Source organism: Pseudophryne corroboree, chromosome 12 (genome assembly GCF_028390025.1).
Source record: "Pseudophryne corroboree isolate aPseCor3 chromosome 12, aPseCor3.hap2, whole genome shotgun sequence".
Lineage (NCBI taxonomy): Eukaryota > Metazoa > Chordata > Amphibia > Anura > Myobatrachidae > Pseudophryne > Pseudophryne corroboree.
In genome coordinates this window covers 27,083,078-27,138,862 of record NC_086455.1, presented here as the reverse complement: position 1 = coordinate 27,138,862, position 55,785 = coordinate 27,083,078, and the positions used below count along the sequence as shown (strand labels likewise).

The following is a 55,785-nucleotide window of genomic DNA, read 5'->3' as shown; positions in this document are numbered from 1 at the left end:
CCAAATCTCCATCAATGGAACCCTCTTGCATCCAGTCCTCAGTTTGAAAGGCACTCATTAGGGTGTCATTGTTCTCCTGAAATCTTTGTGCTGTGCTTGAAGGTCCTGCAAGGCCATTTGGAAGATCCTGATATAGTGGGTTTGATATTGGGGACACCGATACCAACACCAACTACAAACGGTCTCACTTTGGCAATAGTGTCCAAACCAGTCATGTCTAAGACTATACCCAATCTCATCTCTGAATTTGGAGAGCTCTCTAATTTCAAAATGAACTATTCCAAATTGGTGGCCCTTAGTTTTACCATGGATCGTGAGACATGAGCCTCTGTCACTCCTCCCTGCTTATGTGGTATGCCACATAGGGTCCTGTTGCATAGCAACCTCCCCAAGGGATTCCATTTCAATTTCCCTCCTCTGCTCCAAAAACTGCTGGCAGAACTTTAGGACTGGAACGCTTAGATGGTGTGCTCAAGATGAATGTCCTCCCAGGGACAATGCTTCTCATTTAGATTCCTCTTGCCTGCTGAGAGGCGTAAGCACTTAGTAGGCCTGCAACTTACAACGTTTTTGCATGTATTATCATGCAGTCGTGTTCATGACAATCCTGGAGTGGACCAGGGCTGGGAATCACAAGCAAAGGATGCACACTGAAGCAGCTTCACTGCCATCCATGATGCCAGGGTTGCCCTGGCTCAGTCTGGTGCCCTCTGTTTATCTGCTGCTAGCTCCTACTTTGTTGTGCTGGTGTAAACAGACAGATCAGCCACTTATCATTCAGAATACACACTCTGACCCCTTTATTTGGGAACCCAACCTTCCCTCCAGATTTGACTATGTATTTGACTTGTGACCTCAGAATCAGAATACAAATGCCATCCAGCTGACAGATTCCTCAGGGCTTCTGGGTTATGTGATTAACTGTTTTTATACATTTAAAAAAAAAATACAGATCCAAAACATGTGAGGGTGGTTTTGGCAAAACACGGGGGTCGGCGCACATCTCTAATCTGTACCTTACCTTTATTTCTAGTCATCTGTTTGCTGACACATGACACACAATCTCTCCCTTCACAACAAACTCTGTACTGATGCTAATGCTCTTCACCATCTCTTGGCTCTTTCATACAGTTACACATGCCTACAAATAACTGGAAACCACCTTACATGTGATTGTTATTAATAACTAGGCGCTCTTCACACCGTCGAAAGGGGCTACGCCCCATTAACTCCTGCACGCCTTGCTGGGGTTCAATATATGTATTACATGGAGTATTACCTGCATTCCTAGGTTTGTTAGTGGTTAAATATTGCAAGACGAAAGTGCTTCCGATGGTGAAGGGGGCATAGCCCCTTGCGACGGCGTGAACAGTGCCTGCAGGGCACAATGTACAGAATGTAGCGGGTGCGGGGGGGGCAGGGAGTATGTAGATGCTGCGGGTGGAGGAGGGGGTGGATGTAGGTGGGGGGGGGGGGGGGAGAGGTGCGGGACCTATAACTATGTGATGTTATGTGTAACAATTTATAGGACACGGATAAGGATGTATGCGATATAGACATACCAGCATGAAGAGGTATATGGTGTCATTAGACACAGAGGGGAGTGCTGGTACAATGCGGAACAGGGGCAGCTGTGTCCTCTCTACACCGTACCATCCTTCAGGTCTAGCAACGCGGACATGTTGCGCACGCAATGTCTCCACGCGGCCGCAGGTGCACCAGTCCCATCTGCATGCACTATGTGCACGCCCCCCTCAGGTGCTGTGTGAGGGATAGGGAGGAGGCGGCACAGCAAAGCATCACCGATATACCGGTAGCTACGGGGGCACCGCAGGGGGTTACGGCTCCTGTCCTCCTGGTGAGGGTTTGTCAGGGAGTTATCCAGGAGCCGGTGGTATGGACCCTGTATGGGACACAGGGGGGTAGGGAGGGGCTAGAGAGAGGCGGGGCGGTAGGGAGGGGATGCAGAGACGCGGGGCGGTAGGGAAGGGATAGAGAGACGCGGGTCGGTAGGGAGGGGATACAGAGAGGCAGGGCGGTTGGGAGGGGATACAGAGAGGCAGGGCGGTTGGGAGGGGATACAGAGAGGCAGGGCGGTTGGGAGGGGATACAGAGGCGTAGGGAGGAGGGGATACAGAGACGTGGGGCGGTAGGAAGGGGACACAGATGCGGGGCGGTAGGGAGGGGAGAGAGAGACGCGGGGCGGTAGGGAGGGGATAGAGAGACGCGGGGCGGTAGGGAGGGGATAGAGAGACGCAGGGCGGTAGGGAGGGTAAACAGCGGCACAGGGCGGTAGGGAGGGGATACAGAGAGGCAGGGCGGTAGGGAGGGGATAGAGAGACGTGGGGCGGTAGGGTGGGGATACAGAGACGTGGGGCGGTAGGGAGGGGATACAGAGAGGCAGGGCGGTAGGGAGGGGATACAGAGACGTGGGGCGGTAGGGTGGGGATACAGAGAAGCGAGGCGGTAGGGTGGGGATACAGAGGCGTAGGGAGGAGGGGATACAGAGACGTGGGGCGGTAGGGAGGGGACACAGAGACGCGGGGCGGTACGGAGGGGATAGAGAGACGTGGGCGGTAGGGAGGGGACACAGAGACGCAGGGCGGTACGGAGGGGATATAGAGACGTGGGCGGTAGGGAGGGGATACAGAGACGTGGTGCGGTAGGGAGGGGATAGAGAGGGGCGGTAGGGTGGGGATACAGAGGCGTAGGGAGGAGGGGATACAGAGACATGGGGCGGTACGGAGGGGACGCAGAGACGCAGGGCGGTAGGGAGGGGATAGAGAGACGCGGGGCGGTAGGGAGGAGATAGAGAGACGCGGGGCGGTAGGGAGGGGATAGAGAGATGTGGGGCGGTAGGGAGGGTCCAGAGAGATGCGGGGCGGTAGGGAGGGTCCCCAGTGAAGAAGCTGATGAAGAGAGGGGGGGGGGGGGGGGGAGTGGTGGAGAGGGGGACACCATTAGCGGAGACATTTGCAAAGTGGTGACCAGACATAGATACAGTGGGTAGGAAGGCCGGAGATACTCACCGTTGGGGCTGTGGGCGGCTGCTGCAGGCTGGTAAACAGTACAGTGTTCAGAGGCAGTCTGTGCTACTATTACACACATTCCCCCCTGCTCGTGCTGCACGGTGGATGAAAAGGGGCATGGCCTAATGCAAAAGGGGCGTGGCCTCACGGGTCTTTTCTCTCTCGCTGCGGGGGTGTTTCCAGCTTGCCTGTAGATGCTGGCAGCCCCCGGAGACTGGAGTGTGTGTGCCGGCTCTTCTCTGTGACAGGAGGCGAGTGCTGCAGGAGATGACGTCACTGCAGCACTCGCCTCCTGTCACAGCAGGAGAGCGGACAGCTGGATGTGCGTGGAGGAGGTGGCAGGTCTGTGTACGCGGGGCAGGGAGGGCTTCTCCTGCGCCACCCGTCCCTCCTAATGTCTATGCCTGTGGCAGCAGCAGCAGTTGTTGTTGTTCGCTCTGCACCGCGGCCGGGGAGTCGGAGTGGCTGATGGCGGGGGGGGGGGGGGGGGAGGAGGAGCAGAGACTTGCTACACATGTGGTGGGTGGGCTCTGTGACTCCGCCCACTGCTGTGACTCCACCCAGCGTTAGAAATGCAGGCACAGAGTCACAGGACTAATATATAGGAGATGGTTGCAATGGGGAAATAGAAGTGATTGCATGGTAATACTCCTGCCACCAGTTGAGATTAAGTCACTTAATAATAATAATAATAGATATTTTTCTTATTAATTATTTTTGAGGTGCTTAAATTGAAAATGGAAATAATTAGACTGTTACATGCTTCTCTGGTCTGATAAGACCGCAATACAGTCTAATCCCTCCTCACAAATGTCATAACCATTATATAAAAATTATATAAAACTGAAAATCTGTCATTCTGTCCTTCTGTCTGTTTTTCTATACAAATCCAAAGTTTACAAGCGAAGAACGTGAAATTTCACATACAAAACGTACTAAAACATGGCGGACGCAACTAAAATAATTTGAAATCCCTAGCACCCCTAGGGTGGCAGACAGCAGCACAGAGTATATCAGGAGACCGCATAGGTATGAATAAGGAATATATTATAGTAATTAGTTTTATATGTTGCCATTTATTACCTTCAAAACAGATATCAGAATATTTCTACAAGCTCTAATGAGAACTTTTCTCAATAGAAACTTCTGCTTACAATCTATATCTGTTTTCAATGTATTCTTGGACATTGTTATCAGTGTTTGAATATTTAATAACATACTGTATGTGTTTGTTTTCCTTTTACGGTAAATAACAGGGGTGGCCAAATTCCATCCTCAAGGACCCCCAACAGATCATGTGGATCTTTTAAAATGTGTCAGGTAGTAATGAATGCACCTATGCACCAGTGAGATTTACTGTGTAAAACATGAAATGATAGGTTTCATTGAGGACTGAGTTTGGCCACCCTTTCTGGACAATGGCACTTTACATAGTGCAACCTACAGTATAACTGATATATTAACACAGAGGCATAGAATTGCCCAAAAAACGGGTAAACTTTTATTTCAACTGACACGAGGGGCAAAGTAATCATACTACCCATTCAAAACAGAATGAGAGATCATAATTATTAGAGAGGAAATGGTCTCTCAGATGGTACTCTCAGAAGATGCAGAGGGCACTGACCTCTCAGATGGTGTTTGGTGGTGTTGGCCTCTGATTTGTTGCTGGCTGGCCTGTCACATGGTGCTGGGGGCCCAATAGCCTGTCAGTAAGTTCTGGAGCCCAGCTGAAAGGAAAAAATAAGCGCTTAATATATATAGCTAGCTGTGGCACCTGTAAGAAAAATAGATTATGACATTATGATTAAAATGTTAGCACTCTTTTTTGAAAGAGTAGTAGGAAATTAAGATTGGATCCATTGCTCTGGTAAGAAAACGTATGCTCTGGTTGCACCCCCTGTACCTAGGCTGACCCTACCTCTATCTTACCGCAGTCCAGGTTGGGAAAGATGGTATGTGCCTCCCGCTTACACGGGTCTCCCGTTTGCCTCACGCTGCTGGTATCGCTGATAGCGACGGGCACCCAGAAATGACGTCCCGCTGTAGTTGATGTTCAGGGCGGCCGAGTGTGCAGATTTTGAGCTCCGTTTTTCGGTCCTCTCCGTTTTCCTTATGCCTCCAACGTGTTTCATGCGCTGTAGCGCACTTTCTCAGGGATGGCTGTGCTGGAGACATGCTATTTATAATAAATAAACTTTATTGATAAAAACGGAAGTAGTCACCGGAAGTCTTTAAAAGGGTGGGAATCGCATGTTCCATGCTTTCCTTTTCTATATTTAACACTATCTTGGAGGAAGGTTTGGACTTGGGAATTATGGACACAAAAAAAAGAATACAATTTAATTATGGAAGAACATCTCCAAATCTCCACGTTTTATAGCCTACCAAAGATTCACAAAGATCTTCAGAACCCTTCTGGACGTCCAATCGTTTCTGGCATCAACTCAATCTCATCAAATTTGTCGAAATTCATAGACACTTTTCTGCAACCATTAGTTACAAAACAAAAAAGTCACTTAAAAGACACTATGCACATTCTTCAGATACTGGATACCTTCACATGGAATGAAAACGATATACTTGGAACAAGTGATGTTTCCTCTCAATATACATGTATCCTGCTCAATACAGGATGTGAACATACTCAACATTATCTCACAACTGGAACTGATATGCATAATAGACAGATCAACTTAATTATGGACAATATTGATTTTATATTGAGACAACTATTTCTGGGACGACAATAAATTTTACTTACAAACCTGTAGCACTGCGATGGGTACATCTCTCCCTCCGTCCTACACCAACTTGTTCGCCGCAAAATGGGAGGATGACCTTATTTGGTCAAACAATAAATATCTGGTCAATTTGAAGATGTGGCACAGATATATAGATGAGGTCATCTTTATTTGAGACGGATCAGAAGCCGACCTTCAAGATTTCACCAGATATATAAATACCAACACCAAATTAAGATTTTATACTGTAACAAGCAGAAAAGCAGTCACATTTTTGGATCTACTAATCTTTATAAAAGAAAGCAACATTCATACTAAAACTCATGTGAAGGAAGTGAATGGAAATAATATACTACCAATTTCTAGCAATCACCATCGGAATTGGGTAAAAAACATTCCCCCTGGACAATTTAGGAGACAAACGAAATTGTACCGAAAACGAGATGTTTGAAGAACAAAGCTCAGCCTTGATATAGAATTTTGTGAAAAAGGGTTATAGTGAACAGGTATTGACGGCAACATCAGTGAATAGCTTGGAGAAAGGAAATTATTAATTCTAAGAAAAAAGAACCTACAGCAGACGACAAGGTATCATACATACACAGTTCAATAGCAATTTTCATTTTGGCACATCTTAAAATTAGACGAAGAATTGAAAGTACACCTTACAGACAAACCAAAAATATTTACAGGTGAGCCAAAAATATTAAACACTAGTATCAAGTTTCTAACAACAAAAAGGGATTTTAACACTGCCTGAATTGTAACATCTGCAGAAATTGTACAGATGCGTCAACAAAACCCAAATTGAAATTCAAATCCAAACAAACGGGCAAGGAATATACTGTAAAAGAACATGTCACGTGTGAATCGGAGGGGGTTATTTACCTTTTGGAATGCCCATGTGGGATGCAGTACATCGGACAGATAAAAAGGAAACTTAAAATCAGACTAAGAGAACATGTGTATAATATAAAGAAAGGACTTACAACACAGTTTATCTAATCATTATCTATTGAAACATGACAAAAATCATTCAAGTTTACAATCTATGGCTATTCAGAAAATAGAATCAAATTAGAGAGGAGGAGATACAATAAGGGAACTAAAAAAAACTGAATCTCGATGGATCTTTGAAATACAAACATTGGAACTCAAGGGGTTAAACATGGACTTCGAATTTAATGCTTTTTTTTAGGATATCCATATTAATACATATTATCAATTAGAATATACTAACAAAATGCATAAGATAGGAAACTGTGGGGTAATCATGTAATACGAAATAGCCCATTTTAATTATCATTAATTATTGTAGTTAATGTGTATTAAGAATATAAATAAAAATTGCAGTAACATACATGCAAAACATCGAACTAAGCAAATAGCGGATAATATTAATAACAGGGAAAGAAGTTTTATTTGTATGATTAAATGTTCTTACAAAGTGGTTTTTATGGTTTTATAAATAATTGCCTGTATATTGTATTATTGTGATCAGCTGCATGTGCACTTAGAGTATAAATATCGGACCAGAGGAAGAGGACGGTACTTCTTGAAAAAGGGGAGTGGACTCCCGGAAACGCGTCGAAGCCGTCCTGTGTCTGCATACAGAAGGTCCTGGAGATCGGTGATTCAGATTCCGTGCGGTACGCTTACCTGTCTGCAGCCGGTGCGTCTCTTCACGGGGTTTTACATCAACTGCCGACACCCAGTTCCAATGCATGTATGCGGACTTACCTATTATTATTTTTTATGACTTTTTTGCATTTTAAATAAAAATCCTTTTTTGGAAAACAAGTGTGTTCTGCTGGGAATCCCTATTGGACACCAACATACAGAGAGGATAAAGATACCTTTATGGGAACGCGGGACAGAATTTTAATGTAAGTTACATACTGTCAAGCTAAATATTGAAAGAATACTGTGATACCAGTGGGTGAAATCGTTAAGCCGTTTAAAGATACCTTTATGGACACACGTGAAAGAAACCACCTGTAAGTGTTTTTCCAGAAGAGAGAATACACAGGGGATTTCTGCGTGTCAATATTAAAGATCCTTTATTTGTGTAGAGAGAGCGCTAGTTTTAAGCTATTTTTTTCTTTGTGATAATCTGTAGAATATACTAACAATTGTGGCACCTTAAAATTAATTTTAATATTGCTATATTTATTTTTTCTTTTCTAATAAAAATAGAAAAGAAAAGCACGGAACATGCGATTCCCACCCTTTTAAAGACTTTGGTGACTACTTCCGTTTTTATCAAGAAAGTATTTTTTACTATAAATAGACAGCATGTCTCCAGCACAGCCATCCTTGAGAAAGTGTGCTATGGCGCATGAAACGCGTTGGGGGCATAAGGAAAATAGAGAGGACCGAAAAACAGATTTCAACATCGGCGCACCCAACCGCACTGAACATCAGCTACATCAGGACGTCATTTCCAGGTGCCCGCCGCTATCAGCGATACCAGCAGCGGGAGGCAAACAGGATCCCGTGTAAACGGGAGGCACATACCATCTTTACCAACCTGGACTGTGGTAAGATAGAGGTAGGGTCAGCCTAGTTATAGGGGGTGCAACCACAGCATACGATTTTTTTGTTTTTTTTTACCAGAGCAACGGATCAAATCTTCATTTCCTACTACTCTTCCAAAAAAAGAGTGTAAACATTTTAATCATAATGTCATAATCTTGCCACAACCAGCTATATATATATATATTAAAAGCACTCATTTTTTCCTTTTAGCAATTTATATTTTATTGTTGAGCTACTAAAAACAGATACAGCGCAGTGCATTATACACTAATTCTGGGGCCTAACTGGACTATCAATTGTTCCTGGGGGCCTCCTGTCAGATTATGCTGGGGCCGGGGCACAATGTCCTGTCAGGTGGTGCTGGAGCCCTCTAACCTGTCAACTAATGGTGCGGGCGCCCTGGCCAGTCATATGGAACTGCTGGGCTGTCTGATGGCGCTGGGGATGTGCTTGTGACCTGTTCGGGGTGTCCCGCTTGTGGACTGTCTGATGGCACTGGGGCCCGCTTGTGGCCTGTCTGCTGACCTGTGATTGTGGCCCACTTGTGGCATGTCTGATGGCCTGTGCCAGGTTGCCCGCTTGTGGCCTGTTTGCTGGGCTGTTCCAGGTGGCCGCTTGTGGCCTGTTTGCTGACCTGTGCCAGATGGCCCGCTTGTGGCCTGTCTGATGGTGCTGGGAATCTGTTTGTCGTGCTGTGTGGCTGGCTGATGCAGGAATGATTATACACCTTGTCTATGTTGTGTACTGTAAGTCACTTTTTCTTGTTTTGGTTCTACCAGTGGTTCCCAATTGCCGCGCTACCAGCAGTTGTCTGATGTGCTGCCAGGCTGTTGACATCAGAATCGAGTGCTCAGGCAGCACTTGCGCTCTTCTGCAGCCTGGCCTCTTACCTATGGCAATGCAGCGTGACTCACACCACACTGCCTGCCAGCACCACGCGCCAGCCAAGCAGTGCGCCTCACAGCTCCTTGCTGCTCCTCATGGCTGTATAAACTCCCAGCGGCCGCCGCTGAGCAAATCTACTGATACTGGTATTGAATTGCTGTGGGGATAGTGTGTGGAATTACTGTGGGGGGCAGTATGTGAAATTACTGTAAAGGGCAGTGTGCGAAATTACTGAGAGGGACAGTGTGTGGAATTACTGTGGGGGCCAGTGTGTGGAATTACTGTGGGGGCCAGTGTGTGGAATTACTGTGGGGGCCAGTGTCTTTGGTGTATTACTGTGGGGGGCCAATGTGTTTAAATACTGTGGGTGCAATTTGTATTACTATGGGGTCCAATGTGTTTATTACTGTGGTGGTCATTTTGTATTGCTACAGTACGGGGGCCAATGTATTTGTATTAATCTGGGGACCAATGTGTGCTTTTTTTTCCTGCGGGGGCCAGATTGTGTGTTTTTTTCCTGTGAGTGGAATGATGGTGCGCCTTGGCAATTTTAAAAGTCTTGTTTGTATGCCGCGAGTTGAAAAAGGTTGAAAATCACTGGTTTATACCGTTTCTGTTTATCTACTTTCTAAGGGGCTGTGGACCCCTTGTGGCACCATATAAATAATGGATAATAATAATAATATTAAACAGAAAATAACCACAGCAAGCACCAAACTAAAATGCCTTTAAAACATCCCTAAATTTAACACATACCTGTCTGTAAAAGCCTGTGAGTTGGAGCCTGTGGCTCTGGAACACTTACGGTGCGTTAGCTCATAGGTTTAGGATATACAGTTTTGCATATCTCTGGGCAGTTCTCCCCCGCCATGTTTGCTCACTTGCAGGAACATTACTGCCTCAAAAGAACAAAACACAAATAGAAAATTCGGCGCTCCCAGGAATACAGATTTCAATGTGACTGCTGCTCTCTCAGTTGGGATGCTGAGTCTCAATATGAAAAATACTAAATAGCAAAAAAGGAAAGCGAGCACAGATAGAAAGAAGTTTTCTATTTAGAATTGTATTATTTGTCATTATTGCACCATATAAATGTATTGCAATAAAATTTGAAGGTAATCTTTTATTACACAAACAAACGCATACTGTATGTTACTTACCGTTAAAAACGGGATGCAGTTAAAAAGCCGGCTGTCTGGATCCCGGTCGTTCAGGATACAGACAGTCGGAATCTCAACATCCCCCCGCGTTTTTTCTACTCGGTTATTGGGTCCACCAAACGAGTGGGAAAAGTACCTGTGGCGAGCTAAGCTCGCCACCGTGCCTGAAGCGCAGCGAGTGTATCAAGCCCGCGAGTGAACTCGCTTACAGGAATCCGGCAGATGGGATGCCGCTGTCGCTCTACTGACAGCCGGCATCCCGTCTGCCGGTATATCATACAGGACCATTAAAAGCATAAACAATATATATTTAGATTACACTCAAATGTATGAAAACAAAATATCCTCATATATATATATATATATATATATATATATATAAAAACGTTCAATTTCTAGTCTCAGTGACAGTGTGTAGTACTCTCCATTAGTTGGTGCAACCAGCCGTTGGTAAATCTTCTGACCAAGGCTGGCGTTACTGCGGCATGGTGGGCAAATTCTTCCATATGTGATGGGAATGTCCAGTGACGCAACGGTTTTCAGTCGACCACTGTGAATCTTATGACGCAGATTACCTGCCGCACAGTTCCTAGCAATCCACTAGTGCTTCTTCTACTTTGTGCACCTAGTCCAAGCCTGTAAACAAATTGATAATACATTTGTGTAATGCCTCAGAGCTACTGCTAGCTAAACATTGAAAGCCACCCTCAACCTCCCACACATGACGATTTTGTCAAGAGCTGTGGTATATACACACAGGGGTAGGGGTAGTGGCATACGAGTAGGAGCAGAGAAACCTACGGGTAAGGGCAGAGGCACACACGGGTGGGGGCAGAGGCATACTTTAGTTTCTAAGCAAGGAGACCTAGTGCCCTTGTCAGCCTGCAAACCTAACATATTTAGCATACAACGGGCGGAGCTTGGCCTGTCATCCCAGCATTTACAGCACTGAGCAGGGCAGCATCAGAGGTGGGATGGGGCAGAGAAGGAGGCGGATTATTCTCCTCAGCACCAGCATTTACAGCACTGAGCAGGGCAGCATCAGAGGTGGGATGGGGCAGAGAAGGAGGCGGATTATACTCCTCAGCACCAGCAGTTACAGCACTGAGCAGGGCAGCATCAGAGGCGGGACGGGGCAGAGAAGGAGGCGGATTATTCTCCTCAGCACCAGCAGTTACAGCACTGAGCAGGGCAGCATCAGAGGCGGGACGGGGCAGAGAAGGAGGCGGATTATTCTCCTCAGCACCAGCAGTTACAGCACTGAGCAGGGCAGCATCAGAGGCGGGACGGGGCAGAAAAGGAGGCGGATTATTCTCCTCAGCACCAGCATTTACAGCACTAAGCAGGGCAGCATCAGAGGCGGGACGGGGCAGAGAAGGAGGCGGATTATTCACCTCAGCACCAGCATTTACAGCACTGAGCAGGGCAGCATGAGGCGGGACGGGGCAGAGAAGGAGGCGGATTATTCTCCTCCGCACCAGCAGTTACAGCACTGAGCAGGGCAGCATCAGAGGCGGGACGGGGCAGAGAAGGAGGCGGTATATTCTCTTCAGCACCAGCATTTACAGCACTGAGCAGGGCAGCATCAGAGGCGGGATGGGGCAGAGAAGAAGGCGGATTATTCTCCACAGCACCAGCAGTTACAGCACTGAGCAGGGCAGCATCAGAGGCGGGACGGGGCAGAGAAGGAGGCGGATTATTCACCTCAGCACCAGCATTTACAGCACTGAGCAGGGCAGCATCAGAGGTGGGACGGGGCAGAGAAGAAGGCGGATTATTCTCCTCAGCACCAGCATTTACAGCACTGAGCAGGGCAGCATCAGAGGCGGGACGGAGCAGAGAAGGAGGCGGATTATTCACCTCAGCATCAGCAGTTACATCACTGAGCAGGGCAGCATCAGAGGCGGGACGAGCAGAGGAGGCGGATTATTCTCCTCAGCACCAGCAGTTACAGCACTGAGCAGGGCAGCATCAGAGGCGGGACGGGGCAGAGAAGGAGGCGGATTATTCTCCTCAGCACCAGCAGTTACAGCACTGAGCAGGGCAGCATCAGAGGTGGGACGGGGCAGAGAAGGAGGCGGATTATTCTCCTCAGCACCAGCAGTTACAGCACTGAGTAGGGCAGCATCAGAGGCAGGATGGGGCAGAGGAGGCGGATTATTCTCCTCAGCACCAGCAGTGACAGCACTGAGCAGGGCAGCATCAGAGGTGGGACGGGGCAGAGAAGGAGGCGGATTATTCTCCTCCGCACCAGCAGTTACAGCACTGAGCAGGGCAGCATCATAGGCGGTAAGGGGCAGAGAAGTAGGCGGATTATTCTCCTCCGCAGTTACAGCACTGAGCAGGGCAGCATCAGAGGCGGGACGAGGCAGAGAAGGAGGCGGATTATTCTCCTCAGCACCAGCATTTACAGCACTGAGCAGGGCAGCATCAGAGACGGGACGAGGCAGAGAAGGAGGCGGATTATTCTCCTCAGCACCAGCATTTACAGCACTGAGCAGGGCAGCATCAGAGACGGGACGAGGCAGAGAAGGAGGCGGATTATTCTCCTCAGCACCAGCATTTACAGCACTGAGCCGGGCAGCATCAGAGGCGGGACGAGGCAGAGAAGGAGGCGGATTATTCTCCTCAGCATCAGCAGTTACAGCACTGAGCAGGGCAGCATCAGAGGCGGGACGGGGCAGAGAAGGAGGCGGATTATTCTCCTCAGCACCAGCAGTTACAGCACTGAGCAGGGCAGCATCAGAGACGGGACGAGGCAGAGAAGGAGGCGGATTATTCTCCTCAGCACCAGCAGTTACAGCACTGAGCAGGGCAGCATCAAAGGCGGGACGGGACAGAGAATGAGGCGGATTATTCTCCTCAGCACCAGCATTTTGACAGCACCAATCCGGAGAAACCCAGAGGTGCGGCCTGACAAAGATTGCCATGGTTCTTTAAATTACGTAGCGAAGCACAGGTATTCAGATAGTACTGTATAAATTACAGATATTAACGCAGGATTGAGACCAGACGACAGTGGCAAAGTGAAGGGGTTAAAACAGGTAAGCAATATCTGGGAGGTATGAGGGAATAAAAAGCGCTGTGGATCGGAACAAATGAATGAGTCATTGGATACATTAGAGATTTTTTTTATTGACTTTAATTCAAGCAGTCATACAAACAAAATGCAAAAAACACAAAAAAAAAAAAAAAGTGTAAACAATGATTATTCTCGGGAGCAAGTTCATTCAAATAGTTGTATCATTGTATATTTGTATGAAGAGTTCTATGCAAGAAAACGAGCCCCGTCAGAAGTAGTAGTATTTACAATCTAAGATGTGCTAATTGTGCAAGAAATAACAAGGTTTACATACAATGTATTTTTGGTACAAGCTGGTTTACGCTCTAACGAAAATGATAAGGTTATTGTTTCCATTTCAGAAATATTAGCTCTAAAGCTTTTGCTTATAATGTTGCACAGGCAGGTTACGAGCAATAAGACATTGCTGCACGGCTCTTCCTAGGTAATTACCAAACAACAGAAAACGTTACAGATCAGATGCATAAATCATTGTATTAAAAACTAGTATTTTTTCCTTCTAAGAAACTTTAATAAGGATGCCCGGGAAGAAGGGAGCTATTACATGCTTGGATTGCTTAGAATGTAAGCTCTTCTCTTACTTAAACCATCTTCACCGGCACCAAATCCTGCGGTTTTCTGCCACCCTGATACTTATGTCAGTGTTGTCTGCTGCTGTAGCTATGTTTATTTACCCTGTACTTGTCCTATGTTGTCGTCAACTAAGTCACTATTTTCCTGTTTTGATTATTTTATGTACTCTAATTGGGCGCAGCGGAACCCTTGTGGCACCATATAAATAAAGAATAATAATCTTAATCATAGGTCAGGCTGCACAGTCATACTGTAGGTAAAATTGAAAGGTAAATACACGTACAAACCCGGATAACTGTGAGCCATAAAGTATCCCAATCTGGGGCTGGGCCATGAATGATGCCAAAACTAAAATCAATATTAAAAAGGAGGCTTGTCATACTTTAAAACAGTGCAGTACCAGCCACAGTTTTCAATACCTGGATGATAGAGATAGATAGATAGATAGATAGATAGATAGATAGATAGATAGATAGATAGATAGATAGATAGATAGATAGATAGATAGATAGATAGATAGATAGATAATCTCCTTGAAAAGTGTATATACAACAGGTACAATGAAAAGTGAATGGACAAAAAGGGCATACATTAGAGAATTCTTTATGTATGAGGTTTACTGTCATATGCAACAATTCAAGTGAAAGTCATTAACAGTGCAATTTTCAGGGAGTAGCCAAGCATTAAAAGAAATACACTGCTCACAGCTGCCTTGTTTAATGTTACATAAATAGACTTTTAAAGTCACGCTAATGTGAACTTAGTACCCCATTCTGCTATTCATTTTCACCATTTGTGCAATAAAGCTATCCGTGACCGACTGAAAGCTCAATCCCTGGTAAATATTTGACTTTGCAGAGAAAATGAAAAACACAAATCTAGTTACAGATTCTCCCACCTCACCAATGTGTCTTCTCTACAGGGTTTACTAGACTAGTAAAAACTGACTGGTCGCATCCTGTGCGACCAGGTCTGATAAGACACTCGCTGGTATGGCCGCATCTGATGGGACCATGCCATTCAAGTGGTTAAATGTTGTTGGACTTCTTAAGTGTTAAAAATATGCTATTTGTATACAAACGTCAATTAGATTGAAGGGAAACGTAAATGCTACAATCTGCAGAACATTCAGGCCAAGTGTCACATTCAGACACGACTGTGCTCTCTCATGGAAATCTTAAATATAATAGACAGTCGCTTCCCCTGTGCACATAGGTGGTCATACTGGCAACACAAGCTACATTCCTGGCGCTGACCACAAGCAACTAAATCACTGTCCCAGTGGGTCCTACATGTGATTGGGTAACTTGGACAAGACCAGACCATTTTCTGCTGGACTAAGCATTCAGGTTGCTTTCAGCATCACTTGAGCGTACACCAGTGGTTCCCAAACTTTTTTTTTTATTTAAATTGTGGCACCCTAGAGCATCAGAATTTTTTCACGGCACCCCTAGGCCAAATGTTTCTTGTTGAGAAATTTAAAAAGAAATATTAAATTAAGTAATTTGTGTTTATATGTCATCCTTAGGTTCAATTGTGTGGTGAGGGACAGGATTCACTTCTGTTTGTCCACATATGTTATGATGGAAAGCCACCAGCACTGGTTTTGCTCATTACACTGACCATAAATAATTTGAATTGGTCCTGGACCACCAACCCAGGGCACCCCTGCAAGTGTCCCGAGGCACCCCAGGGAGCCACAGCACACAGTTTTGAGAACCACTGACGTCGACTCTGGATCTTCCAAACCAGTTACCAACATGCTAATGTTTGGGTGTGTACACACGGTGAGATCCTTGCTATGCCCGATTTTCACTTGCGATTTCCCTTGAACTCCCCGGAGCCCAGCACCATGGATTTTGACTAACTTTTCTTGAGATATCGACTATGTGTGCTTACGATTTTGGCTTATGTGCGATGTCATTGACATGTGAGATGAACTAGATCAGGCATGTCCAAACTGCGGCCCTCCAGCTGTTGTGAAACTACATATCCCAGCATGCCCGGATACAGTTTTGCTGTCAGAGAATGCTAAAGCTGTGTCAGGGCATGCTGGGATGTGTAGTTTCTCAACAGCTGGAGGGCCGCAGTTTGGACATGCCTGAACTAGATCGTACACCGATCTAGCAAGGATTGACTTGCCTGCACAGTCTATCTTTTCTTGCAATGCCGACCTGGCGGGACCACGCATCGGGATCGAAAGGTGACTTTCACCTTGCGATCTGCACTAACTTTTCTTGCGATTTTGACTATATAGTCAAAATCGAAAGAAAATCTCTCACCGTGTGTACACACCCTTTGTGTAGAAATTGACGGGATTGTTATCATGCAGGATGGTCATTTAGAGACCACAAATGCTGGGCGATTGGAGTAACTGCTCGATCCTGCCGCCAATACTGCAGCACGTGATATCAGTTAAAAGTTGATGTATTACTGGATATTTTTTAGGAACTTTAGATTTTACCTTTGGGTAATTTTTCCATTATTTCCAGTATGCTCCACAGCAGAATTTCCCAATTCAAGTCCTCAGTGCATATTTAACAGATCCCCGAGTTTGTGCAATGCTGTATTAATTACTGGGTGACACTTTTTACAAGATCCACAGGTGTTGCTAATTATTTCACTTGTAAGATCTGTAAAAACACGTATTGATAGCATTCCCCGAGGTCTGGAGCTGGGAAACACTGCTTTATAGCATCAGATGAACTCTATGGAATAGAATATTCAATGCATACCCGACTTTAGAAAGGCTTCTCAACACAGAAAGAGCAAATAGATCCCATTACAGATTATGCTGCAATATTTTAACTAACTAGAAAAGCGCTGGACTGCCAACAGAGTCACTGATATTTGAAAGTAAAAAACGCACAAAATGAAACATTACAAAAGAAAATTTCCCCATAAGCAATTATGTTAAGCAACTGCAAATGATAACACATACAAATAAAAACGCCAAATAATTATGTCTTTCCTTTCACTAGTTCTGCAAAGAGAGTGGTGACCGGGCAAAGGTCAGTGACTATCTTAATGATGGCTGTGAAAGATGGCTGAAGAGCAGAATTTTATTTTTAACATTTGAATCAACATAAACCAAAGCAGTTCAAAATACGAGGGGGGGGACATAAGAACAAAATATCATTATTGTTACTTATTTTATCAGAAAAACATTATATATATTTTCAAAGTGAGGCAGTGCACCGCAGTACTTCCAGCAATGCAGCAGCAGTGACACTAGTATTCTCTGCACTGGGCTCCAGCAGCCCGGAGCCAGCTCACCCCCACCCCTCTGCTGTCCGGGTGATTGCTCCTCCCACCTGCCAGCCCTCTTCGCAGCCGTCAGTCCCCGCACATTGTGACAGTGACTGCGTATGGTGACCAGGAGACAGCCAGATCCACACCCTGGGACCCTGAAGCCATGGCCAGGATCACAGAGAACACCTACAAGGTGATGTGGGTCACAGTGTAGACATACAGCCACTTAAGTTCTATTATTATTTAGCAGTTTTCCTGCACGGCTCTGAAATTCACAACTGTGCAGACTGTTGCCAGCTCCGCTTAAGTGCATTCATCTCTGCACTGACCGTCTGCTGAGGACACAGTCAAACCAGCTTCCTTCTCATTGGTGGAGAGAAAGAGGGATGACTCAAGAGATATTCAAGCGCCAGCCTGGACCGCAGACTTGCCGCCACCGGGACCTGAGACCTTGTCCTCAATCCACTGTGTCTTGATGCATGGACGGGAGCATGGCGGAGGAAAGGCGCGAGAGAGCTTTATACACTTTAATCATACTGCTGCCCCAGCCCGCTAGTATATACATAAGTCCCTTTGTATGGGATCCATTACCAGAGATACTTGGGTCTCAGGGTTCCCCTGTAGTTTGGAGCATTACGCATTAAATGTACAGAAACACACACACTTGTAAATGATCCCCTTCTGACCATACTCCACGCCTCTAATTCACATATCAATTCTAGTAACCGCTGGAAGAAGAGTCTGGCATTCGCACCTGTGGGAAGGATAAAACCCTACACCAGCTGCCATAACTAACGATGTTCTCCTTTCTGGATAAGACATCCCACATATACAGGTTGAGTATCCCTTATCCAAAATGCTTGGGACCAGAGGTATTTTGGATATCGGATTTTTCCGTATTTTGGAATACAGGTTGAGTATCCCATATCCAAAATGCTTGGGACCAGAGGAATTTTGGATATCGGATTATTCCGTATTTTGGAATAATTGCATTCCATAATGAGATATCATGGTGATGGGACCCAAGTCTAAGCACAGAATGCATTTATGGTTCATATACACCTTATACACACAGCCTGAAGGTCATTTAATACAATCATTTTAATTATTTTGTGCATTAAACAAGGTTTGAGTACATTGAGCCATCAGAAAACAAAGGTTTCACTCTCTCAGTCTCACTCAAAAAATTCTGTATTTCGGAATATTCCGTATTTCGTAATATTTGAATATGGGATACTCAACCTGTAATTGCATACCGTAATGAGATATCATGGCGATGGGACCTAAATCTAAGCACAGAATGCATTTATGTTACATATACACCTTATACACACAGCCTGAAGGTCATTTTAGCCAATATTTTTTATAACTTTGTGCATTAAACAAAGTGTATCTACATTCACACAATTCATTTATGTTTCATATACACCTTATACACACAGCCTGAAGGTCAATTAGTACAATATTTTTAATAACTGTGTGTTAAACAAAGTTTGTGTACATTGAGCCATAAATAAACAAAAGTTTCACTATCTCACTCAAAAAGTCCGTATTTCGGAATATTACGTATTTCGGATATTTGGATATGGGATACTCAACCTGTATTATACTTTGCAAAATCGTATTTTTTTACAATATTATTTAAAATATTTTTTTTGTACCTTCAAATTAGCAATTTACAACACAGTATGATATATAGCAATTGTATTACAGAGAAATTCATCTTTTAGTAGACAAAACATTGAAGAGGTATATACATATAAGTGCTACTAGTAAAGGCAAACTGGAACGCTGACCTGCATACATTACTCCTGTATGTGCCAGCTGTGTTATCTAAGTCACATGGGTGCCAGGAATCTTGGTCGCGTAAATGAAAAATTTCTGAAAAAATTCACAGAACTAATTTCTGACTCAAGTGTTAAAATTTAAAGAGATGGCTTTCATTTGTAAAGGAGGAATGTTAGGATTTAATGGTGAGCGACCGTGCTTCTTACAAAAAGGTTGGAGTGTAGGCAAAAGCTTCCCATATAATTTTAGGGCCGTTTGAAAAGGCCTCTCAGCTCCTTGAACAGAAATATGCGGCAAGTAGGGCTTTCTGCCCTTATTGCAAGTTCCGCAAACGCAATAACCCATAGCTCCAGGCACTAATACGGGAATCTATGGGTTAACACTTGTTAGATGCGAATTTACTGCACAAGGAAAAATAAGTAACTAATTGAATAGCTCTGGGCCTAAAAGATCTGAGGCTACACACACTTTTGCTTGCGCAGCTAAATAAATCCAGCACTAAATAAAAAAATAGTTAAACATACTGTTTGGACTTCGGTCACTGTCCCAACAACTCGTTCATAGTAATTATTTAAATCTCCACTGTGTCTGGAAGAGAGATTGGGTTGAAGATTTAATGGACAACTACCAGCGTTCTATAGGTTTAACAGGTGAAATGTACAGAGAGCAGAGATTAAAGTGTGTGACAAGCAACAGTACTTGCACCATTTCTAATTGCCATGCTATCGAATTGCATTTGAGAAATAACAAAAACATTTATTTCCTCCAGTACCATTGTATCCTGAATTGCACATTACAATGTGGAGCTGTGGGGGAGCTATAACACTGGAGAAGGGGTAAGGAGGGGCTCTGGCCAAGCAGCACCCATGCACGGCTAATAACAGAATGCTGTAAATGCTGGGAGTAGCGGCAGTGATGTTCTCCCAAGTGCAGATTGTCACCGACATTGGACACCCACACTTTTAATTGGGACATTCGGATGTGGGATATAGATTAGATAAAAATGTTAATGGTGTATTAGCCCTGAAGGCCAATAAACTGCCATGAGTACAAGATCTCATGGCAGCAGAGTCTATCTGGGGTGCATTTGTGGAATCCATACAAGGGATTCAGTGCACCCATTCAGAAAGAAGTGTGTATACTACAATACATTAAAGAACAACTTGTGCCAAAACTAAAAAATGCTGTTTATGATGAATTTCAACGTGATAGCATGTATAAAAAAACTGTTCTAAGCGTTGATGCTCCATTAACCAGATCCCCCAATGGCTGCAACAGTCCCACGCTGCTCCTCTCTCTCCCATACAAACAGTCCAAGTGGTGGCAATGCCCATCCATTGGGGCCTCTGGCAGTAAACAGGGCATCCACGGCAGTAGAACTTCATTTATCATCAACGAACTCCACCCAAAACTACCGGTTTCACTTTTGGTGTAAATATTCTTCACAATGAAAAACTTTTGCAAACATGTCGCAATGCGAAACATTCATAACTTAATGAATATCTAGTCATTTGTAGCAAACATTCATATTAATTAATGCCCTGAAATGTCATTGTTTTGTATGTACACTGTATAATCTCCCATATAAAACATATTCTTGATATTTTCTGCTGAAGATCTAGCAGATCAGTGCGTGTAATATAACCGTATCGTACATACATTTTTAAACTTTAACATAAATGTTAAATTCTTAGACTGCCAAAACAATTCGATGATAACAAATACAACTTACATGTGACATTAAATAATTTAGGGAATTAGCGCGTTAACACTTTGAATTTACAAAGTTCCTATAGTAGAATAAATAGGCTCTTTTTTTGGAACGCCTCAAGAAATGCAAATATGGCAGATTGCTAGAAACTAGTGAGGTCTATAAATGCTTATTAAACATTATGAAAGGTATGCAATTGCTAACGACATACATGTGCTTAGTACATTCCCATGTAATCTTAAAAGCCCTATACACAATCATTAAAATATAACATGTATAAAAAGGGTCTAGTCAAAACTATACAGGTGCAACTCAAAGATGAGATATCTTATTAATAACTGCAGAATCACTCATGCTGTAGGATTCCGTGATGAGGCAAAACGGGTATCGCAACACACCGAGAAGATTAAATGTAAACCAAAAGTTTACCCATTGCCTAAACCACAGTGGAGGCAGGCTGTATCCTGAGAATGCAGCTATTCATACAGATCATGTGACACATACAGATCATGTGACTGCCATATTGTCATGTGTCCGTGATACTGCTAGTCTCCTGTGAATTTATCAGTCACCTTCTTAAGAATATTAAACATATAAGGGGAGGAGACAGAGCGCTATCCTGCAGTGGAGATTGGAGACCCTAGTGTTACCCAAAGCGGTATGTACTGATACACACACAAAGGGGGTGGGTCTGAGCTTATACTGAATGATGCAGGTATGCAGATAATATAGACCCGGTACAAACCTTCCCGCTGCTGCATGGTTGCAACATGTCTATACGGATTATATATGCATATCTGTTTAGTTTATTGCATGTTCCGTATTGTGCATTCATTTTACATGCATACTTTTGTACGGACGATCACGTGTGTAAACTGACCATATAGGTGGTGCAGTGCGACTCCACTGACTTTTTTTGTTGATATATCATACATTACTATTACTTCTCATTCAATTCAAGCGCAGACCGGTCCCCTTTGTGGTCTTAAAAATATTGCTGCAGCCCATTGTGTAGGCCAAGGGTGGGGAACCGGCGACCCATACAGCTGTTGCTGAACTACACATCCCAGCATGCCCTGCAACAGTTTTTAGCATGGCCAAATAGCAAAACTGTAGCAAGGCATGCTGGTATGTGTAATTAAACAACAGCTGGAGTGTCAAGGTTAGCCATCACTGGTGTAGGCTCTGGGTTCCATTATAACAGGGTCATTTAAAACAGGAGACCACTACCTTCCTTTCAATGTATTTCATGCCAACTGAGTGTAAGGATAACGTACCATTAATGTGTTGCACCCAGTGATGGCAGCTCACCTCCGGCCACACAACCGCCAATATAAAGCACTGCCTAAGGATAGCACTACCTGGACTATTATGCTTTGCAAATTGTGCTGTACAACATTTTAAATTAGCAACACAATAGTAGAATCACAAAGCTACTACATAAGCAAACGCCAACAAAGCATCTCATTACATAGTTACTGGAACATAAGGAATTCTCAACAAATAAAAAGGTAAAAATTATTAAAATACATAGTGGTCAATAACTTTCATAGGCAAAAAAAAAAAAAAAACAGAATACCTTTTAAAAATTACAATAGAAAGTAGCATGCCAAATTATTGCCGTCTCTCAAGATAGATCTGCGTAATATTTCATATATAAACAGGCATTACCGTCGCCCGGTAAAAAATATTTTTCGTGTTCAAACTATATGTTCTGGATGCTTGCCTTTAAATCACAGTATACACGGCACTTGTGATTTCAGGAAAATAAAGGCACAATTATCAAGCAGTACCTAAATATATATATTTAAAAAAAAAAAAAAAAAATGTAAGCTGGAATTAAAAAATAAATGGACCATTTTATTACTTGCTTGGCCCAAAAGAAATCTGCTTACTGAAGCACTTGATGAATGGATGGGGGGAACACAAGTCACTCTGAGCTTCCAACTCCCCACATCGAAATCTCCCAAGAAGATATTTCTATCCAGAAACACTCTAGTACCTCCATACCATTTCTGAGCAGTCCTTCTAGACCACGTGTTTACCATCAAAGGAGACCCACCCAATAAAATACGTAAGGGACGACAAACATGACCGCAAATCCAACCATGCCATAGGTAAGATACCGGTATGGTAGTTCCACCTCCATACGCTGCCTTGCCTTTCTGATATCATCGCAGGGAATGCCGAACACCTTGCAAGCCAGAGGAATAGTAATCATCTTCATGACTGCTCTGATCAGCAATAAAATGACTAGTCCAATTAAAACGCGCAGCATGGCTTTCCCAAGAAGGTGCACAGTGAAGGGAGGAATAGTGAAAGGCAGCATATCAAGTGACGGCTCCTTCAGGAGACCCAGTAAGTGACTAACATGTGACCCACAGGCAATTCCGGCTCCACTGCCGAGAATCTGAGCGGTGTCTCCGCGGGAGGTGCTCCATGTGTCAAGTGTGAAGGAGAAGATCCCCAGCGCTAGGTGCAGGCTGATAATGATAAAAGGGGCATACTTGTAAGTCAGGTTGAAATTGTCAATGACATCAAGAGCCGGATGGAAGACTATTAGAATGAGGATTGCATAGAGGACACCAACTAGAACATCCTGCAAGTAGAAAAAAAACAACACAAGTTTAATGTTGAGGAAAATAAAGTTTTCAGACTGAAACAGGTCATCGCTTCCTGCACGAGAGTCTGAATGCGTTTTAATGATCCGAAACGTATGTGAGGCATGCATGTTATAAACTAGTCACATGATCATTCCTGGGGCTTCAGGAATAATGTAACTGTACTATACTGCGCATTGCCAGGACACCTGCCTGATGGGAGGGTGGAGGGTGTCCCTTAGGAACCAGGGGCAGCCATAGATATGGAGCCGCCAAGCCTTGTACGTTTAAATATAATTAAAAACAAATTAAGCAAGCTGAGCATTAAATCATCATTGAGGCAAAGGGGTTTACAATAGAATTAACTGTTTATACAGGTTGAGTATCCCTTATCCAAAATGCTTGGGACCAGAGGAATTTTGGATATCGGATTTTTCTGTATTTTGGAATAATTGCATACCATAACGAGATATTATGGTGATGGGACCTAAATCTAAGCACAGAATGCATTTATGTTTCATATACACCTTATACACACAGCCTGAAGGTCATTTTAGCCAATATTTTTTATAACTTTGTGCATTAAACAAAGTTTGTGTACACTGAGCCATCAAAAAACAAAGGTTTCACTATCTCAGTCTCACTCAAAAAAGTCCGTATTTCGGAATATTCCATATTTCAGAATATTTGGATATGGGATACTCAACCTGTATTAATATGGATATATCTGTTACAACAATGGTTCTCAAACAGCATTTGAGAACCCACGCTTTAAAAGAATCCATTTTTGCTAACCGGATATATAAAACCGGGCTTCAAAGAAAAACAATAACATTCACAGTGCAATGCTCCTAACTGGATGTTGTTTTTAGGATTTACTTTCAATATTAAGTGTAAAGGAGCAAAGGACAAGTTACTAAATAAAATAACAGTCATTAGCAAATGTCACACACTTATAGATATAATTAGAATCATGGAATCTGGCAGGCTAATTACTTTTATTTGCAAGGCAAAATCTTTTACGGACTCCCAAGAATATTTGGCCCCTCAAAAAATCCCATGAGTCATCCTGATGCAAGGGTGGGGTGGGGTGGATCTCGCGTCAGAAAAGTTGACTAAAGTCAACAAAAGTTCTATTTCCAGCATCCAACTACAATTACTGTAATACACATAACATAATTTAGAATGATAACAGATGTGTTTTAAGTGATAAATTCACGTTGTTTGACTTACCAAAATGGAATGCATTCCCATATAAACACGACTAAGGCACACCAAGGAGCACCAACCCACAGCGAGCAACAGCCCATAAATGAATGGATACTAAAAGGGGACGAAAAAGAGAAAAGATATTTAGTGAATTCTAAAAATTGCAATACAGAATATCTGTAAAGAGAAGATGTATCCACATGATATAGAGATATATATATATATTAGACAACAAAAGAATGAAAGATCAGACTTCCTACAGTAGACTGCAGTCTTGCAAAGCCTCCTCGGAACCCTTGGTGACAGATAGCAATATCAGTATTACCTGTAACTTCCTGTGCGAATTCCAAGTTCACCACCTCTCAGTATGCAAGTATTAGAGAACACTTAATACTGACACATTCTAGATGTCCCAAAATAAATATTGATTCCTTCTGAATATCCATCATAAGATATACAGACATATCTGCACAATGTTGTAAATATTTAATAGAGAATATGCTCCTTAAACATAATCAGGAGTGACATAATTGATGTGAAAGAGTATACACAGGGGTAGGGGGCAATGTAGTGCTCATGGGGGGTCATTCCGAGTTGATCGCTCACTAGCTACTTTTAGCAGCTGTGCAAACGCATAGTCGCCGCCCAAGGGGAGTGTATTTTAGCTTTGCAAGTACAGTATACGAACGCCTGTGCAGCCGAGCACTTCAAAAATTGTTTGTGCAGTTTCTGAGTAGGTCTGCACTTACTCAGCCGCTGCGATCACTTCAGCCTGTCCAGTCCCGGAACTGACGTCAGACACGCGCCCTGCAAACGCTTGAACATGCCTGCGTTTTTCCAACCACTCCCTGAAAACGGACGGTCGACACCCATAAACGCCTTCTTCCTGTCAATCTCCTTATGATCGGCTGCGCGAATGGATTCTTCGTTAAATCCATCGCCCAGCAACGATCAGCTGTGTACCTGTACGACGCGCCTGCGCATTGCGGTGCATGCGCAGTAGTGACCTGATCGCTGCGCTGCGAGAAACGGCAGCATGCGATCAGGTCGGAATGACCGCCATGGTCCGCTAGCAAGGAGCAGTGTGGATCTGGGCTTCAATGTTAAGATGGCACTGCACCCCCAGAGCTTATATTCAACGGAGTAACTGGAGGGACAGCAGTTAAGATCAAGTATTTTCATGGTGGAGTTACCTATTGGACTCTAGGTCACAGGTGCCACAAGTACTGTACTTTAATATTCCAGCAATATATTACAGGCTAGCTTGCCAAATATTGATGGACTTTATATTTTTTCACTGAAGGGGAAATGTATCACACCTTCGAAAGAGATATAGTTGGGAAACCTTTGCACACATTGTGCAAAAGTTTCCAAACTATTACAGGAGGATAAGCGGTGTGCTTTACATGTAATCCAGTGTTCATTCTAGCACCCTGCACCTTTCAAATCCTGTGCAGTTCCTCTTTCCTGCCTGGGGTGTCGCTCTCTGCTGTGGTGCTTCTCCGCACACTCTGATCTGTTACTCAGTGCTGTGATACAGACCTGTGTGTGCTGAGAAACACATGAGCAGAGAGCGACACCCCAGGCAGGAAAGAGGAACTGCATGGATTTTGAAAGGTGCAGGGTGCTAGAATGAACACTACGTAATCCAGTTCATTCAAACAAACCTGGAGTGCACAGATCTGTTTCCAATTTAGCCACCCACATGTACAGCCGAACAGAATAGATTCAGTTGTTTGACAGGCAGTCCATCCTAACGGTTAGCATCCTGGCACTGGGAATGCTGATGGTCATTAGACTGACACCGGAATCCCGCACAGGAACACAGACATCCCAAGGCTAAGTTTTGGGTCCTCTGTTAGGGTTAGGACCCGGGGACGGGTTAGGGACTAAAGGGGGCGAGGTTTAGCTGTAGCTGCCCCCCCCCCCCAGTGTCTTATCCCTAGCCGTCACCCCCTCTGACTTAGCCTTAGCCACCACCCTAGGTGGGTTAGGATACGGAGCAGGGGAGGGGTAAAATAGTTACCCCGTCCCCTGCCAGCATTCCCAGGGTCGGGATGCCACCGTCAAGTCATGTGACCTCTGGCTTCCCGACCACCGAGATCCCATATCACACGCATCCTAACAACCAGATAATACGGAACCCATCAGCAGTGTACATATAAACACAAGATCACTGGCTGATCGCCCTTCGTACAAGTAACAAATCTGGTCCAGTGGTTCCTCAAACTTAAGTCTTCAGGACTCCAAACCATTTACCTTATTCAGGTCACCTACCAGGTGCTCTCATTTCTCATGAACACATTTCAACAAGATCCATGGATGGTGCTTACTTCGCTTGTGATTCTGTGAGGACACCTGGAAAACATGAACTGTTTGGGATCCTGAGGACAGAGGGGCAGATTTATTAAGCCTGGCGAAGTGATAAAAGTGGAAGGTGATAAAGTACCAGCCAATCAGCTCCTAACTGTCACGTCACAGGCTGGGATTGGAAAATTAGTTAGGAGTTGACTGGCTGGGGCTTTACCACTTCACCAGGCCTAATAAATCTGCCCCAGAGTTTGAGAACCTATGTCCTAATCAAACATCTCAAACTGTAGTCCTGGTACGTTCCTATTTACTATAGCCTATAAATTAGTGACCGTTTCTAATGCTTTCCATAAAGAAAGTCACAATTTAAATACAGTGGTCCATTGTTTCTAAGGCAGAGGAGAGAAAAAAATATATTTTCCAGCATATTTGTATTAAGCAACATTAGCAGTTTTGGAGATATGGAGGAACAAAAGCAGATAACGGAACAAGCAGATTAACCAAAAACTGAGGTTTCCTGTGACTCATCAGGATTAGAAGACTGAAAAGAAAAACAAGATAATGTCACAAAATCAGAACTGGGAAGTAAGGCCCCATTATGTAACCTTTACAGTAACAGCAGCAAGTTTTCCTGAAAATGTATACAAATGTACCCATTTTCACTATTTTATGCTATATGGTTAGGGACTTATTGTAAAATGTATCAAAGACCATGATTTCCAACCAGGCTGCCTTATTTACAAACCACACAAAAAAATAAAAATGATAAAATAAATAAATGCAGTTCCGCACTTTAATTTTTTTTTCCCAGTCTTTGCAATCGCTCCAGATTGCCAATTAAGGGCCTTAAAAAAGTTTTTGACATAACTACCTAAAAAGGGGAATGTGACTACATTTGCAGTTTGGCAGATACTCTAGATCAGAGGTCCTCAAACTTGGTCCTCGGGGGCCCACACAGTGCATGTTTTGCAGGTAACCCAGCAGGTGCACAGGTGTATTAATTACTCACTGACACATTTTAAAAGGTCCACAGGTGGAGCTAATTATTTCACTTGCGATTCTGTGAGGAGACCTGCAAAACATGCACTGTGTGGGCCCCCGAGGACAGAGTTTGAGGACCTCTGCTCTAGATCACTCCAATCATGAACATAGTAAAAAAAAACAAAAAACGCCCCAAACAAATAGCAAAACAAAAACACAGATTACAGCGTTCAACTTCTTACAACTAATATTTGTAGGTCATGAAAAACTGCACTGGCGCTATAGACTGGGGTATTACTACGCTAGTGGGGAATTCCATTCTGAGTGATATGCCGCATTACCATTTATTACGGTAAACAATCTTCACTCATTTTTCTGTGCACATCTATGGGGCACAAGGAAAAATCTGCAAAAATATTGGTTGCAAAATGCCCTCGCCTGACTGTTCTGGGGGCAATTTGGGGACAGAGCGAGGAATTCAATACAGTAAAAGTTTTTTGGTATTCTTTTGTTTAATCTGCAACTCAGTCTTGTTAAACTTAATACATCAAGCACATATAACCGAGTTTAATGTGCAGAGGAGTAGTTTTTCCTTGTATAGCATGCAGTGTGATATATGCTATATCGTGCATTCACTGTTGTGGTTTTAAAATTTTGGGTAATGTGAACGCCCAGTGGGCGTTGAACGACCAGTGCTGATGATGCAGGATGAACCGTTTTTTTTAAAAGCTAATCATTAGTTGGCCAAAATCTATCTGCCAATGAAGATTTAAAAATTCGGTAAATGTCAAATGAAAGGATTCTTAATCGCTTGAAAGTATGAACATTTCAAAGAACACATGGGTAGTCCAACAGGTTTCCAAAACTCAGTTCACAGTTTTCATTTATACAACAAAGTAGTGTTTGGACAAGCAAAGCTGACGAGAACAGCCTAAAAACAAACAGTTGGAATAGGCAAGCCCGGTCACATCCAGATTGCTTGTGAAAAAACTTGTGTGTAAAATTTATTACACTGAAGGGAAACTACTACAAAGTGAAAAGCGGCACAGCATTTTAGCATAGCCTTACAGCAGGGGTGGGGAACCTTTTTTCTACCGAGGGCCATTTGGATATTTATAAAATCCTTCGGGGGGCATACAAAAATTCTCAACTTAAAAAATGACCCTGCCCCCCAGTAGGTCTGCCCCATAGAGGTACTGTGTGTGCGCGCCGGAGGTGCGTGCGCCCAAAAAATGGGTGTGGCCAGTTAAAATGGGACGTGATACACATATGCCCCCAATAGTGCAGTGCCAGATCCACAATTGCCCCCACAGTGCCAGGTATACAAATGCCCCCACAGTGCCAAGTATACAAATGCCCCTCACAGTGCCAAGTATACAAATGCCCCTCACAGTGCCAGGTATACAAATGCCCCCCACAGTGCCAGGTATACAAATGCCCCCCACAGTGCCAGGTAAACAGATGTCCCCACAGTGCCAGGTAAACAGATGTCCCCACAGTGCCAGGTATACAAATGCCCCTCACAGTGCCAGGTATACAAATGCCCCTCACAGTGCCAGGTATACAAATGCCCCTCACAGTGCCAGGTATACAAATGCCCCTCACAGTGCCAGGTATACAAATGCCCCTCACAGTGCCAGGTATACAAATGCCCCTCACAGTGCCAGGTATACAAATGCCCCTCACAGTGCCAGGTATACAAATGCCCCTCACAGTGCCAGGTATACAAATGCCCCTCACAGTGCCAGGTATACAAATGCCCCTCACAGTGCCAGGTATACAGATGTACCCACAGTGCCAGGTATACAGATGCCCCCACAGTGCCAGGTATACAAATGCCCCCCCACAGTGCCAGGTATACAGATGCCCCCCACAGTGCCAGGTATACAGATGCCCCCCACAGTGCCAGGTATACAGATGCCCCCCACAGTGCCAGGTATACAAATGCCCCCACAGTGCCAGGTATACAAATGCCCCCACAGTGCCAGGTATACAAATGCCCCCACAGTGCCAGGTATACAGATGCCCCCCACAGTGCCAGGTATACAAATGCCCCCACAGTGCCCCCCCCCTCCATCCGCGCTACTTACCGCTCCTTTCGGCGGGACACGGAGGAGAGCGCGGCTATGTTGGGCGGCGGCGTGTAGGACTTGAAACCAGCCGCCGGTTCGAGAGCCAATCAGAGCTCGCGGACCGGCAGCCGCGGCTCCTGATTGGCTGCCGGTCCACGAGCTATGATTGGCTCACGAACCGGCGGCTGGTTTCAAGTTCTACACGCCGCCGCTGCGCTTTCCTCCCTGTCCTGACACTGACAGCTGAGACACGCTGCCGCCGGACTGAGCGGCGGCGTGTCTCACTGGGAGAAGCGGGTCAGCTGGAGCAAACGGCTTCGCGGGCCTTATACGGCCCGCGGCCGGAGGTTCCCCACCCCTGCGTTACAGGATTTCTTAATGTTCACTCTAGCACCCTGCACCTAAATCAGGTAAGAGGGTATATTTAAATTTTGTTGGGCAAAATGTTAGATGTGATATATCGATACAGTAGCTGTTGCGATACATCACCTCTAAAATGTTGCCCTTCAAAATTATAATATGCATTCCTCACTGATAAAGGTGCAGGGTGCTAGAGTGAACACTTCCATTTTTTATTATTTCAAGCTTTACTTGGCTTTTCATGAATTATGAACCCTAAATTAAATTAGAGAAGTAGGAAACTATTAAATTAAGTCATCCGCTACCCTCACTGAGCTGGGAAAACATTTGGTTCCTCAAATCACCCATAAGTAACACTCAAGTTTTCAAGGAAGTCGTTGTGTACATCAAGTGAAACCAACTCAAGATTTAAAATAGGAGTTGGCACATTCCAACAACATACAGGTATTTATAAACTGTACCGATAAATGTCAAGCTCCATAATAACATGCATTAATAGCTATCAAATTTACATGTACATCTTTACTGGTAGCTTACAAATGACAGCTACAAGATTTTTCATACATTACCCTCAATTGAACTCTAGAACATGTAAACGCTCCATTTCCAATTACAAGCAGCACTTCCCTAGCATGCACAAACACAAGCAATGTTTATACGTGCTACATATCACAATTGGTCTAACCTTTCAACTCTCCTTACGCGTGCACATGAGTGGTCAGAAGTGAAAAATGTAATCTAAATGGTCTTACAGATATACGATTGTCTGAGTTTAAACATTAGAACTGGCCAGCAAATTAATGCAGTTGTTAGAATTGATGTATTTGCATGAGTTTTCCGGTGGTGTCACAGCTGCACCCATGGTTCAAAAGACATACATGTGCAGTGTTCATTCTAGCACCCTGCACCTTTAAAAATCCGTGCAGCTCCTCTTTCCTGCCTGGGGTGTCGCTCTCTGCTGCGGTGCTTCTCAGCACACTCTGATCTGTTACTCAGTGCTGTGATACAGACCTGTGTGTGCTGAGAAGCACCAGAGCAGATAGCGACACCCCAGGCAGAAAAGAGGAACTGCACAGGATTTGAAAGGTGCAGGGTGCTAGAATGAACACTACATGTGTAGGTTAAATGTAACAGTATAGTGTTACTGGGCGGTAAAATCCACAATTGTATCTGGAAGGGGTTCAGTATGATTTACCAGCGGATACAATACAGACGGTCCTAATCCCGACAGCCATTGGCCTACAGTCAAAATACCGACCCGGTCAAATTAGACATTCATTGTGCAGACATGTTCAAAGTGGCGACATAGAATACCGACATTTGAAATGCCAACATGTCCAAATAACGACATGTATTTTTCTGGTTTTGGTGTCAGTCTCGACATAGGTTGAGATGGGCACCATCTAAGTGTACCGCTGCGCTTGTCATGCTGCGCTCGGCACACTACTATATTCCCCCTCCAGGCCCACTGGGATGGTAACGTATGAACAAGTCTGTTTTTGGGCAAAAATTCCTTAAAAATGCACGTCGGCATTTTGAACTTGTCGGCATAATGAATGTCAGTATTCTGACCGTGTCGGTATTTTGACTGTCAGTCAACGGCTGTCAGGATTATGACCGTCGGTACTTGGAAAGGAAATTTGCTGCATACGTGTCTATAGTACTGTAGGTGGCAAATTTCCAAAACGAAATAAGCTACATTTCCAGGAGAGAGATAAAGTGCTCGTTTTGATGCAAGAACAAACCACTTGCCATGTAGATTGGTCAAGGCCAAAGACAGACAGTGGTTCCAATAAACATGTTACCACGGAGGGAAATAGATGATGCCTACCACAGTTTACCAATAGAGTATAATGAGAGCAGCACGGTCTGAACGTCCAGCTCCAAATGTTCCTTAGTAAATGCTGTATCCCCATAACTGCTAAGAGAAAACAAGCACAAATCCACAATAGGGGCTACTGAGGCCAATGCTGCACCCCAATAGCAAACACTATACAAATGAGCCTGAGAATAATAGTTCTGCTGAACATTATGTACCGACTGCCAGCCGTGCCTCAACCATCGTACCAAACGTCTCATACACTGGAGAAGTACACGGCGAAAAAAATGAAGTAAAGTCTTACATTGGGGGCAATTAGGAAGTCCCAGAGGCCATGAGTTTAACCAGTAGTGTTAGCTCAGTTCTACACAGCAGCAGGTAATACTCTATGCCAGTGGTACCCAAACTTGGTCCTCAATGGGTACACACTAATAGATATATCTGCAGATCAATTGATCTGCAGATATATCTATGGACGGATCGGGCAGTGTGCTGTGCATACACACTGCCCGATCCATCGGGGACTGACGTCATGAACTGGGCGGGCGTGTACACACGCCCGCCCAGTTCAGCTGTCAATCACCGCCGGCTGCCGCAGCATGTGTACGGGCGGTCAGCCGACCGCTCCGTACACACACAGCGACGCGCCAATATACCGGTAGATATATTGGCCGTCGGCTGTGCTGCGCGGCCGACGCGATACGTCTGTGAACGACGGAGTTCACAGACGTATCGGCCGTACACACTGGCCGACGCTCCCGCAATATATCGGCCGTTCAAGAGAACGGCCGATATATCGACCAGTGTGTACGGGCCTTAACGGTCCAGGTTTTAAGTATATCTATGTAGACCACATACAAACTATGTATGTGCCTGGAACCTTAAGCTGGGTACACACTGGCTGTTCAATCGATCTGCAGATATATCTGCAGATGGTGGTTGTTCATACACACTGAAAGATGCACTAATATATCTGCAGATATATTTGTAATCTGCTGTGTCGCACAGCAGATGCAATATATCTGTGAAAGACGTCTTTCACAGACATATTGCTTGTACACACCTGCAGATCAGCAAAAGATATATTGGACAACCAACTGATTGGCAAATATATCTGCCAGTGTGTACCCAGCATTAGTATCGCCAGACTTCCCTGATGCTAAAAGCAAAAAAACGTTCCGCATTCATAACCTTTTTCTCTTATGCGAATGTGTCTTTATGACATAAATAATGTCTCTGCCTCTTTCCAAAGACTGGCCAACCGACAGGAAAACTTTGCTAGAACCTACCTTGATAACATTGTTATTTCCAGTTAAACCTGAACTGAACATCTGCTAGAGCTCAAACGAGCATCAGGGAAGACAGAACGTGACACTTGAAAGACCTGATGTACATGTGCTCCAATTGCAGCATAATAGCCAAAACCACCGACGACCTGGTAAAAAGACAGCTTTCGTGTATGGTCTCCTAAACCAGCGGTTCTCAACCTCGGTCCTCAAGTACCCCCAACAGTTCATGTTTTCCAGGTCTCCTCACAGGATTTCAAGTGAAATAATTTGCTCCACCTGTGGGTGTTTTATAATGCGTCAGTGAGTAATGAATACCCCTGTTCAACTGCTAGGTGACCTGGAAAACATGAACTGTTAGGGGTACTTGAGGACCACTGTCCTAAACCATTGGTTTTTTAACCGCAACCCTGACATTTTCTCAACAGGTCATGTTCTGACTATTCCTGTCTGCGGAAGCATATAGAATAATCACTGCAATACAGATTAATTCACCTGTGCATGAATAAAGACCTGTCAGGGCTACTTGAGAACTGGCGTTAAGAACCCCTGTCCTAAACAACTGTCTGTGAGAAAGCTTTACATGCCTTATAGAAAGCATTCTCCAATGCTCCTGTTCTATCTGCCCTAGACCACAATGCTAGGTGGTAAAAGTATCATCAGATGGGGCAGATGTATTAAGCCTGGAGACGGTATAAGGAAGTGATAAAGCAGTGATAAGTGCAAGGTGATAAACACACCAGCCAATCAGCTCCTAACTGCTAATTTACATATTGGAGCCGATTGGCTGGTACGTTTATCACTGCTTTATCACTTCCTTATGCCTTCTCCAGGTTAATACATCTGCCCCTCAGAGAAGGAAGCTTATAAACAGAGAGGCAGGAAAAGCCACAGTGGATAATCCATTAATGGATAACTGTGGACTGGGTACAAATAAGCAGCAGCACTAAAGGGCCCTACACACTGGCCGACATGACAGCACGATATGAACGATCTCGTTCATTAATGAACGAGATAACGTTCATATCGTGCAGTGTGGAGGCTCCAGCGATGAACGATGTGCGGCCCCGCGCTCGGTCATCGCTAGTCCCCCGTCAGCTGTACATGCAGGCCAATATGGACGATCTCGTCCATATTTGCCTGCACTTCAATGCAGCCGGGTGACGGGGGGAGTGAAGAAACTTCACACTGCCCCCCCCCCCGCGTCGCCAGTCTCCGCCGTCGGCCAGCTCTGCGGCGGATCAGCCAGTGTGTAGGGCCTATAACTCTACGTGCTTGCTTCAGTCCAGCTACCAATTACATTGCCTTTAGGTGTATGTGGCCTGGACATGTCCTCGACTCTCCCAGGAGGTCACAATTATTGTAGACCAGAGGTTCTCAAACTCGGTCCTCAGGACCCCACACAGTGCATGTTTTGCAGGTAACCCAGCAGGTGCACAGGTGTATTAATTACTCACTGACACATTTTAAAAGGTCCACAGGTGGAGCTAATTATTTCACTTGTGATTCTGTGAGGAGACCTGGAAAACATGCACTGTGTGGGCCCCAGAGGACCGAGTTTGAGAACCTCTGTTGTAGACTGTGTGGAGTCTGACATATCTTACACAGCTGCCTTGTTGGTGACAAGAGACTGCGTATGAACAATCACTGTACCAAAAGTTTTCCAATACCAATCTCCACTGGAAACCAGACTATGCTGATACTTATAGGCCCTACACACTTGGCGATATTCTGAAAGATATGAACGATCTCGTTCATAAATGAACGAGAACTCGTTCATATCTTTCAGTGTGGAGACTCCAGCGATGAACGATGCGCGTCACCGCGCTCGTTCATCGCTGGTCTCCCGTCGGCTGTGCATGCAGGCCAATATGGACGATCTCGTCCATATTTGCCTGCACTTCAATGCAGCCGGGTGACGGGGGGAGTGAAGAAACTTCACTCCCCCCGTCACTGCCCCCCCGCCGCCGGGTCGCTCGTCGGCCGTATCGGCCGTCGGGCACCTCGGCGGCACATCGCCAAGTGAGTAGGGCCCAAAAGGGTTTATTAGTACAGCAACTTTCCCTTTCACTTATGACAAAGCATGTGCAGACAGAGTATTGTTATATCAAACTATTATATTTAACAGCTTCTATTGTACTTTAACCATAAAAATAATAAACGCTTGTTTTCCCATTACACTTTAATGACTCTTCCGACAAACACATAATAAGAAGTATAGTTATAAGACGACCTTAGACGCAGGAGACAGCAACTCACAGAGAAATGAATAGCTGCAAACATTGGGGTCGATTCTATTCGGCAACTAATGAATAGCGCCGGGAATTAGCTCCCGATGCTATTCAATTCAGCAACTAGTTACGTCGGCGATGGCCCGTTCTCGCCGACAAAACAGGTTGAATTGTCGGGAGAACGGGCATTCTCCGACTTAACTCCCCGGCGCAAGGCTGATTCCCGACAGAATCAGCCTCGCGCCGGCCGCGAGGCAGCACTTTTGTCGGGTTTCTCTTCTCATCCCCCGGGGATGAGAGAAGAATTCCCGACAATTGCAGGTAATTAGTTGCTGAATTGAATAGCGTCGGGAGCTAATTCCCGGCGCTATTCATTAGTTGCCGAATAGAATCGACCCCATTGTGGGTAACACACAAGACAACAGTTTGAAACAAACTGATACACTACATTTACCAAACACCCCCCCCTAATCTATTAGCAATGATGTGTAACAGGTACAAAAATTAAAAATCACACATTCTTGCTCTAAACTGCTTAGGGGGGGTTATCCAATTAGTCCCAATCTGTTTTCAAACAATAAAAATGCCCTGATATCGCAATTAATGACTGATGATCATTATCGATGTATCCTATTAAAGGACGTTTTCATCGTCCGAAAAATGTACCCGCAATTGCGCGATAGCACATAGGATTGGGGAGAAGTCCCCGACCCCATGTGTTATCGTTGCTCCGGCAGCTCACTTATTGCCGATTATGCTTCGAGTGAAAATCTGCCATAAATGCCGGCATTGGGAGAGGAGCACGCCAAATCGGGGCTAATAGGATAGCCCCCAGCGATACAATAACCTGCAGTCATTGACAGTGGGTAATTGGATACCCCCTTAGTGGTTTATTAAACGTTTGTGATTCATCAGTCATACTGAAGATACACTATGGGGTCGATTCTATTCGGCAACTAATGAATAGCGCCGGGAATTAGCTCCCGATGCTATTCAATTCAGCAACTAGTTACGTCGGCGATGGCCCGTTCTCGCCGACAAAACAGGTTGAATTGTCGGGAGAACGGGCATTCTCCGACTTAACTCCCCGGCGCAAGGCTGATACCCGACAGAATCAGCCTCGCGCCGGCCGCGAGGCAGCACTTTTGTCGGGTTTCTCTTCTCATCCCCCGGGGATGAGAGAAGAATTCCCGACAATTGCAGGTAATTAGTTGCTGAATTGAATAGCGTCGGGAGCTAATTCCCGGCGCTATTCATTAGTTGCCGAATAGAATCGACCCCTATGTACCCTTAAGAAATAAAAAGTTTGCCTGCTTTTTAGAATGGACAAATATTTGTTGTGGAATATCTAGAAGGGTTTTCCTAAGAATAAGGATACCGAAAAGAAAGGACTGTAGAGGATGGGATCCGGTCTGAAGATCGACAGTGTCTAGGTCGACAATGTTTAGGTCGACCACTATAGGTCGACAGTCACTAGGTCGACATGGATGGAAGGTCAACAGGGTTTCTAGGTCGACATGTGCTAGGTCGACAGGTCTAAAGGTCGACATGAGTTTTTCACTTTTTTTGGGGGGGGGGGATTTTTTCATACTTAACGATCCACGTGGACTACGATTGGAACGGTAAAGTGTGCCAAGCGAAGGCACCATGCCCGAAGCATGGCGAGCGAAGCGAGCCCTGCGAGGGAACGCGGTGCACTAATTTGGGATCCCGGTCACTTTACGAAGAAAACGACACAAAAAAAAAAAATCCTCATGTCGACCTTTAGACCTGTCGACCTAGCACCTGTCGACCTAGAAACCCTGTCGACCTTCCATCCATGTCGACCTAGTGACTGTCAACCTAAACATTGTCGACCTAGACACTGTCGATAAAACGAACCACACCCGTAGAGGATATAGAACTCAGCAAAAAGCAGCCACCTGATGAAGATCTCCCATACACCACTTAAGGCTTTCAGACAGTGGACTGCCTATGGGTTATATTGAAATTTACATATGGGATCCGGACAAAATCCTGGCGGTTGGGATCCCAACAAACAAAATACCAAAGCCAGGATCCCAACACGACTCGGAATGCAGACAGCAGCATCCCAAACAGGGTCACCTGCCCGACGCCAAAATGCTGACCACCGGTATCACAAACAATCAAGTGCAGGGACTCTGGAGAGGTAAGCAGTGGGGTGGGGGGGTTAGGATTTGGTTGTGAGGGGAGGGTTAGGTTTAAGCTGCGGTCTGGGGAGGGGGGTTTAGGTTTAAGCATGGTAGCGTCTAGTTCCCCTTCCATAAATGTCAGCCGGTGACATCACAAGCCATGTGACCAGACCATGTGACGGTCCGTTTTACACGTGCACTTTAACAGGGTAGCATCTAGTTTCCCTTCGTGGAGAGGACCTTTCCCATAAGCCATGTCAGAAACTATTTGGAATAGTAACCTGTGGCGAGCGGAGCGACACACCGAGCCCGAAGCGTGGCGAGCGTCCATTGGTGCATAGACAAAAAGAAATAACCTATCTGAACAGCAGAGAGCAAAAATTTACATAAACAGAAGGGGAAATAGAGGGTTTATAATGCGAGGGTTAGGCAAGTATACTTAACTTCCCCTGTCGGTATTCTGACCGTCGGGATGCCGCGGTCGGTAGTCTCTACTCAACCCATACAGCTGCAGTCTTTAATGGATGTTTATTAGATAAAAATTAAGCGTGAATATGAAGCGCATTATACTGAGCATACAAGCATAAATCCCTAGAGCCAATGACTGAACCACGTGGCAAAGGTCAGTGGACGAGACATCTTATCACCACTAAATTATCGATAATAAAAAAAAACTGCTGAGGTGGAAACGGAAAGGACTTTGTCAAGAACATACTTGCACAATAGTACACTCAAATTCAGCTATAACTAAAAGAATTCTCTCTAAACCGTTGTATTTTTAGTACTAGAAAGACTGAATATGACACGAGATTGTTGTTCTCAAAAATATAATAAAGATGGTTCTTAATAGACTAAAAATAGAACAGACATACAGGTAAAATCTGATGCATTGTCAAGTGTTTCAAATATACGGATGTCGTCAAAAAACATAATAGTAGGCACTCTGAAATACAGGCTGACAACTTATTTTTATTTTCTTCAAGTTGGAATTTGGACCTTGGGGTAATCTATCATACAATCGACACCTTGCCCCGTGGTATTGTTTCTTTACAGGAATGCAAATGTTAAATCTCTGCTATTCCAAAACCTTTATATGTTTAAGAATTAAGGCTTAAGCTGTGTGTGTAAATGTACCACACATAACAATATCACACACAGAATGTAAACATGGTAAAATGCTGCTCACACAGAGCTGCGGATTCTGTGGCCATTCGTTAATAAAGATTCTCAATGATAATAGCTGAACCCTTAACCAAACAAACCTTCTCAATTTGGCTGCAAAGCGTATGACAAAATGTAGTAACAAATCCAGTATAGGTGGCACTGCTACTTCATCATGCAGACTGCTATCAGCTGATGAACTACAATGCCCAGCAGGCCCCTCACACATATAGATCTGTCAGTTTATTTCTCATTAACCTTCTACCAAAGCTTGAGTACAGCAATAATGAACCCCTGGGCCTTTCAGTGGACCCCTCAGCAGCAGTGACCCCCCCCTGGGCCTTTCAGTGGACCCCTCAGCAGCAGTGACCCCCCTGGGCCTTTCAGTGGACCCCTCAGCAGCAGTGACCCCCCTGGGCCTTTCAGTGGACCCCTCAGCAGCAGTGACCCCCCTGGGCCTTTCAGTGGACCCCTCAGCAGCAGTGACCCCCCTGGGCCTTTCAGTGGACACGTCAGCAGTAGTGACCTGTGGATCTCTCAGGGTGCCTCTCAGCTGTAATGAACCCCCTGGGACCCTGTCTGCCTCCCAGCAGTGATAACCCTCTGGACCCCTCAGCATTAATGAATCCCCTGAAACCCTCAGTCTGCCCCTTAGCAGCAATGACCCCCCTGGGCCCCGCAGCAGCAATGACCCCCCCCCCCCCCCCCCCTGGGCCCCTCAGCAGCAATGACCCCCCTGGGCCCCTCAGTAGGTATTACCTGCCATCGGCCCCATGTGAGCAGCAGGAGGGAGAGGGGGATGGCGGTGCCGGACATGGCATGGGTGGAGGGCATGCCGTACTCCGTGTTGTAGAAGACCTCCAGCTTGAGCACGGGCGGGCAGGGCGGCCGGGGCCAGCGGATCAGGTCCTTGGCGCACTGGCCCAGGTACATCACCCACACCCAGATGACGATCAGCCGCCGGCCCACCGCGGCATCCACGTTCCAGATCCAGCACGGGAAGAAGGAGATGTAGAAGAGCTCGTTGCCCAGCTCGGTGCCGAAGCTGAAGAGGTAATAGAGCAGCGGGTTCCGGATGACGAACTGCTGGCCCACCTCCCCGGTCAGAGAGTTCCGGCGCCGCGGCCGCTTCTTCTCTTCCTCACCGGCGGGGGCTGCCCCGTTCTCCAGCCCGTTGGGGTGAAGCTTAGTGCGGCGCCTGGCTCCGTCCCCGCCAGCAGCCTCCTCCTCGGCCGGGTACGCGGTGCTACAGCCGGGGGAGCTCTGTTGCACCCCGCACAGCCGCTGGAAGCGGGCCACCTTCTCTGGGTCCTGCAGGTAGTCCGCCAGCCGCTGCAGCCCGGTGCCCCCCGCCGCTACCATGGCGTCCCGCATCCCGCCGCAATCACGGCTGCTGTCACACGCCGCTGCTGCTGCTGCGAGTGAGGGGACGGGGCTGGCCGCAGCCTGGGAGCCGAGGAGGGAGGGGGGAGGCCGGGGGCTGTCATGTGACTGCCGCTGACACGGGTGTGTGATCCGGCGTGTGGCATGTGAGCCCTCCTTCTCCTCACCCCGTTACCTCAGGCTCACTCTGATGATGACTGTGTTCTGCTTTTCCCACTTCTTCCCCAGCAGCTGTATGTGCATCTGACTAAAAACTTGCCAAGAAAGTTCCACTAAAAATAACTTATTATTATTATTATTAATAATAATAATAATAATAATAATATAATGTAGTATATCGCATTACATATTATTGGTTCACGTTCAGACCATGGGACCCAATGGACTATATAACTAGCTGCCTCAGAGTATTATACCCCTTTTCCACTAGCTAAATTTACCCGTGTTTTTTGCACGGGGGCGCGCATCAGCACGGGTTTTTAGTAAGTGGAAACGGCTCAACACGGGTTGAGCGACCCTGGAATCCTACTCGGATAGCTACCTGGCTTGAACACGGTAACACGGTAATGACCTGGGTAATTGTGCAGTGGAAACGGTCATTATCCGTGTTTTCAGACCCGAGTATCGAGTGACATCAATAGGCTTTTACAGAGCTTACCCCTGTTAAGTGGAAACAGATCCGACCCGGGAATTACCCGAGTCGAAGTGCAGTGGAAACGGCGGGGCCGACATGGGTTGTAGCCGGGTTAAAAATCCTGGATCGGACCCGGTACTCAGGTGGAAAGGGTTATCGGTCAGCTTGTCCAGAGCATTAAGTAAACTACACTTGAGCCACAACTTATTATTAATGTGCTGCTATAGTAACCTGTTATTAATGTTATATTCTGAATCTTCTCCTTCCTAATGTAACACTTTGCAGCGCCCTCGGATAGAGCTATTCCATATAGTACGTGTGACAGGAAGCCAGTGAATTTTTGGGGTTGGGGCTGGGAGACCGGCGCTGGCGATCCCAGCAGTCAGCGTACCGACCCCGGGTTCCCGGCAGCAGCGTGGCGGTGGTGGAGCGAGCACAACAAAGCCCCTTGCAGGCTTGCTGCGCCCACCACAGGTTCTATTCCCACTATATGGGTGTCGTGGACAATCACGAGTGGGAATAGTCCCTGTCAGTTGGCATGCTAACTGTAGGGCTGGTAAGCGGGCAGAATCCCAGCGTCGGCATGGTAACCGCCGGGATCCCGAACCCCGGTCATATGACCGGATCCCAATTTTTGGGCTTTAAGCCTTTTGCATCACATATATTCTGCCAAGTACACGTCAGAGTGTCCTCCCACCACTGCAGCTGGCGAGGAGACATCTGTACAGAGGACCCGGGCCACAGACACGCTCACATGGTAATACTAGCAGCCGGCGGGGCTGGAGGTGTGATTGTCTGTGGGAGGCGGTGGTACCGGCTGGGATTGTGCAGGATGTGGAGGTGCCGCCGGCTCTTAGCTTTACCATAGGTACAGATCTGCAGTCCGGGTACTCTGCAGACATGTCTCCTATTCAGCGGCAGCAGGTACTGTGCTGGGGGCAGCAGCGTTGCTGGGTGTTAGCATTTCCATGGAAGCGTGTCTGTGATCTAGGTGCTCTGCAGACGTGCCTGCTCTCCAGTGGCAACAGGAACTGTGTGGTATTCTCCATTTGGTTCCTCTGTCACATTGGCACAGCTGCTTGGGGGAGGTCACTCAGTTCAGTCAGTCAAGCAGCTTCCTGTCACACATACAGCACAGCTCCTGTCACACACACACAGCACAGCTCCTGTCACACATACAGCACAGCTCCTGTCACACACACACAGCACAGCTCCTGTTGCACAACAGCACAGCTCCTGTCACACATACAGCACAGCTCCTGTCACACATACAGCTCCTGTCACACATACAGCACAGCTCCTGTCACACATACAGCACAGCTCCTGTCACACACACACAGCACAGCTCCTGTCACACATACAGCACAGCTCCTGTCACACACACACAGCACAGCTCCTGTCACACATACAGCACAGCTCCTGTCACACACACACAGCACAGCTCCTGTCGCACGACAGCACAGCTCCTGTCACACATACAGCACAGCTCCTGTCACACATACAGCTCCTGTCACACATACAGCACAGCTCCTTTCACACATACAGCTCCTGTCACATATACAGCACAGCTCCTGTCACATATACAGCTCCTGTCACATACAGTATACAGCACAGCTCCTGTCACACATACAGCTCCTATCACGTATACAGCACAGCTCCTGTCACATATACAACTCCTGTCACATACAGTATACAGCACAGCTCCTGTCACACATACAGTACAGCTCCGAGTCCTGTCACACATACAGCTCCTGTCACATACAGTATACAGCACAGCTCCTGCCACATATACAACTCCTGTCACATACAGTATATAGCACAGCTCCTGTCACATATACAGTACAGCTCCTGTCACATATACAGCTCCTGTCACATATACAGCACAGCTCCTGTCACACATACAGCTCCTGTCACATATACAGCACAGCTCCTGTCACATATACAGCTCCTGTCACATACAGTATACAGCACAGCTCCTGTCACATATACAGTACAGCTCCGAGTCCTGTCACACATACAGCTCCTGTCACATATACAGCACAGCTCCTGTCACATATAGCACAGCTCCAGTCACACATACAGCTCCTATCACATATACAGCACAGCTCCTGTCACACATACAGCTCCTGTCACATATACAGCACAGCTCCTGTCACACATACAGCTCCTGTCACATATACAGCACAGCTCCTGTCACACATACAGCTCCTGTCACATATACAGCACAGCTCCTGTCACACATACAGCTCCTGTCACATATACAGCACAGCTCCTGTCACACATACAGCTCCTGTCACATATAGCACAGCTCCTGTCACACATACAGCTCCTGTCACATATACAGCACAGCTCCTGTCACACATACAGCTCCTGTCACATATACAGCACAGCTCCTGTCACACATACAGCTCCTGTCACATATACAGCTCCTGTCACATATACAGCACAGCTCCTGTCACACATACAGCTCCTGTCACATATAGCACAGCTCCTGTCACACATACAGCTCCTGTCACATATACAGCACAGCTCCTGTCACATATAGCACAGCTCCAGTCACACATACAGCTCCTGTCACATATACAGCGCAGCTCCTGTCACATATAGCACAGCTCCTGTCACACATACAGCTCCTGTCACATATACAGCACAGCTCCTGTCACATATAGCACAGCTCCTGTCACATATACAGCGCAGCTCCTGTCACATATAGCACAGCTCCTGTCACACATACAGCTCCTGTCACATATACAGCGCAGCTCCTGTCACATGTAGCACAGCTCCTGTCACACATACAGCTCCTGTCACATATACAGCACAGCTCCAGTCACACATACAGCTCCTGTCACATATACAGCACAGCTCCTGTCACATATACAGCACAGCTCCTGTCACATATACAGCACAGCTCCTGTCACATATACAGCTCCTGTCACATACAGTATACAGCACAGCTCCTGTCACACATACAGCTCCTATCACGTATACAGCACAGCTCCTGTCACATATACAACTCCTGTCACATACAGTATACAGCACAGCTCCTGTCACACATACAGTACAGCTCCGAGTCCTGTCACACATACAGCTCCTGTCACATACAGTATACAGCACAGCTCCTGCCACATATACAACTCCTGTCACATACAGTATACAGCACAGCTCCTGTCACATATACAGTACAGCTCCGAGTCCTGTCACACATACAGCTCCTGTCACATATACAGCACAGCTCCTGTCACATATAGCACAGCTCCAGTCACACATACAGCTCCTATCACATATACAGCACAGCTCCTGTCACACATACAGCTCCTGTCACATATACAGCACAGCTCCTGTCACACATACAGCTCCTGTCACATATACAGCACAGCTCCTGTCACACATACAGCTCCTGTCACATATACAGCACAGCTCCTGTCACACATACAGCTCCTGTCACATATACAGCTCCTATCACATATACAGCACAGCTCCTGTCACACATACAGCTCCTGTCACATATACAGCACAGCTCCTGTCACACATACAGCTCCTGTCACATATACAGCACAGCTCCTGTCACACATACAGCTCCTGTCACATATACAGCACAGCTCCTGTCACACATACAGCTCCTGTCACATATAGCACAGCTCCTGTCACACATACAGCTCCTGTCACATATACAGCACAGCTCCTGTCACACATACAGCACAGCTCCTGTCACACATACAGCTCCTGTCACATATACAGCTCCTGTCACATATACAGCACAGCTCCTGTCACACATACAGCTCCTGTCACATATAGCACAGCTCCTGTCACACATACAGCTCCTGTCACATATACAGCACAGCTCCTGTCACACATACAGCTCCTGTCACATATACAGCACAGCTCCTGTCACATATAGCACAGCTCCAGTCACACATACAGCTCCTGTCACATATACAGCGCAGCTCCTGTCACATATAGCACAGCTCCTGTCACACATACAGCTCCTGTCACATATACAGCACAGCTCCTGTCACATATAGCACAGCTCCTGTCACATATACAGCGCAGCTCCTGTCACATATAGCACAGCTCCTGTCACACATACAGCTCCTGTCACATATACAGCGCAGCTCCTGTCACATATAGCACAGCTCCTGTCACATATACAGCACAGCTCCAGTCACACATACAGCTCCTGTCACATATACAGCACAGCTCCTGTCACACATACAGCTCCTGTCACATATACAGCACAGCTCCTGTCACATATACAGCACAGCTCCTGTCACATATACAGCACAGCTCCTGTCACATATACAGCTCCTGTCACATACAGTATACAGCACAGCTCCTGTCACACATACAGCTCCTATCACGTATACAGCACAGCTCCTGTCACATATACAACTCCTGTCACATACAGTATACAGCACAGCTCCTGTCACACATACAGTACAGCTCCGAGTCCTGTCACACATACAGCTCCTGTCACATACAGTATACAGCACAGCTCCTGCCACATATACAACTCCTGTCACATACAGTATACAGCACAGCTCCTGTCACATATACAGTACAGCTCCGAGTCCTGTCACACATACAGCTCCTGTCACATATACAGCACAGCTCCTGTCACATATAGCACAGCTCCAGTCACACATACAGCTCCTATCACATATACAGCACAGCTCCTGTCACACATACAGCTCCTGTCACATATACAGCACAGCTCCTGTCACACATACAGCTCCTGTCACATATACAGCACAGCTCCTGTCACACATACAGCTCCTGTCACATATACAGCACAGCTCCTGTCACACATACAGCTCCTGTCACATATACAGCTCCTATCACATATACAGCACAGCTCCTGTCACACATACAGCTCCTGTCACATATACAGCACAGCTCCTGTCACACATACAGCTCCTGTCACATATACAGCACAGCTCCTGTCACACATACAGCTCCTGTCACATATACAGCACAGCTCCTGTCACACATACAGCTCCTGTCACATATAGCACAGCTCCTGTCACACATACAGCTCCTGTCACATATACAGCACAGCTCCTGTCACACATACAGCTCCTGTCACATATACAGCACAGCTCCTGTCACACATACAGCTCCTGTCACATATACAGCTCCTGTCACATATACAGCACAGCTCCTGTCACACATACAGCTCCTGTCACATATACAGCACAGCTCCTTTCACATATACAACTTCTGTCACATACAGTATACAGCACAGCTCCTGTCACATATACAGTACAGCTCCGAGTCCTGTCACACATACAGCTCCTGTCACATATAGCACAGCTCCTGTCACACATACAGCTCCTGTCACATATACAGCACAGCTCCTGTCACACATACAGCTCCTGTCACATATACAGCACAGCTCCTGTCACATATAGCACAGCTCCAGTCACACATACAGCTCCTGTCACATATACAGCGCAGCTCCTGTCACATATAGCACAGCTCCTGTCACACATACAGCTCCTGTCACATATACAGCACAGCTCCTGTCACATATAGCACAGCTCCTGTCACATATACAGCGCAGCTCCTGTCACATATAGCACAGCTCCTGTCACACATACAGCTCCTGTCACATATACAGCGCAGCTCCTGTCACATATAGCACAGCTCCTGTCACACATACAGCTCCTGTCACATATACAGCACAGCTCCAGTCACACATACAGCTCCTGTCACATATACAGCACAGCTCCTGTCACACATACAGCTCCTGTCACATATACAGCACAGCTCCTGTCACATATACAGCACAGCTCCTGTCACATATACAGCACAGCTCCTGTCACATATACAGCTCCTGTCACATACAGTATACAGCACAGCTCCTGTCACACATACAGCTCCTATCACGTATACAGCACAGCTCCTGTCACATATACAACTCCTGTCACATACAGTATACAGCACAGCTCCTGTCACACATACAGTACAGCTCCGAGTCCTGTCACACATACAGCTCCTGTCACATACAGTATACAGCACAGCTCCTGCCACATATACAACTCCTGTCACATACAGTATACAGCACAGCTCCTGTCACATATACAGTACAGCTCCGAGTCCTGTCACACATACAGCTCCTGTCACATATACAGCACAGCTCCTGTCACATATAGCACAGCTCCAGTCACACATACAGCTCCTATCACATATACAGCACAGCTCCTGTCACACATACAGCTCCTGTCACATATACAGCACAGCTCCTGTCACACATACAGCTCCTGTCACATATACAGCACAGCTCCAGTCACACATACAGCTCCTGTCACATATACAGCACAGCTCCTGTCACACATACAGCTCCTGTCACATATAGCACAGCTCCTGTCACACATACAGCTCCTGTCACATATACAGCACAGCTCCTGTCACACATACAGCTCCTGTCACATATACAGCACAGCTCCTGTCACACATACAGCTCCTGTCACATATACAGCACAGCTCCTGTCACACATACAGCTCCTGTCACATATAGCACAGCTCCTGTCACACATACAGCTCCTGTCACATATACAGCACAGCTCCTGTCACACATACAGCTCCTGTCACATATACAGCACAGCTCCTGTCACACATACAGCTCCTGTCACATATACAGCTCCTGTCACATATACAGCACAGCTCCTGTCACACATACAGCTCCTGTCACATATAGCACAGCTCCTGTCACACATACAGCTCCTGTCACATATACAGCACAGCTCCTGTCACACATACAGCTCCTGTCACATATACAGCACAGCTCCTGTCACATATAGCACAGCTCCTGTCACACATACAGCTCCTGTCACATATACAGCGCAGCTCCTGTCACATATAGCACAGCTCCTGTCACACATACAGCTCCTGTCACATATACAGCGCAGCTCCTGTCACATATAGCACAGCTCCTGTCACACATACAGCTCCTGTCACATATACAGCACAGCTCCTGTCACATATAGCACAGCTCCTGTCACATATACAGCGCAGCTCCTGTCACATATAGCACAGCTCCTGTCACACATACAGCTCCTGTCACATATACAGCGCAGCTCCTGTCACATATAGCACAGCTCCTGTCACACATACAGCTCCTGTCACATATACAGCACAGCTCCAGTCACACATACAGCTCCTGTCACATATACAGCACAGCTCCTGTCACACATACAGCTCCTGTCACATATACAGCACAGCTCCTGTTACATATACCGCACAGCTCAAGACAGTGGGGACACTGAAAAGTGTTAAATTAGGAAGGAATGATAATATACAGAGAAGTGTTACACTAGTAAGTAACAGGTTACTAAAACATTACATTAGTAAGAAGTAACAGTTTAAGGGACAGATGTACTAAGCCTTGGAGAGAGATAAAGTACCAGCCAATCAGCTCCTGAACATGGGGCCCATTTATCAATGATTGCATTTGCAGTGCATTCTGGGAGCGATGTTAGCGCATTGTAGAGTGCAATAGCTTCAGATGAATATATCACCCGAAACAAGCAGGTACAGTGGGCTCACAAGGGGGGTGCGGCCCGCACCCACGTGTCACCCGCCGAGGGGTGACACCAAAGTGCCAGCTCCTGCTCAGTGACAGGAGCTGGGTGTTGCACTGTAACATTTCAGTGCAGCAACCCAGCACCTGTCACTGTGTAGGAGGTGGCACTGCAGCCGGAGCACTCCCCGGGGGCAGCCCACTCCTCCCGGACCCCGGCAGGATGAAAACGGGGGTCGGGACGGATAGCCATGTCCCCGTCCTGCAAGATCACACACCATCCCATGCAGCCACACCCCCTTTTGTGCCCACCGCACCTGGTGTCAAGGAGCTTAGTGATGCCTCTGGCTCAGTACATGATGCATAGGAGTAATTTCTGACATGGAAGGTCGACACATGAAAGGGTCGACGTGAGGTTTTCAATTTTTATTTCTTTTTTGGAACTTTTTCATACTTTCCGATCTACGTGGATTACGATTGGGAATGATAACCTGTACCTTGCCCGAAGCATTGCGAACGGAGCGAGCCATGCGAGGGGGTCACGGTGCACTGATTGGGGTTCCCTGTCACTTTACGCAGTAAATGACAGCAAAAAAAAAACGAAAACCCCACGTCGACCTTTTCATGTGTCGACCATTAGTCCATGTCGACCATGTAAATGTTGACCAATAGTGGTCAACCTAATGAATGTCGACCTTAACATTGTCGACCATTCATACAGGAACCTGACAAATGGGCCCCCATGATACAGGCTGTGTTCGAAAAATGACAGGAGCTGGTTGGTTGGTACTTTATCTCTCTCCACTTTCTCACCCTCCAATGCTTAGTACATAGACCCCTAAGTGTTAAACTAGTACTGAACAAGTTTACTGAAGTTCTGAAGCAGTTTATTGATGATGACCCCGAGGGTTTCATGTTCAGAACCTGAACCGGTATCATTACTGAGCTGATTGTGGTTACTGATTTGTCAGCTGGCTACACAAATTATAATAATCATAATTCTGATTATTATTACCAGATTGTTTATCATGTAAGATTGTTAAAAGATGGCTAACTACCGATGGTCGATGGTTTTGTCATCGATGCCAGAGAGCCAATGGTTCCCTACCATCAATAACTGAGTATAACCAAATATTTTTATTCTTTTTACTGTCACGTACCTTAGCCCTGCCCCCGGCTCCCTCTAAGCCCCACTCCTGATTTTTTTTATTGGCCCACGGCTTGGCCAGCACCTCCCAGAGAGGTGGCCATCGAGTGATGCAAACCATCGATGGTTCACCATAGATGGTTTAAGTGCCACGATGGTTATCACCGATGGTGCCATTGATGGCACCCATCGATGTGCAGTCCACCGATGGCCATCCCTATACTGAACACACAACGTGGTGGGTGCAGAGCAGGGACCTCCACCTATTTACATACCTTACCAGTGTGCAGTGAGGACCAACTTGCCACGTATCTCAGACTTTGTCACCCACATGTGTATGTATGGGAAATCTGACAAAGATGGAACTGCTGGGTGACTGAGCCAAACATCCTCAGTGGTCGTTTTTTTGCAAAAGTTTTGGTACCCCTGGCCAGATGGCATGTTCCATTGAGCGTAGAGAAGTTAGTACAACTTTTACAGGGTACACACTTAGGGGTTATTTTACTAAAGGTTGATTTTCATTTATTTTAATTTTATTTTTAAATCAGTTCCAAATAGTGAAAATCTATCTAAATCGATGTTTAGTTTTAGGGGTTAAAACACACATTTACTAACATTTAAAAATTAACATGAAAAATCATCTGTTCGTAAATGTGTGTTTTGGCCCCTGAATCACAACATAGATTTCAATAGATATTCATAGATTTGGGGCTGGATCTAATGCCGTCCAAGTTGGCCAGAGGTGCGGGTAGCTGGCCAAACTCTGACTTTTTTTTTTAAGCGTTAAATCATTTACAAGGTAAAACCATGCCTTGTAAATGATTTTCGTTTTTAAAAAAAAGTCTGAGTTCGCCAAGCAACCCGCACCTTTGGCCTACTTGGACGGCATTACATCCCACCAATGGAATCGATGAAAAATGTCCTTTAGTAAATATACGCCTTAGACACAACATATTTTTGCCTATTTTAATACACAATTTCTCTATAGTTTAACAAACTGAAATAATGACCAACACTGAGCCCCCACAAAACAAGCACAAGGCAGAAATAATCCAACTGTAGTAATCAATCTTGAAGATTAATTATTATGAGGTACATTGCAAAATGCTTTCAAAAGATGAGTACTGTGGACATATACAGGTTATCTTCTGGACTGCTGGAACTTGCCTAGGGTTGTCCATTGGCAACTCAGCCATCGATGGTCAGTAGTTTTACTGGGGAAATGAAAGGGGCAAGCAGAGATTGCCCAGGCCCTGGCCTGTCTGGGGACCCGTTGGGGGCCCAGTTCAGCTTGAGAGGTGGAGCAATGGACCCCGCTGGTGTTTCACTAGTGCCAATCAACCACTGCTGACCATCGATCATTGCTGGCTAGGTGGTCTAAGAGCTGACTAGATGGATTTTTTCCAGTGTGCCCATCCATATACCTGCTCATCAAATCGGGGAACATATAGAAGGAATGTGGCTATATCAGTCTTATGCTGTGCACTTCAAGTATACAAATAAGGACTTCTGACAGGACATTAACCTGCATATATATTACTTTCATAGCCCTTCTCACATCCTTAGAACAGTATGCTGATAGGATCTGACAAAGGTCAATAAAAAACTCAGACTGCAGTCATTTGAGTTTCTGTAACATGGCTTACCTTGGCTTTGCATACATCATTCCACACAGTGCATTTTTTTCAAAGCATGTTTAGAAGGATATCCGTTACTGTCTGAGAGAAGCAGCTCCATCTGAACCATACTTACCTTCTGTCTCCAAAAAGTTCCAGAGACTCCTAAATTTTGGGGAGTGTCCAGGGACTCCCAGGAAAGGAGGTCACTTTTCTCCAATTTCTAGAGAGCTGGGCAGGACAAGCGATGTGATCATGCAATTGTTAGCAAATTACATCAGCGTGGGCCCTCTGCCGCGAGGGCTAGAGCCATGAAGACAAGACTTGACTGGGCTTCACGCCCTGGACTAGTAACCAGCAACTCTCCTTTGAGAACTCCCAGACTGAGAAGATAAATGTAGGTAACTTATTATAAGACATGATCATGATGAATTATTGCCTAGTAAATTCTATTGATATTATGCCACATTGCTTAATATAGTCGTGGCACACTTAAGTTTGCTTAGAGCCATCATCTGCAAGGTGGATCAACCATATCAATCAGCTTTATAAATTAAAAGTGAGGTTTTGGTTACATCATTTCGACATTATAAAGTCTCCTATATGTCACAAATCTCTCAGGGCCACACCTGTTTCATTTCTCAGCTGTGCCCATTTTCAACTGAATTGTAAAATCTCTCACAAGTAGGGTCCTACCTAGGGCCAGATTAATGATGGGGTGGATGGAGTTACAGCTCCCGGCTTTAACATAAAAATAAGCCCATCATTATGACAGCATGATGAGCAGCCACCAGCTGGCCACACAGATGGCCATAAAGTATTACAATTGTATTTCTATTTTCCTCACAAAATTATGCCATGTTTTTACTTCTACGTAAACGTGTAGGACAGAGGTTCTCAAGTCTGGTCCTCAAGGCACCCCAATGGTCCAGGTTTTAAGTTTATCCATGCTTGGCCACAGGTGACTTAATTAGCTCCTCATTCAATTTGATTTAACCATGTGTGCTGAGCCATGGACATACCTAAAACCTGGACCATTGAGGTGCCTTTAGGTCCGCATTTGAGAACCTCTGGTGCAGGAGCCATGGACATACCTAAAACCTGGACCGTTGAATTGTAAAATCTCTCACAAGTAGGGTCATACCTACTGCCAGATTAATGATGGGGTGGATGGGGCTACAGCTCCCGGTGTCGACATAAAAATAAGTCCATCATTATGACAGCATGATGACCAGCCAGCAGCTGGTCACACAAATGTCCATAAAGTATTACAATTGTATTTCTATTTTCCTCACAAAATTATGCCATGTTTTTACTTCTACGTAAATGTGTAGGACAGAGGTTCTCAAGCCTGGTCCTCAAGGCACCCCAATGGTCCAGGTTTTAAGTTTATCCATGCTTGGCCAAAGGTGACTTAATTAGCTCCTCATTCAATTTGATTTAACTATCTGTGCTGAGCCATGGACATACCTAAAACTTGGACCATTGAGGTGCCTTGAGGAACGCATTTGAGAACCTCTGGTGTAGGAGCCATGGACATACCTAAAACCTGGACCATGGAGGTGCCTTGAGGAACGCATTTGAGAACCTCTGGTGTAGGAGCCATGGACATACCTAAAACCTGGACCGTTGAGGTGCCTTGAGGACCGCATTTGAGAACCTCTGGTGTAGGAGGTACAGTATACAGAGCCCACATGCAACTGATCACATCCACATAACATAGGTGACACAATTGCTTCTCACAATAGGCCCTTGATGATCATTTCCAGCTTCAGGCAATGGCTTTTAATCCAGCCCTGGTCCTACCTAACTTGCTCTTTCATGGCTACGTTTCTTTTACCTATCTTGTATGTTTTGTTTTCCCCTTCTGTACAGCCCTGTGGAGTACTGTGGCCCCTTATAAATACATAATAATAATAATAATAAATGCATATTTTAACAGAATGGATTAACAGAGGGCCTAGTTCAATGTTGATGTGCGCAGTGGAGAGAATTTTTGCCACACAGGTGACAGGTAGACAGCATTTAGGGGGTAGACAGAAAAATGCAGACAGGACTATTATCTCAGTACGCTAAAGTCAGCCACTGCGAATTTACTCACAGCTGGAGACCCCTCGGTGTCTTAACTCAATATATATTAATTCTATAAGGTTTTTTTTACTGTGAGACCTATTTTGAGAGAACGGCTGAATGTAAAAATATGGTTGAGGTATCAAAATAAAGTCAAAGAAAAAAATGAGTTTGGAACAACGGTTCGGGTGTTGCGGAGGGGCAAATTTCCCATGTAAAGTCTATGGGAGAAATGTGTGCGAGCAAGTTTACATTTGTTGCTTGATATTTGTTTATTCTTTAAAATAAAAACCCTAACCATCGATTTTGACGGGGTTCCCACTAGTTTTATCAATTGTAGAAACTAAATTGGTTAAATTGACTTCGCACAGTCTATCACTAGAGGTTCCCTGCCTTCAAGGGACAGCCCCACTTTTATAGGATAAAAAGGCAATCCAGACATTTATGGTTCATGCAACGTATGGCTGGCCCTGGCATATATAATGCATGCTGTTTAACTTGTCCTAATTATTGAACTGGGGTCTTTGTGGCAACATGATATCTCATTGTTCCTTTTGGGGAATTTCTTTGGGCCTGGTTCATGGATTAGCACTGAAGAGGACTGCTGAATGGGCAAACACAATTTACTTCTTATGTAGGTAGAAAAACCTTTGTTTTATCCATTGATAGTTCCCATGACATCAGCACAAAGAAATCCATTTAGTTTCCATGTTTTCAAAGGAAACGTTAGAATACACTTAGAGAAACAGGCCAATTATTGATAATTAGAGTGGGGTAGTTAACAAACAGTTCACATTATAACAGTAATTAATACTAATGACACACTTTTGTCTTTGTGTACTGTAAATTTGAGGAGAGGTTGCAAACACATGTCTTCCACTCCGTTACTTAGAAAATTGTGGTGTCTCTAAATGCTGAATTCAAGTAATGCAATTTTAAATATAAAAAATAAAAAAACTTTAACATAACCAGGACCTAGTGACATCACCGACTTCTTCCTCCGCTGTGGTTAGGTGACAGGTAAGCATTCAGAGGCTATCTGGTCTATAGATTTACGCTAAAAAGGTCTTCAGTAAATAGGTCGACCACTAATGGTCGACAGGGTCAGAATGTCGACATGCAAAGGGTAGTCCGTTCAATATGGACCCAGTGCATAGCACAGTTACATGATAGATGAATTCTCACCATTTTTTTTTTTATTATTTCTAGGTCATACAACTTTCTTAATAAAATCACATGTAAAATGTAAACAAACACACGAGTGTGTGTGTGTGTGTGTGTGTGTGTGTGTGTGTGTGTGTGTGGGGAGGGAGGGGGAGGGGGGGTTGATGATGTGAATTGCATCATCAGAACCCGACTCCCCATTATAATGACACAGTTCATGTTATCATGCCTCGCAGGGATGGATTAAGGGGGGATAGGAGGCAACGGGCAGTCACCCCGGGGCCCCCACACAGGGTCAGTCTAACCCTGCAATTGCCGAGTACGCCTCTTCCCAGACGGGTGCTGTAGCTCTGCCTTCTACATGCCGACAGACTACATATAGAGCAGAGCGACTCTGGAGTCCCCTTATCAACGTCACGTTGCACATCACTTCCCTGCTGCTGATTTGGGGACTTGGAAGCCCCTCTGCCCTGTATACTGGCTGTGAGATGAAGGGTCATGGGGGTGCACTGTGTGTCATACAGGGGAGAGGCACTGTGGCAATATTGGGGGGGTTAAGAGGCAATTTTATTGAAGGGGCCCACAATTTAGTTGCTCCAGGGCCCCCACAAGCCTTAATCCGACCCTGATGCCTCGTCAACCACATCATGATATCACCAATCATGCCTTGTACAGGACCTAATGACATGGTGGGTGGACTACTCTCTCAGGAATCTGGGAGGACTCAGAGTTTGTGTGGCTCTCTAGGACATTACAAAACAGTAGGCAAGTATGGGGTAACTTGCGTGGATGTACCAGATCAGCTGCATACGGTCTCCAAATGATCATTTTAAATGTTGGAAACAACGAGCAATTCATGCACAAAGGGGGTCATTCCGAGTTGATCGCACGTAGCAACTTTTTGCTGCTCGTGCGATCAACTAGGTGCCGCCTATGGGGGAGTGTATTTTAGCATAGCAAGGCTGCGATCGCTTGTGCAGCCCTGCTATGCTAAAAAAGTTTTGTGTAAAAGAAGACTAGCCCTGTAGTTACTTATCTTGTGCGATGAATCCAGCGATGAAGGTCACGGAATTGACGTCAGACATCCGCCCTCCAAACGCCTTGACACGCCTGCGTTCGGATCTCCACGGCCGGAAAACGGTGAGTAGACACCCCGATCCGCCTCCTGCCTGTCAATCTATTTGCGATCCGCGCTGCGACCACTTTCTTCGTTCCCGGCGTCGTTGCCTGTGCATTGCGTCCACCGCGCATGCGCAGAACCGACCAGTTCACACTGCTGTGATGAACCAAAGCATGCAAACGGGTCGG

General features: G+C 45.6%; 1 protein-coding gene across 1 annotated transcript; it reads right to left on the bottom strand.

Annotated features, from left to right (window-relative positions):
* Positions 1–16,084: 16,084 nt before the first annotated feature.
* On the bottom strand, positions 16,085–40,536 carry SGPP1 (sphingosine-1-phosphate phosphatase 1). The gene is made up of 3 exons (XM_063947244.1): positions 39,704–40,536; positions 24,596–24,685; positions 16,085–23,361 (listed from the first exon to the last, which is right to left on the bottom strand). The coding sequence occupies exons 1-3, from the start codon at positions 40,316–40,318 to the stop codon at positions 22,810–22,812; spliced, it is 1,257 nt and encodes a 418-aa protein (XP_063803314.1). The 5' UTR covers positions 40,319–40,536; the 3' UTR covers positions 16,085–22,809.
* Between the last annotated feature and the right edge of the window lie 15,249 nt (positions 40,537–55,785).

What these genes read in the sequence shown, in the direction of transcription:
- SGPP1 (XM_063947244.1), bottom strand. Translation starts at nt 40,318, where the DNA reads ATGCGGGACGCCATGGTAGCGGCGGGGGGCACCGGGCTGCAGCGGCTG. An exon ending in TCACATGGGGCCGATGGCAG is followed by an intron (nt 24,686 to 39,703) that starts GTAATACCTACT and finishes GTCCCCTTTTAG; the next exon opens with TATCCATTCATTTATGGGCT. An exon ending in TGGGAATGCATTCCATTTTG is followed by an intron (nt 23,362 to 24,595) that starts GTAAGTCAAACA and finishes TTCTACTTGCAG; the next exon opens with GATGTTCTAGTTGGTGTCCT.